At 35.8% G+C, this 51,857-nt stretch overlaps 2 protein-coding genes and 1 pseudogene across 2 annotated transcripts; 2 read left to right on the forward strand and 1 right to left on the reverse strand.

Annotated features, from left to right (window-relative positions):
- Nucleotides 1-11,661: 11,661 nt before the first annotated feature.
- Nucleotides 11,662-14,926, forward strand: LOC112088838. Its single transcript, XM_024159134.1, has 7 exons — nt 11,662-12,573; nt 12,849-13,496; nt 13,577-13,693; nt 13,831-13,899; nt 13,970-14,256; nt 14,354-14,441; nt 14,510-14,926. Exons 1-7 carry the CDS (start codon nt 11,662-11,664, stop codon nt 14,924-14,926), a joined length of 2,538 nt encoding a protein of 845 aa, XP_024014902.1.
- Nucleotides 14,927-15,913: 987 nt separating this feature from the next.
- LOC112088840 lies at nt 15,914-17,405 on the reverse strand. The gene is made up of 4 exons (XM_024159135.1): nt 16,980-17,405; nt 16,521-16,896; nt 16,098-16,454; nt 15,914-15,984 (listed from the first exon to the last, which is right to left on the reverse strand). Exons 1-4 carry the CDS (start codon nt 17,403-17,405, stop codon nt 15,914-15,916), a joined length of 1,230 nt encoding a protein of 409 aa, XP_024014903.1.
- An 11,121-nt stretch (nt 17,406-28,526) lies between these two features.
- Nucleotides 28,527-40,647, forward strand: LOC112088841 (annotated as a pseudogene).
- Nucleotides 40,648-51,857: the final 11,210 nt, after the last annotated feature.

The raw sequence follows: 51,857 nt of genomic DNA on the forward strand, positions 1-51,857 counted from the left end.
CAAAACCACTTTGTTAGCTTCGCCCGTAAGTACTCCAACAGGAATACTATGGGAAATCCCCGTGCCCGTTTGAGAGCAGAGTTGATAGACTCTGCGATGTTGCTCGTCTTTATATTGTATCTATCACCTGGAAAGTGAACTCTTGACCACAACTGAATGCCTGCCTCCTCCAGGTACGTTGCAAGGTCAGGTTTTATATGCCTTATCTCGTCCATATAACGGTTAAAATCATGTACCGTATATGCATACGCAACACGTTTGACTAAGTACATAAGATGCTTCCCCTTAAACTTAGTGACAATATTGTGTTGCAGATGATAATAGCATATACCGCGTGTTACCCATGGTAATACAGTCTCACATGCCTTCTTAATGGAATGATGCCGATCTGAAACTATCACCAACGGATACTCGTCTGTAAAACACTCCCGCAATTTTCTAAAAAACCATTCCCATGCGTGATCATTCTCAGAGTCCACTATTCCAAAAGCTAGTGGAAATATCTGGAAGTTACCATCTTGTGCTGTGGCCACTAGCAGAGTTCCTTCATACTTTCCAGTCAGATGACACCCATCAACAACAATGACCCTTCTGAGATATTGAAAACCAGCTATGGAGGCTCTGAAGGCTAAGAATAGGTACTTGAACCTATTCTGACTGTCGCGTTCAAGGGCAGTTATAGTACCCGGATTTGCTTCAGCGATCAGACGCAAATAAGAAAGCAGTCGGCTATATCCATCCTCAGGGCTTCCCCTCACACATTCTTGTGCATACATCAAAGCTCTATACGAAGTTGTGTAGTCTATTTTCAATTGAAACATCGCCTGCATTGAATATTTGATGTGTTCTGCAGTAATCCCATCAATTATTCCCACACGCTCTATAAATAACTTTCCAATGTATCTTGGAGTCGTATGCTTTCGGTGAGCCAACCGATCTGAAACTGAACAGGTATGAGTTTTGACATATTTAGTGACCCAAAACGTCTTTGCTTCGTTCTTTACAGCTGCTCTAACTCTCCATTGGCATCCTTTAACAGCACATTTAGCAACAAACAGACGTGTCGATGACTTATCAACTCTGAATGCAAACTTCAACATAACAGCCGTCAACCTGATCTCAGAAATCAGGTCGTCTTTTGTAGCAAAACTTCCGTTTACTTTTATTTTGTTAACCCAATTTCTTTCATATCCTCTTTGAGGAGCCTTCACCGGTTCTTCAATCCACTCACCCTCTGAATCAGAATTTGAATCCTCATCCTTCACTTTCCCATATTGGCTGTAGTCCTGATCCTCAGAGTCCTGACCCTCAGAGTCAGTACCGTCTTCCTCCTTTACTGAATCGTTTTTGATGTCCTCGTTTATCTCATCATCATCATACTCATCGACATTTTCATCTTCACCTTCCTCAGTATTTTGATTCCCACCTTCAACAGAACACCCATCAGCAGCATCAACACCACCAGTACGTCCATCATTGTCCTTGCGACTAGATACACAAAGACGTATAACATGCGTCTTACTCAACCCAATCAAGCTCTGTACTTGTCTATCATTAGTAATATGCATAGGAGGGGTATCCGGAGCCATATTTGCTAACATTGAATCTGGCAATGCATAAGTGATAGACACGCTGTCCGTATTTCCATCCAGCATGTAATCATCTAGAGCCATAGCTACGAGTTCTCCATGTGTACAACCATCATTCAAGAAGAATAACCTCCCTCCTTTGCGATTATCCACCTCAAAATGCCACACCTGAGCACTCATAACTCATTCTCCAAATACAACAGGCAACTGAGCCGCCATCTGCAAAAAAGGTAAACCACACAATATAAACCGTGTTTTCCAAGTAACATAGAGCAGACTTCTAAATATTCAAGAAAATTCATCACTTTCTAATTATAACACATATCAACGTGAAACTCACGTATATGGAACCAAGAAAGGCAGATCAACATGTCCAAACAATATATTTATTTTAGCATATACCATTAATTCGAAAACGAATTTTTTGTTAAAATAATTAGGCAGACTTCAAGTGTTGTCTGCTGTGTTATTCTCCTTCGCCAGGCAGACTTCAGAGGCAGACTTCTTATGAAGTCTGCTAATATGTGCCAATTACCGTTCAAATCTACTAAAATTATAACTATTAATTTATAACACATAAGCATACAAAATTAATACAGGTAAAGGAAATATACCTTCTAAACAAGAATAAAAATTAAAAAAAAAATTCATCACACAAAAGTTTTTAAAAAGTGAATTTTAAAAACGAAAAATATGTAGACTTCCAGCTAAACTCCACCCGGTTGCTTTCACGAAGAAGTCTGCCAAAAAGGCAGGGTTACTTTTGCAATTGATCAAACGTTTGACTTTCGTAGTAGACTTCTATATGAAGTCTACATAAGAAAAAATTTATTTCTGTAATTGACCAAACGTTTGACTTTTACAGCAGACTTCTTTTAAAAAAAAAGTCTGCTGTAAGAGGCAAGAAGTTTTCTGTTAATGTGAAGTCTGCTGACGAAGTCTACATTACCAACGAAGTCTGCTGCAGGTTATTTCTGCAATTGACCAAAGTTTGACTTCGTAGCAGACTTCTAAAGAAGTCTGCTGTTTAGAAGTCTGCTGACAGCAGACTTTTTTTTGCATTTGACCAATTCTGAATTAAATTAATAGCAGACTTCTTAAAGAAGTCTGCTGACAACAGACTTCTTTTTGCATTTGACCAATTCTGAATTAAATTAATAGCAGACTTCTAAAGAAGTCTGCTCGAACAGTCAAAGGTGGTCAACATCTTGGTCAAATGCAAAAATAACCTTTCAGGTCAAACTTATCTTTTTCAGACGTCTCCACGAAGTCTACAGAAAAGGTCAAAGTATAATATTTTCCGGTCAAATGCAAAACTATTCTCGCTTTTCGACAGCCTGAAATAGAAGTCTAAACGTTGTTTTTTTTGTATTCAAATGAAAATTCGCAGACTTACAAAGAAGTCTACTTTCAAAAAAATACCAAAAGGTCAATTGCAAATCTAACCTTTTACGTTGACTAGCAGACTGTAAAAGAAGTCTACTTTCGCGAAACATAGCCCAATGTTAAAGAAAAGATTTAGATGTTTACCTCCTTCCAATTTGAACTCGATTAACTTTGACAGAAGTTCAGAATTTTTGAGATGCACGGAAAGGAAACCAGCCCAGAACTTGGTTATCCAAGAATCTCACAAAATATATGATTTGAGAATTCAAACATAACAATGTCGACCAAGAAAGAGATTTTTAGATGAAACCAGATAAAAATTTGAAGATAGAATGTTTGAGCGGCCAAATATGCATTTAGAGCTTCAAGTGCAGATGGGCAAGCATTGAGAGCTTCCATTTTGGTTGGTAATGGTAGTTGGCGAAATTGAAGATAATGGCATTTTCGTGAATACTTGAAATATCTTAGGATGGTTATGTCTTTTTCGAATTACCTAAAAAATTCGATAATTATAAATATAATGACATTTATGTTATTATATGTGGCTTTAGGGAGAAAGTGGGGAGAAATTGGCTAATATTGAAGAGTGAGAAAAAAGAGGTTAGATTTGCATTTGACTTCAATTTTGAGGTCATATGTGCAAGAAGCCCTTATAAATAAATGATATTTTTGGCTAAAAGTGGTCAAATTTGAAAAAGTATTAAAGGGACAATACTACAATTTTTTGTTTTAAAAATATATTTGCCCCTTTTTTTTAACCTACGATTACTTTTGAATAATTATTTTTAATATGGATTGTTGTAAAAGTATGTATTTAAAACGGTGGAACTAATAGAAACATTTCAAATTAAATGATAGTGATGTTAGATTAGGATGAAAACAAACAGCCAGTTTTGAATATGAAAAAAAAAAATCACCCCCATTGTTCAATTTAATCATCAAGAATATTGAGATGCAGCCCAAAAAACTAATGAAATTCAATTTCTTGAATCAATATGCATAATCAACCAAACGGTTAAACTGTTCTCGCCTTTAAAACTTACCTTAATTGTCAAATTGACGTACGATGCAAACCATCAATAAGCACTCTTAGAGGATCGAATTGATGGTTTGATTGACCGGTTGATAAATTCAAAACGATGACTGATTCGGTTCAGTCAAATCTGTAAGTTCCATGGCCATGTTCATTTAAATTATCAAGTCAAAATGATCAATCGAGGTTACCAATGGATTCAGAGGGCCCTATTTAGTGTAGAAGGAGGTCGGATGGAGCTGCTGAAATCCAACAAAAACAAAACTTGAACATCGTTGACCACTGTTGACCAGTGAAGAACTAGGGTATTTCCAACCTCTTTTCACTTATATTTCAACCTGAGCTCATATTAATAATGATATAAAGGAATAATGCTTTGATCATAAACGTACCAAAGAAAGGAACTAAGAAAACTCGTCTGGCAAATATAATGATTGTGATGTTTATCAGATGTAATTAGAGTCTTGGTTAAGTAGAACGGTTTAGTGTAAAATCGATGTATTTTCATTTGTAAGGAAACTGTTTGTAACAGAATCATAATGAGAAATAACAAACTTTTGCTCATCATCTTCTTCGTCTCTCTTCTCTTTCTTGTTTCCTAAGATGGTATCAGAGCATTTTGCTCCGATTTTTCGCATTTCTGAATCATTTTCGCGATTTCTCACCGATTAAACTCTTCTATATCGCCGGATTCTTCAGTTTTTTAGCTCAATTTCATCATTCCGGTCAATGCGATGGTTTCCGTCAAGAATTTGCGGCGTCACACGGCAAAATCGAGATCCAGAACTGATCCATCCCCGACACCTCCTCCTCCATCTCCGATTCCTTCCTCAAACCACCAAAACATTTTGATTACTTCCCCGAATCACCAAATCTCACCTCCACAGTTTCCGATTAACCACACAAATTTCCATTTCACTTAGTTGATTACACGGACATCTATTCTCCATACAATTTGACGAATGGTGATAATCCGGGTAATGTAATCATCTCTGAAATTCTGGATGGAACAAATTATTCTTTAGGGAGTATTGCTATGTCTGTTGCTTTTGACGCGAAGAACAAATTGGCTTTCGTTGATGGTTCTTTTCCACGACCTCATGAATAGAATCCTATCTTCCGCATTTGGTCATGATGCAACAACATGGTTAAATTTTGGATTCTCAACTCCGTTACAAAACAAATCTACAAAAGCATTCTTCGATTCAATGATGCCTTTGAGATTTGGAAAGATCTGTTAACTAGATTCTATATCACCAATCTTCCACGATCTTATCAACTTACTCAATAGATATGGTCTCTTCAACAAGGATCGATGACTTTATCTGATTACTACACTACCTTGAAGACGCTATGGGATGATTTGGATGGAGCAGACTGTATCGGCACTTGCCACAACTGAAGTTGCTGCAAAACGATGGCTACAAAGGAATAACATGCTAAGATCATCAAGTTTCTAGCTAGATTGAATGATTCTTATGCAACTGTTAGAAGTCAGATCATTATGAAGAAGACAGTCCCTGAACTTGCTCAGATATATAACCTCTTGAATCAAGATTACAGTCAACGATCCATTGTTCCGGTTAATGCTTCTGTGTTCAATGTCAATGCATCTGTCTCAGAATCTTCTCTGTTATTGTCACTCAAGCTTCATTCAACAATTCTCGTCAAACGAAGGTTCAGTGCTCTCACTGCGGGTATGTTATTCACACCATCGATAAGTGCTATAAAATTCATGAATATCCTCCTGGATTCAAGCACAAACAGAAAGGTAACTCTTCTCAAGACAAATCCTCTCAACAAACAAAACCAGTGGTTGCAAGTTTAGCTATGACTACCGAGTCTACTCCAATTGGTTCTGATGACATTGCAAGTCTAGTTGGAAGTTTATCTAAAACTCAGATTCAGGACGTCATAGCCTATTTCAGCACTCAACTTCAACCATCATCAGCTCAACCAGTCACAGTTGCTTCGTCTAGTGACAACAATGGTTCTGCAGCTAATGATATTTTTTTGTCCTTCTCTACGCTCTGCTTTATTGGGATTTTGACAGCTTCTAGGAATGTACTGAATTCTCAAATCTGGATCATTGATAGTGGAGCAACTCATCATGTATCTCATGATCGAGCTCTTTTCACTTCCCTTTCATTTGATCTTGGTTCTTCAGTTACACTCCCTACAGGCATTAATGTCAAGATTGCAGGTGTGGGACAAATAAGACTTAATGAACACATAGTCATCAACAATGTGTTGTTCATACCAGAATTCAGGCTCAATCTTCTCAGTATAAGTCAACTGACAAAGGACTTGAAATCAAGAGTCTATTTTGATGAAGATTGTTGTGTGATACAGGATCCTACCAAGGAGTTGAAGATTGGACAGGGTAACCAGATTGCAGGATTATATGTGCTTGACACTAGCTCTTTGCTGAATTCACCCGTTAATGTTCATCATTCTTTTATCAGTCGTTGTTGATGATGCCCTTTGGCATAGTAGGCTAAGACATCCCTCCTACTCCAAGATAGATCTTCTGAAAAATGTACTTGGATTACCAAACAGAAATAAAAGAGATTCTATTCATTGTGAAACATGTCAATTGGCAAAGCAAAGACATCTACCTTTCGTATCACACAACAACATTTCTTCTAACCCTTTTGATCTTATTCATATAGACACTTGGGGACCTTTTTCAGTGACGTCTACAGATGGATACAGATTCTTCTTGACCATTGTCGATGATCACAGCCGTGCAACTTTGGTTTATATGATGAAGACTAAATCAGATGCTCTTCGTGTTATACCAGAATTTCTGCAAATTGTTGAGACTCAATATCAGAAGAAAGTGAAGTCTGTACGATCAGATAATGCTCCTGAGTTGAAGTTCTCTGATCTCTTTAAACAGAAAGGTATAACAGCTTATCATTCCTGCCATGAGACACCAGAACAGAACTCGGTAGTGGAGAGGAAGCATCAAAATATTCTAAATGTTGCAAGATCATTAATGTTTCAGTCGAACATTCCATTGGAGTATTGGTCTGACTGCATTCTATCAGCGGATTTTCTCATTAATCGGCTTCCAGCTCCTCTATTGAATAACACATCTCCTTTTGAGATCTTAAATACTAAACCTCCGGATTATTCTCTGCTGAAGGTATTTGGTTGTCTTTGCTACAAATCTACCTCTACGAATCAGAGACATAAATTTGAACCGAGGTCAAAAGCTTGTGCTTTTCTGGGATATCCTGCTGGTTACAAAGGTTACAAGTTGTTAGATTTGGAATCTCATCAGATATCTATTTCCAGACATGTAGTTTTCTTTGAGAACCTATTCCCTTTCACCAAAAGTGCAGATCACAAAGATGACTTGTTCACTACACCTGAACCGGATTCATTGTCTCACCTATCTGCAATTCCTGATATGGATAAAGACCTTGATCCGGAAAGATTTCAAGATCCTGATCCTGCACGAGCACAAGATCCTATTTCTCCAACCATCTCTCTTACTGATCCATCGTCTAAACGTGTTAGTAAGCTTCCTGCTCATCTAAAAGATTATTACTATAACACAGTTTCAGATGCTAGATATCCGATCAACGCCTACATAAATCTCACCAGATTGTCAACAGAATATCAAGCTTATGTTTGTGCTGTTGATACTTATGCTGAACCAAGTTCTTATACTCAAGCTAAGAAGATCAAAGAATGGTGTGATGCTATGGGCGTTGAAGAGGATGCATTGGAAGCCACTAATACTTGGCTTGTTTGTTCTCTTCCAGAAGGGAAAACTCCAATCGGTTGCAGATGAGTTTATAAGGTGAAACTGAATGCAGATGGTTCATTGGAGAGATTCAAAGCTCACCTGGTCGCTAAAGGTTATACTCAACAAGAAGAAATTGAGTTCGTCGATACTTTTTCTCCTGTGGCAAAAATGACTACAGTTAAGACATTACTTGCTGTATCAGCTGCAAAGAACTGGTTTCTTCATCAACTGGATATTTCAAACGCCTTTCTTAATGGTGATCTTAATGAGGAAATCTATATGACATTACCTCCAGGATATGCATCAAGAAAGGGGAAAACCTTGCCAGAGAATGCCGTTTTAAAACTGCAGAAATCACTATATGGCCTTAAACAAGCCTCTAGACAATGGTTTCTGAAGTTCAGTTCCACCCTGGCTACTCTTGGTTTCAAGAAATCACATTCTGATCATGCCCTTTTCATTCGTCATACTGCGGATAGCTATGTTGCTTTGTTGGTTTATGTTGATGACATAGTCATAGCAAGCAGGGATGAATCGGCCATTCACCAGTTAAAGTTGGATTTGACAAATGTTTACAAACTCAGAGATTTGGGAGCTCTCAAATACTTCTTGGGTCTTGAAATTTCTCGATCTAATAAGGGTATATCAGTTTGTCAACGGAAATACGCCTTGGAGCTTTTTGAAGAAACTGGTTTGTTGGGTTGCAGACCTTCTAGTATTCCAATGGAGCCGAATCAGAAACTTAGTCTGCATACAGATGAACCAGTACTTGAGAAACCTGAAGAATATCATCGTATGGTGGGAAAACTTATGTATTTGACTATTAACAGACCTGATATCTCATTTGCCGTGAACAAGCTTTGTCAGTTCTCTTCTGCACCAAAGCGATCTCACATGAATGCAGCTTATAAAGTTGTTCATTACATCAAAGGCACAGTTAGTTTAGGTCTATTCTATCCTGCTAATTGTGATCTTCAACTCAAGGCATTTTGCGATGCAGACTGGTCTTCTTGTCCGGATACCAGATGTTCAACTACTGGATATTGCATGTTTCTTGGAGATTCCTTTACTCTCTTGGAAATCTAAGAAACAAGATGTTGTATCCCGATCTTCAGCTGAGTCCGAATATTGTGCTATGGCTCTGGCAAGTTGCGAAGTTTCTTGGTTGGTGAAGCTACTTGCAGAATTATGTGTTACTCAACATAATCATGTTCCTTTGTTTTGTGATTCTAAAGCAGCAATCAACATTGCTAACAACTCTGTCTTCCATGAGCGGATAAAACATATTGAAAACGATTGTCACATCACAAGGGAACGGATTGAGAGTGGATTGATCAAGACTATGCACGTGAGAACACATCATCAACTTGCTGATGTTCTAACGAAGGCTCTATATCCTACTCTGTTTCATGATATCATTGGCAAGATGAGCTTAATCACAATATATGGCTCATCTTAAGGGGGAATATCAGATGTAATTAAAGTCTTGGTTAAGTAGAACGGTTTAGTGTAAACCGATCAATGTATTTCCTGTATTTCTTCTTCGTCTTTCTTTTCTCTCTTGTTTCCTAAGAATGTTAGATTAAGATGATAATAACTGGCTGTTTCTATTAACTTTTTGTAATGCGGAACCATCTATTTGTGGTTGATCGATTTCTGCATAAATAAATCATGAACTATGATAGTTGTACAAAGCGTCTCTTAATTAGTATCATCCTCACCAAATTGCAAACTTTGTAAAATTTAGATACAGTTGATTTCATATTTATGTTGTAAGGGATTGTGAGCTACGATCACATTCAGTAACACCGAAGTCTTGGTTGATATTTATAGATTGATCAATCTTTTCTACGAAGTCTTTATAATGTTAGTTAGCTCACATATTGTATATATTCTATTAAAACAGAAGCACTTTTAGTGCATGTTTCCAAACACACCTAATTTTTTTTATAATATTTTATTTTATATTATAATTAATTTCAAAAATTGGTTACTAATTTAGATATTGTTAGATTTCCTTAAATATAGGTTATATTAATAATTTTATTACAAAAATTAGATAATAATTTTAATTACTTTAGAATTTTTTAAATACAGATTAGATTTAAATTAAAATTTTGAATTTAAATAATATTTTTATAATAGCTGGTAAACAAATATCTTATTGTATTGTTTATCATAATCAATCTGTCTAAAGCATCAAATATTTAATATTAGTAAATATTTATATTTTACAATAAGATGAAAAAGCAAGTTAAAGTTATACATTTATAATAACAATTTTATACGGGTTAGTTTATCAGAACATGTAAGATATTAAAAAATAATTTGAGATAACTAAACGAACGGGTTAGCTAATTCATAGATGTATAGATTGATTATGTGTAAATCTAAATTTACATAATAATAAAGTTCATAATTAACATTATAGATCAATATATACTTAATTAACTCACATTTTTATTTTACTAATATATAAATCTATATTATTCAAAGTTAAAACATGATAACAAAATTCTTGAATTAAAAAAATAAATAAAATAAATAAATTCTATTAAAAAATTATATTAGAATAAAAAAATAAAAAATTTCTGTGCAGACGCACAGGGTTAGAATCTAGTATGTAATTAAAACGATAGAACTAATAGAATTATTTCAATTAAAAAATTATTTCAATTAAAAAACTAAAAAAGAACACAAAACTTTTTACTTTTTATAATCGATGATTCGATGAAAATGAAAAAAAAAACTTAAAATTGTTTTTATCTCAACCATCTACTCAACTAAACATTATAAAGGTGTTATTTTCTACCTTTTCTCCCTTGCGGAAGTCATCCTAAAAATAAATTTAAGAGAAAAAAAATCAAAACTAATTTTAACGACTTTATTACTAAAAGAACACAGCCAACGACTTGGACTTTAATTTTATAAAGCAAGTATTTTGAGCTTTGTTTGAGTCACTAGTTTTGTTGGAATCTATATGTTTTTTTTTTTGTTAAAAGACTTTCTTAAATTGACAAATGTAAAAGATTACAAGAAGCAAGGAAGATCTGTTACAACTGGAGTATATGTTTTATTTTGTTGTCTTAAACAAATGCTTTCATACAAAAAAATGCTTTTATTTTTTATTTTTGTGCCGCAAACAAATGTTATTGGTATTAATCTCTAGATTATTGATTGTCTTTCTAATATTTCTAAAAACTATTACACGAATAAAAAAAAATAGTTAAAGAAGTGCATCATTTAGCAAAGAATAGAGTTTGATGTTACATAACATTTATTAAAATACTATTCTATTATAAATTTATTATCAATCAGCGACAATTTCCCGTCGCTGGATTTTTTTTTGTTTTTGTTTTCTTTTTTTAAGAAAATGTGCCGTATATACTTGGGACTGTTCCTAATTTGCTAAGAAGGAAACTCCACTGTTTCGACACTGTGCTATTTCTTTTAATACAACATTACCCCTTATACTATCAATCCTATAGCTAAGATCATGCGTCTGTATGTCGAGATTGTGTTTCAAATTTAATAATTTTTTATTGAACGAAAAGATAAGACTACATATATTTAAATTTTAAAATTCGAAATTTATTGCTTCCTTCTTTGTTAATATCACCGATATTTTGTTACAGTTTCGAATAAATCTGGTTCGAGTATAACATTTTGGGTAAATTTCTTGTTAGGCTGGATCTCTAAACTACAAAAGTTCAAAGACGGTTTTTGTCCTCTCCTCAAGCCATTTATTGGAAACTCTCCCACTATCCGTCTTCCACTTTCGGTAAAATTTGAGTTTTTTTTGTTGCAAATATTCTTACTTTCAACTGTAATTTCGTGATTCGCAGTATACCCGTTCTGATTTATTTTTCTTCTTGTCAGTTCAACCGAAACATATGTCCAATTTTAGTTTTCCTGCAAGGATTTTCGCCACCGGTCATGAACCAGTAGGTGAGAGGGTTAACTCTTACCAAAAATCGAAAGCCGTCAAGGCCATCCTTAATGCGCTTGATCATGAAGAAGCGAAGAGATTACAAGACTCACAATTGGGGAAACTTCTAGCGACTATGGAGCAACCGTCGTTTTCCGGCAGTTTTGGCTTCTACATGCTATCTCGGCTTTTGCGCGTCAAGAAGAAGCACGAGTTGTGGTTCCTGTTCGCCGGTCGACCAATTAGATTTTCTCTTCGAGAGTTTGTATTAGTCACCGGTCTGGAATGTGGTAAGATTGCCCAGAAAAAGAAGAAAAAAAATCTGGTCTCCCAAAAACCATATTGGCCGGAACTATTTGGCCTCCTAAAATCGTGCACGGTAGATTCGGTTGTCATGATGCTGCAGAAGAAAAAAATATCAGATAAGGAGAAAAGGTTTAAATGTGCTTGTCTTGCAGTAACTGCCGCTGTCCTGGTTCCTACATCTCATATCACGAAGATAATTCCAGAGCATGTAGAATTGATCAGGGATATTGACGAGTTTCTTTCATACCCATGGGGGAGAGTAGGTTTTGATTTGCTGGTGTCTAGCATCAAGTCAAAGGATGAATTGGAGTTGTCGCAGAAGACCATTGCTGTTAAAGGTTTCTTCTACGCTGTTCAACTCGTTCTGATGGCCGCCGTTCCATCTCTAACCGAAGTTGTTCAGCCTCCATTTGGTGAGTCTGATAGCGATGTTGAAGATGAGATTGGTAGTGGTGATGATGGTAATAACGACGTTGATGAAGCTATAATGCCGCAAGGGACTGCCACACCAGTAGCTGTGAAAATGACTCTTAGTCCTAGTCATGCACGGGAACTCGATGAAGATGAAAAGGTATGATAACCCGAATACAAAACTCGTATTAATTCTGTTATCATATAATTTTAATATTATCAGTCTAACGTACGGTGTAGAATACAATATAATAGATGTCTCTATAATTATTTATGTAGCATCTGTACTATATATATGTATGTTACTATAGTTCGGTCTCCTTCATTTCTTCTTCGATGCTAATTTCCTTTCACTAGCAGGTCTTGGTGCATTCAATCTTATCTAATGACGGCGACTGTGCCATCGAGAGAATGGACTTATGATGGGATGACGAGGTTGCTGATGACACTGTTGAGGTTTTGGTGAAACTCATAGGCGAAGGCTTTCGATTCACCAAAGATATGTTTACAGGTGGATTGTCTTCCACTGATTTAACCCGCATGCGAATGGAGAAAGCTCAGAAAGAGAAAGAAGCCAAAGACAAGAAGAAGAAAGACAAGTCCGCTGAAAGCTCCGCCCCCGTTGTTCATCTCGAACTTGATTCAATTGCTGATTTGGTTGCTGATAAGTTGAAAGTAGAGTTGCAGAGTTTCAATAACAGGCTAAAGGATCTCGAACCTGCTGTCTTGATGCAGGATACCAAATTCCCAGAAGTTATCTCCGGTTCACTTAATTTTCTACAGAACGCCGTTATCGAAAGTATTAACGGTTACCTTAATCGTAGAGACGCTACAAGAGGGTCAGACAAACCAGTCCACTTTAACTCACCGCATTCGCCTCCCAATATCCGGTCAGGTGTCGAGACAAAAGTCGACAATCCTCCTGTCTCGGTGACCCCTATAGTCCTTGGATTCTCACCCAGCAAACCCAAGTCTGTTTCTCAACCACTAGTCCCAACTTTTAACCACTTACCAAAGCCCACCCCCCTTGCAATGAGCGATGACGAATTCCTGCGTAGTCTAACCCAATCTATTAACTCTCAGGTAATGTACATAACTAGAACCTTAACCCTCCAATATCTAAGTAATTATTTTTCATATTTTTCTGTATTCTTTAATTGCAGGCCAACGATCCCTCCCGTATTGGTGGTGATAAACCCATTAATCCCTCAGTGTATTCGCCGTCTAATCCCATGATGACGAGCAAAGCTTTAGGTGGAGAGACAACACAACCAGTTGAGGTTACTTGTATTCCGAATCAAATTTGGGGTAACACAATTTTTGTCCCGTAATTGTTGTCGTACCGATGTATATTATATTGTGGAACAGATATTTTTTTTGTTGGTTGCTATAAATTATATTACTGTCCAATTTGCAGCAATGTGGATTAAAGCAGAGTGTTCTCAATTCACTCCCCGATGACATGCTTAGAGGAAACACGAAAGCGGTAATGATTTGTTTAACCAATGGGATAGATCTCATTTTTATTCTATTCTAACCATTACCGCGTACTTTAGATGGATCTGCTCATATCGGTATCCCCATCTTTCTCACTGGGATTCACCCAAGAAGATAAACGCGAGGAGCTTGAGCACCACGATTTAAATGTGAAGGCAACCATGGGTGAGGAAGATGGTCCACATAAAAGCAAAAGATTGAAGACGACTTCGGTTGTGTATAAGGATTACCATTGCGGGTTCAACCGGCCAAACTCTATCAAGCCACCGTTTTCTATGATGTGTGATCCCAGTGTTAACTACGGTATGAGGTTTACGGAGTTGAAATCAAAGCTTCTGCAAGACAGGTAATGATTATCTACATTAATAATTAACATATATCTTTATAAATAAGAGTTTATTATCTTTGTTACATTCATATCAAACATGATACCCTATATGCAGCCGACCCGTAGAGGTTTATGAGGGTGCAAGTGTCGCCACCAAAGATGTTGTTGACATTGGGGAGCGTGTTCGCGTCATGCTTCCTACGGTAATCTTCTTTTTGTTTTACCAATGGTAGTTCTTATGCTCAATCTGCAATCTTCATATCTTTCATAGGTGCTCGATCCGTTAATGTACTACCTCCGTCAGCATTGTGGCCCGCAAATGTATCCGCAGAACTATATGAAGATTGACTTCTTCGACACCAACTTCCCTATCCTTATTAAGTCTCAGTACGCCAAGTTTACTAAGACTGCCATGAAAGATCGTTCTAAGTTCAAATTTTCAGCCACTTTGATGCATTATTTTACACCAGAGAACCCACAGCGGTCTTCACCAGAGTCCGTTTATTTCCCGTTTAACTTCGATCAGAGACATTGGGTTGGCGTATGCGTTGACATTACTAATGCTTCAATTTTGGTTCTTGATTGCAATGTCGCATTCCGGACCGACAACGCCCTGAAAAGAGATTTCGCCCCCATTGCTAACTTGTTCCCATTTCTTGTTAGAGCTGCAACCACGAAGGCACTCTGAGACGAGAAACCCTATTCATTGCAGAGAGCTACCAGCATTCCGCAAAACGTGATAAACTCTGACTCTGCCGTCACGTCGTTGTTGTTAATGCAGGCTCATGCACGCGTTGGTTTGGATGGGTGTAGATCAATAACCCCAGAGTTAATGGCTGCTGAGGCTTTTAAGTTAGCTGTCATGTTTTATGACGAGTTTGGACCGAATGCCCAACTTCAAGCTTGGAACAAACTTTGTTTTCTCTGTTTCTGTCGTTGTACTTTGCTTAAAAGGTTGTTATCATCTCCCATTGCCTGTACTCTAAAGCATTTAGTGTCCCTTATGCGTTGTTGTAACCGCTACCTTAATTCTTACTAGTTCCCAACATTGTTATTTTGTATTTATATGCTATAAGGTATTACCTGATTTGGTTAGACCTAATTTGGTTTACACCACATTTACAGTCTATCGCTCAGTTATGAGGTTTTCCTGTTCCTATAGTTATTAGTTCTCATTGTCAAATGTTGCAAATCTAATAATATTGTTACATCTTTAAACAATATTTTACATGTAATAGGTTCAGTGTGCACCGCCAAACTACTTCCATATTTCAAATGTTAATTGTTAACATGTGAAATAGTTACTAACAAATTCATCTATAAGTGCTTTCTGTTTAATCTTTCTAATTTAAGTATCGAAATATTCTCTATCTAAGTTTGATGGATCAATGTGACAATTAGCAAGCTAAAAAGGTTGTTCAAGCACTACCCAAAGTTTAACATAATATCTTACATTATAAAGCACCGGAACATAAGTCTGACAGCAAATATATTACAAACAGGGCAAGGACAAACCGGACATATATCACATTTGATATTGTCTTCTTAAGGGACTTACGCATACTACACTACAAACACAACGTGTTTGAAAATTTGGCTGGCCCTTATCTCGGCTCTTAACAAAAACAAAAGATGCTTATCTTGTCCTTCCCTCACGTTCATTCATATTGGGTTCTTACAGGTCGCTCGGTTGTGCCCCAGGCCACCACAACGACCACATATCGTAAGTCGCTTCGTTGATTTCCCCTGCAAACTTATGGTTACAAAATTCTCACTTATATCATTGTTACTCGCTATAGTATACATTAACATCTACCATATGTAATTACTCGTTAACTACGAACTTACCCTGAATTCACCTCGAGAGTAAATGCGCTGTTTGCGGGGGCGCCTAGGTGGACGTCTTGTAGCCGGAGGCATAAGTGAGAACTGGCCTATCACATCTCCATTTTCGGTTGGTGACTGATAATATGCTACAGGAAAGATGCTCTCCGCGTAAGCCATTCTCCAGAACGCCGTTGTTAATTCTTCCCCAACTAACTTCTCCACGTTTGTGTTAGATCGTACAGCCGCCGCCACGGCATGAGAACACGGAATAGATAGCATCTGATACTCGCAGCAGGTGCAAGTTTTCTTACAAAGATCCACACGGTAAGAGATTCCCCTCTTATCGGTGACCTCGAACTCACTTTCGTTGATGCGTATGACGCCATACCCTGTCACCATTTAAAAGTTAGCAGCTACTATTTTCTGAACCCTTTTTGTAAGCCCATTTGTCTCACTGTTTGCCAACGCACGCCTATTTTTAAACCACCTCACCAGCGTCAACCGTATGTGTTCGAGAAGAGGAATTATAAGGTATCCCCGAGCCTCTGCTAAAGTTGCGTTCAAAGACTCAGCTATGTTGCTGGTCATTACATTGTACCTCACCCCAGTGAAGTGTGCTCGGCTCCATTGCTCGAAACCAACGCCCGCCAAGTATTCAGCACACGATCGGTCTATCTCTACAATCTCGTTGAAGTGTGCGTTGAACTCGGATACGTTGAAAGCTCGCGCTGCCTTCGATATCAGATAACCAAGGTGCTTCTTTTTAAAGATTGATTGGACATTCCTTTGTAGGTGCACAACACAGATCCCATGTCGGGACTTCGGGTACGTCTGCCAACAACACAAAATACACTCCACATTAATTAATATATAACCATCCAAAATGTTAACGGTTATTAACATTAATTACTGACCTTCGAAAGTGCAGCGTAGATCGAGTTGTGACGATCCGACACGAAAACTACATCTCCCCCATCTGGAACTATCTTCACTAGGTTTTCGAAAAACCAGGTCCACGCTTTGTCATTTTCCCCATCTACTATGGCGAACGCCAACGGGTAAATTTGATAGTTTCCATCCTGTCCACTGGCTGTCAATAAATATCCTCCATAATTCCCCTTCAGATGAGTCCCATCAACTACTACCACCTTCCGCATGTACTTAAACCCTAGCACACAAGCTCCAACCGCATAGAATAGGTATTTGAACCGCTGGCCCACACCTTCCTCAATTTCCGTCTCAAGTGAGATTATCGTGCCCGGATTAGCGATCACCACATGTTGCAGATAGGACGGCAACAACTTGTACGAGCTTCCACATGTCCCATTTGCATTGTCCATCGCCACCTGTCGAGAACGCCATGCCTGATATAAATTATATACCCCACCAATCTTAATTTTAACACGTTCCGATTTCAAATAACGTTTATCACAACACTTACCTTCCAGTACGTGATGGGGACATCGTGATCAGCTCACATTGTGTCTCTCACTTCATTCGGTTTAGGCCCCGCACCTCGTCCAGCATATCGGGCACGCATGATGTCGCCTATCACATTTGAAGTCGCATGTCTCTGAAAGTTCCCACGTTCGTCAACGGTGCACAAGTGCTCCGGCTTCACTCGTCTCACTTGGTACCACTCCGAACCACTCATCGTCACAGTATAAACTCTCCAGGGGCATCTTTTCCCGACGCATTCTAAAACCATAACGGTTGTTGTTGATTTCTTATGTGTGAACCGGAATTTATGGTGGAGAGCGTACATAGCCATGTGTAGTTTGAAGGCTTCTCTATTCTTAAACATCATACCAACCGCCACCTCCTCTGTCCTTGTCAATCCATCACCTGTTCGGTAACGTTATTTTATTAGTTAACCCGTTATTATATCAGATAATCGTTATGTTCTCTTATATCTACATATTCACAATGTTATTATACTAATATTTTCTCTCTAATCTCACCTACAAACACAGCCACCTCCAAGTCCTCGCCTTCGCTATCCTCTGTCATGGGGTCATTGTTATCCGACGAAGGACATGCCAATGTCAGTGCCAGTTCCGCCCCACCTTCCCAATTTTTTTCAGACATCTTTCCTTTTCCTTTGTCCTCACTAAATCTGAGCGTCGTTGGAGTCACACTTGCGCCACAACCTTTAGTACCAGCTGCAGCAACAAATAAAACCCACATTTATTCATCTTATTTCAACAAGATTTCCTTACATGCACGAAATTTATGTACCTTTCACGGGGGTCACCAATGCAAGGTCAGCCAGTGCTGCGCCAAAGCTGCCCGGTTCCATGGTTGTGTCCTCCGTGTCAGTAAGCCTTATGATTCCATCCACTGGTGTGGAAGCACCCGTACGAAAGTTGCTCGACCCCGCCGAGCACTGTTCATCACTGTCAACTTCTATGTCCACCTGACACCGCGTCTTAACACTGTTCATCAGACCATCGAAGCTCTCATTCTCGTTAACCATTACGCAGAAGCTTTCAACCACTTCGCCACCTTGAAGCTCCACAACCCAGATTCCGTTTTCTCCCAGACACCACGAACCACCATAACTAGACTTCCAACCATCTGCAAACATCACGCAAGTTCGTTAACATGCAAGATTACATCCATCACTTACACGTATATTTTTCCTCAATTTCTTTCACAAATTACATGACTCGCATTAATGGTGGGTCTATTTATGGTAAACTATACATTTAATGCACAAAGAACACACATAACTACTTAAGAAACAAAAGGAATGTATTGAAGAATCATAGGATAACTGTCCACTTACCTTTCTAGACGAAACTCCTGAATCTTTTTCGACCTACTCAAACTAGAAGACAACTTTAACTTTAGGTTTTTTTCTGGCTTTTTCTGGAGGCTGATAATCGCATTCTAGTGGACGATACCACTTTATATAAAGAGTAAAAAAACCCTAGTAACATACACATACATGCATACACATGACTATGTGACATGCATTACCAAATCTTTCCAGATATTATATTAAATGAAGAGCTTCGGGAGAGGTAATTTTCTGTGGTGTGCAGAGCCCTACAGGCCGACCTACTTCGCTACAGTTGTTTAAAGATATCACCTATAATATCTACAGATAGTTATTAAATTAAATTAAAAATAGCAATCCTAATTATATAAAGTCAGTTCGAGGGATTTTTCCGTAAAAAACCATTAATTTGAAGTCGCTCATCTCCCTCATTTTACTGTTTTTCCTTATTGGCAAATTTTGACCTAGTCTTAGTCTATATAGCAAATTGTCTCTTTTTTTTTTTAAAGTTTTCAGCCGTCTCTGGATCTTTGTGGGACCTTTGAACTACTTGGGTTGTTATTTCCGTTTTTAGGTGGCAAAATATAAAAAAAATCTTAAATGAAACTTGCCAAAAAAGTTACCAAAACCACTGTTACGGTGGAAAGATCATACATACCGTTTGAATTTCCTTTGTTTCTTTTTGATATTGATACATCTTTGAATAAAGTCCACATAGTTGAATTGAAGTTTATTGCATTGGAGATCTTTTTTTCTGATTTACATTTTTGTTAACATTTTTACTTTATATTTTTGTGTTATTAGTTGGACTTAATTTGAACAGAGAAGAAGAGAACGGCGTTTTTTTGTTTCTTTTTCATTTCTTTAGTATTTTATTAATTTGAATAAAATCATAAATTATTTGCAAAAAAACTCTATTACATATAGTACAGTATATAGGTAAATTTTTAATAAATGATCTAACTAAAGTGTACAAAATTTATCTCGGGCACATATGCGGATAGCTTTCTATAGAACTAGGTGTTTGGTCCGTGTATTGCGCGGACGAAAATGTTTAATTAAATAATTATATTAATTAAATTATTAAATTTATTAGTGATAATAAACTAAATGCAAATATAAAACAATGTAAGACGTATGATCAACAAACCAAAAAACATAAAAAAATAATAATAAATATTTGTAGAAACTAACTAAAACTAACAATTGTATCAAAACCATAAAAATAACTAAAATAAAACAAAAGATAGGTTTTAAAAATATTCAGAAACACTTGTTTATATACAATGTTTATAGTCTCCTACTGTGACTTCTTTTTTGGATTTGTAATCAACATCTTGAGTTCTTTTTTTGATGTTATTCTTAATTTTTTGTTCTTAATTCTTTGTTCTTCCTAGTCAGAACTCTTTCCCCGTGGAAATTGTCTCTTCTTCTTATTGGTTCTTATTTTTTACGCAAGCACATACATGAAACTTTGATATTATTTCGTAAACAAACAATTGTTTTGGTAATTTTGATACTATGTTAAGCTTCATCTTTAAAGTACTCACTATTTATAAAAATTAAATAGTTTATTTTTTCATTTTCTTTAGCCTTAAATATCTCTATATTTTGGTAGAATTGACTATATCCTTGCCGATTTTTATATTTTTCGTAAGCGTAAATACGAAAACCATTGTATCAGAGCGTATGTAACCAATCCATTTTGTTAGCTTTGACACTATATTACGTTTTATCTCTGAATTTTTTATTATTTGTATATTTTAAATTTAAGGATTATTTTAGTTCTTCGTTCTCATTCTTCCTATTTCACAGGAATTGATTCTTCTTATCCATATTTATCTTTTATGCAAGCACATGTACAAAACTTTGATATCAAAGCATATGAAAACAATCTATTTGGTATTTAAATACTATGTTAAGATTTATCTTTAAAATAGTCATTATTTTTATACATCAAGTTTACAGATTATTGTAAATTTTCATTCTTCCCAGCCGAATATCTCTCCCTTTTTTGTCAAAATTATCTCTCATTCTTGTCTGCTTTTATCTTTTTTGCAAGTGTAGACACGAAAATATTATATTTGAGTGTAGGTAAATACTTACTTTGGTAACTTCGATATTATGTTAAGTTTTAAATCTAAATTAGTCATTATTTGTATACATAAAATTTAATGGATGATTTTAATTATTTGTTCTTATAGCCAGAACTCTCTTCTCATTTTATAAGAATTGTCATTCCCAGTACTTATCTTTCACTCAAGTGCATTAAAGCCATAAAATTTTGGGTAATTCACCATGGCTATATTAACAAAGGCTCACATATAATAAAGATCTCAGTGATTTGAAAAGTTTTCTTAGATTGCGAAAGACTATACAATGAATCAACACATATTAGAGAGCTGGAGGATTCTAGCTTTGCGAAAAAACATATTTTTCACTTGCAAATTCTGATCAAACGAATATATGGCTCAAGAATTACCTTGAAGCACAAACAAAATTCAAAAAATTGAAAAGTTAAATTACCTTTTCTTCTTGGCTTCACTGTCTTGCTTTTCTTTTCTGAAGATCAAAAAACGTATTGAAATTTAAAACAAACAATTAGATAATGCAGAAGAGCTACAAATCAAACATAAATAATTAATTCAAAAAGTAAAGAACATATCAAATTACAAATAATTACCTTCTCATTAAGAAGATAATTCTCAGAGATAACTTGCTACAATGGTTTATTAGGATTTTGTCTATTCCCACCAGTTTTCCAAAATCATTAAAGAATAAAACAAAAATTTTACGGGAAGAATGAGTGAAGAGTTGTTTGCAGAGATAGATGTTAACCAGTGCAAAGTCATCATTTCTAAAAAACAAAATCACACCAAATTCAAAGAAAACAAATAAATAAGAACAAAACCAAAATCTCTAATGTAAGCACTATATTGGGAAGTCCAATTTGCTTTGCTATCAAAGATATATCTCTAAAAGAAGAAAAAAATAACAGGTTTCCCGTTCACCAATTTTGAGAAAACAAAACTATACAGAAACATAAAGAAGGAAAAAAGAAAAAACAACAAATGACAACTATCAAGAACAAATAAAACCTAGAATATGAACAATATGAACAATAAAATAAATGATCGCTAAAACCTAGAGCTATACGTATATATATATAAAGGTTCACGTTCAAAGCTAGGACTTTTCTTTTATTATTAATTTTTTATTTATGAAAAGTGGATAAATACAAAAACTTAAGCTGCAATGTTTATGTGTATTAGTCAATTTATAGTAATAGTGATTTACTTATTTGACATTAACGTAATTTTATATTTAAATCAACTCCAATTGCAAAATTGGTATTATAATTGTCGAACTTAATATAAACCACTAAACTTAATTTAAACCGAATATAAGGGTATTAAAGACTTTTCTATGAGGGATAAAAATAATTAACTATTTTGAGAATCAATGAAAAGTCTCTAAAACTAAAATTTATTTCACTTTTAATATATATAATATTCAATATACTCTTTAGTCACCCACTCTCAGTCTGTACCTCATTATTCAATAATTGTATATCTTATTTAGATGACAGTTAATATCGTTTTTAGGTAGCTTTATATAATATATATAATATTCTGAACTTCCCGAAACGGGACATGATGATAATTTATTTTTGAAAAGCGATTGGTACCGACCGTCAACGTTACTCCCATGAATAATTGTTTTAAATAAATTTTAACATTCTAATCATACGTGTATATAGGAGTTTAGACTGTTAGCTTACGGTTTTTTGGAACGTTTCAATTTTGTCAAGAATCGTATCGTTTGTGATAAAAATCGATAGCTGTTCAAAGTAGATAGTACCATTTACTCTTTTGGGAAGAAATTCGCTGTATTTTGCTTCTTTGATCTCGTGAATAACAGAGTCGGTTTAAGGGAATTGAGATTTGATCAAGGTCCATATATTGTTTGTCCAACGGTTGTGTAGACCTTGTTTCAGCCTCTCGAGTAAGCCTAGATTACTCTCTACTTTGTGTATAGATTCTGAGAATTGAAATGTTTGAATTGAATAGTAATAGAAACATGTGTTTAGCAAGTTATGCTACAATTTCCCTATATCATTGGTTTGTCTTTCTACTTCTAAGGATTTGATTTGCCTTTGAGTCTCTTCGGTTATGTTATTTTCATTTGATCTGTTTCTAGCACGAACATTGGAACCTTTTGTTTGCATATAAAAAAAAAATATTCGTCATATCTCTGATCCATGATTTCTAATAAACGATTTGCATTCTAGATAATTTACCGTCTTCATGTTTGATTCATGCAGGACTTGTAGCTGCATTTTCGTGAGGCACGACGTTCCTAAGTTTTCTGCCGTCGGATCACCCTCTTAAAGGGGATCTCATCGCCTAGGCTGCGCTGGAATTGGAGTACCTAAGATGTCAGACTCTTGTGTCAAGGTAGTTGTAAGTTTTTTTTTGTTTTGGTTTTCTTGCTTTGAAATTGGAGAATGTCTAGTAAAATCCCTAATCTCTTGGATGAGCTGTTCACTTAAAATATTTCACATGTTAACCTTAAAAAAAACTGATTGATGTTCCAGATTCTAAATTTCGCAAACCAAACGAAGAAATCCTTTTCTTCAATTTTGTTCATTGCTAAACAAAATAAAGAGGGTAGTTATTATTTTGCGTTTTAGTTACATTTGGCTTCTATGTGATGTGGCCATGTGGGAGACCTGAAATGTCATTCCACCCAACTGAAAATTGGCTAATTGTTACAACTGAAATGATTTCTGATTAACTGTCTGAGTGACAATTGATTTCTGATAAATGGGACTTCCTAAGCTATTCAACTTGAGCCCTTGTCTCAATTGGAAATGGGCTATTAGTTTCAGTCCGTTTATCCCAGTGATATTAAGTAAGTGACAAATGATTTTTATCAATGGGACCTTGCTGTAGACATCAAGCTAATCTCGAAGTCTTTGCTATTGTATTATTAATCAATTTCGCTGGCACCTTATAAGCTACTCAACTTGAGCCCTTGTCACGTTTTGAAGGTTATGGTTGCAACTTACAACGAAAAGACCTAAAATGCAAACGAAAAATGAAATAATAAAAAGAGAACACAAGGAAATTTAAAAGAAAATAATTTGAATAGAGTAATGATGAATATAAACTTAGACAGTTCTATCTTCACATAGAGTTAATGTGTATGTGTTTGCAGATGATTAGAAATAGGCCAAAAAAAATGCTTATCATGTTCAAAATATATTAACTGGAACAGATATTATTTTTAAAATAAAAAACAGAACTATATTTTTAAGTATTATAAATAATTAAGGATATTGAATAATTACAAATTTATTTGTTACAGTAAATGCAAAATTTGTAAAAGTTTTTACTCTTGTTTCAGAACAAATATGTATTTCAAAATTTAAGGTGACTAGAAATAGGAGCACAAAGACCTAAAATGTAAACAAAAAATGAAACAAAAAGACAAATTTAGATAGAAATTAGATGAATATAAACTCTTTTTTTGTTAAAGAAGGTGTATATAAACTTAGATACACTGTAGTTCTATCTTCGCTCTAATGTGTAAGTGTTTGTAGATAATTAGAAATAGGAAAACAAAAAAAGGCTTAGCAGTTAGCACGTTAAAAATGTTACGGATAATGAATAATTACGAATTACTTTGTAACTATAAGTGAAAATTTTTAAAAGGTTTTCAATCGAATAAAAATTAATTTTTCAATAGAAAATATATTTTATAATTTAAGGTGACTAGAAATAGGGAAAAAGGCCTAAATTGTAAACAAAACAATTAATTAATTAAAAAAACCACACAAAAAAAATATATTAAAATAGTTTCAATAGAGATTACTCAGATGAATACGTAGAGATTACTCAGATAAATTCTGAAAGAAAAAAAAAAGATTATTCAGATAAAATAAGTTAAGGTAGTTCTATCAAAACCGGTTTTCACTCGAAATGAAAATATATTTTCAATCGAAATTTAATGTGACTAGAAATAGGGAAAAGTACCTAAAATGTAAACAAACAATTAAATAATAAAAAGACCACACAAGGAAATATATATAAAAATACTTTTGAATAGATATTAATATAGAATAAATTAAAACGCAGTATTTTATAAGATTTTTAACAAAACCACTCAAACTGAGGCAACTCTAGTGAAAGCATCAATTAGCTACTCTTTGGAATTTATATAAAATACAGGTAGATTGCCTAATTGAACAAATTCTCCAATAAAATAACAATTTAACGTAAGGTGTTTTATTCTTGAGTGAGACATAAGATTTACACTAAGGTAGTTATCAAAATAGATAATTAGAGAAGAAGAACCTGTGGTATTAAGTTCTTTGATAAGCGAGTAAAGTCAGCGAATTTCTGAAACTAAAGCAGGATTGAAATAGCATGGTACTCGGCTTTAGTAGATGATTGAGCAAAACCTGATTGTTCTTAGCATACCAGTAGATGGGATGCTGGGCAAGGAAAACTACATCCATCAATCCATCAATAGAAGTGTAATCATCCATGTTTTGTCTGACACATATTGGACTGAAACCGAGGATGGAAGGAAGAATATTTCACTCAAGTGTAATCTTCTATCAGATAAAGTTGCATGGCTATAAAATCTTCTTCCTTCATCTGTCATTTTAATAATTAGTGACGTCGATGAGAATGTCCAATGAGGGTTTTCATCAATGGATTTCAACTGATGAGTATGTCCATAGAGGTTTCCAATGAATTTCAACTGATGAGCATGCCCAATGGGGAGTTTCTAATGTATTTCTACACACGAGCATGCTTGATGGGGCTGATGAGAATTCCCGATGGAGATTTCTATTGGATTCAACTGCCGATGCCTATGGAGGTTTCCAATAGATTTCAACTGATGAGCATGTTCGATGGGGATTTCTAATGGATTTCATATGAGAACCATGCCTGATGGGAGTTTTGAAAGGATTTTAACTGATGAAAACACTCAATGGAGGTTTTCTAATAAATTTTAACTGATGAGGTTGTTGGGTTGTGGAATAAGGTTTCTCCCATTATTCACTTTGAGAATTAGTGTTGCTGATGCGAGAGTTTGCAACAAAATCATCTTGACATAATGTCATCAAGATTAGTGTTTTGTTTCCACTTGTCCAACCGTAGAAAACATGTCCTCGAACCAAGGGCAGGATAGGAGTTTAGTGAAACGATCGACAAACTAGTCTTTGGAAGAGATATGAGGTACACGTAGATTATCCGATTGAACAAGTTCCCTAATGAAATGATAGTCCAAAGACAAGGTATTTCATTCTTCAGTGAAACACCTAATCCACACTAAGGCAAGTAACTCCAACATAATTCGAGGAGAAAATCGGTGATAGCAAGCTCTATGTAGCATAAACAACTCGGTATTAGATTATTGAGCCAAAACTTGTTTGTTTCTTAGCATACCAGGAATGGGATAAGAAAAACTTGCATGGCTGTAAAATCTGCTTCCTCCCATCGGTCACTTTGAAAACTGGTAAGGTCGATGAGAATGTCTGATGGGGGTTTCTAACTAAGAGCATCTCCAACCCTGTTCCATTTTTTGCTGCAAACTCCATTTTGGAGTAAATTTCACTCCAACCCTACTCCATTTTTGACTGCAAAATGGAGAAAAAATAGAGATTGCTCCATATTTGGAGTAAACCTTTATTCTACTCCATTTTGCAGCTATACATTTTTTATTTACAATCTGATCCTTCAAATATTAAATCATTATAATTTTATACTTTTTATCAACATAGCATTATTTTCAACATTATATATGGCTATATACATAGCCTTATATTTGTTATGTTTTAATGATTTTATGTAATTTTTTTATTTAATAAATATTTTAATTTTATTAAATTCGTAAATTATAAATATTTTAGATAAAATAAAAATAAATGGGTTATTTTGTAACTTCTAAAATTTATAGATTATTAAAAGTAAAAGAAAAATAGAATCTATTAGAAATATTCTTTTTTGGAGTCAAAAATGGAGTCATACATTGGAGCAAAACACAACTCCATTTTGGAGTTACTCCATTTTGGAGTAAAAAATGGAGATTTACATTGGAGATGGTCTAACGAGGTTGTTGCTTTGTTGAGTTGTGAAACATAGTTACTTAGAGCATCTCCAACCCTGCTCCATTTTTTGCTGCAAACTCCATTTTGGAGTAAATTTCACTCCAACCCTACTCCATTTTTGACTGCAAAATGAAGAAAAAATAGAGATTGCTCCATATTTGGAGTAAACCTTTATTCTACTCCATTTTGCAGCAATACTTTTTTTATTTACAATCTGATCCTTCAAATATTAAATCATTATAATTTTATATTTTTTATCAACATAGCATTATTTTCAACATTATATATGGCTATATACATAGCCTTATATTTGTTATGTTTTAATGATTTTATGTAATTTTTTTATTTAATAAATATTTTAATTTTATTAAATTCGTAAATTATAAATATTTTAGATAAAATAAAAATAAATAGGTTATTTTGTAACTTCTAAAATTTATAGATTATTAAAAGTAAAAGAAAAATAGAATCTATTAGAAATATTCTTTTTTTGAGTCAAAAATGGAGTCATACATTGGAGCAAAACACAATTCCATTTTGGAGTTACTCCATTTTGGAGTAAAAAATGGAGATTTACATTGGAGATGGTCTTAGAAAACATGTCTTCAAACCGAAGACGTGGGAGTGGTTTGGTGAGAGCATAAACTGAATGGTCTTTGGAAAAGATATGAGATACACGTAGATTTGAACAAATTCTCTAATGAAATGATAGTCAACAACAAGGTATTTCATTCTTGCGTGAAACACTGAATTCACGCTAAGGTAATTAAGTAACTCCAAGATGATCAAAATAGTTGATAGGAGAAGAACAAATTGTGATACAAAATCTTTGATAAGCGAGTATAACCAGCAAATTCAGAAGTTGTAGGAGAAACAGCACAAGATCGCCTTTAGTAGATGATTAGACAAAATCTATTTCTTTCTTAGCAAACCATGAGATGGGATGTCAGGCGGGAAGACTACATAAGCACCAGTGGAAGTGTAATTACCTTGTTTCCAGTCCAATCTCCGTCTTAATAAACACGGAATGATAAAGTGTTGTCTAGTGACAGAAAAATCGCAAATAAATCTCTTAATAGCAAACAAGTGTGTTGTCTTAGGCTTATGCATTAGACGAGAAGTTTGTTCACGACAAAAGAGATGCATAATAATCATATGAAATGCTTGTAAATTTTATCTCCAAAAATACGAAAGATGTCCAACATATTTAAGAGAAAATTGATTGGAGAGAACAATATCCCATGTAGCATTGTGAATGACTACATCAAATTTAGTACTAGCTATAGCATTCGCCATTGTTCATTACAATTGCTTGATGAACAGTTTGCAACTGATTATTATTGGCATGATATAAGAGAGTACTGGAAGCGTAGTGAACCATTGTTTCTCCATTCAAGAGAGGATTATAATAGCTCAAAATTGTGATTTTAATATATATACCAGAGTTCAAATTTGTCCATATATATATATATGGACAGTTTTCATTTTTTATATGATCTAACATGTTCATAACTACATACGAATAACAAATTTGAACTCTGTTTTGGACAGGTAATGATTCTCTTTGCCGCTTTATCCTCATTGGCTGTTTTTGGTTCGGGGGATGACGATGGAGCGGCAATGCTTGAGCTCTCAAAAGACTTTCAACCACATCCGCCACACTGGTCTACAGTTTCTTCCATTGCATATTGCAAATGGAAAGGTGTGCAATGCAACCGCACAAACCACCACGTAGTCTCCATAAGCCTTGGTGGTTTGTCGCTCGGTGGTGTAATCTCACCCTCCTACGCTTCCTCCCTGGACTTGTTGATGTGTATCTCCAGAACAACCTGTTCAGTGGCGAGATACCAGAGCTCCCAAAACACGTGAAAGTTATTTACAGACCAGGAAATCCGTTGCTCAGACAAAAGCCAGAACACAATGGATTGAGTCTATTCATAGTCCTTGGGATCATAATTGGAGGATTCCTGGTCTTAATTGCCATCGGGGTCGGTGTCTCTTTAGCTCAGGAAATATAGGATGACAACCAGTAATGTTCACAGAGAGTTGATCAGTAGTGATATCGGACGTGAAGACATCGATTTATACTCGCTAGAATCTCTTCCCTAGGCCACCAATGACTTTAGCGAGGACAACATCATAAATTTTATTTATTTTTTCTCTTATTTTTCCTTATATTTTGCTGATATTTTGTTTAAGTTTTGCTTATATTATGTTTTGAACTTTAACACAAGTAGCAACTTCAGCAGGTAGTCATAATTAACTACACTTTCAGATTTTTTTGTTTTAAAAAACTATATGTAATTATATAGGTACAACTGACTATATAATATCAATAATGTTCAGATGTAATTGGGCAAATTGTGAGCGTCCAACGATCCAATTTGGAAGATACATCATGTACTCAAACGCTTACCATCATTCTTTTGCTGCGAGAGTAACTCTAACCAAACCCAAACCCCAATGAATATTTGCTTATTCTTAAAAACCAATATTGAACTAGGCAAAAAAATGTGCGGGTAAGGATATGAGATGATCAAACATCAGAATTTCGTAAGCTAATCAATCTTGCTGGACGCATAAATAGCGTGATAGTTTGCACATGCGTCAATCCAAAACTGGTTTCAGGTAATCTGATTCTCTTTTAATATCTCTATATATAAAATAGAGATCCCTATAAAAAATAGTGATATATACATTACCTAACATGTTAGAGATCACTGATAAAATAACAACTCATATTGCAGAGACCCTATATTTAAATACAACCAAAACAACCAAGTTTTTCTTTGATAATAAGTTGAATGTCGTCAGGTTCTACATGGAAAGGTGAGCTAACTTCCTATAGAGATACATATATTCTATTAAGTTCTACTACTTAATAAGAACTAAATGACATTGCAATATGGTGAAAAAAATTAACCTTCTACCAGGCTGGGTATAAAAGATCACAGCGGTAACCCGTCAACTGAATCTGAGAAAGCCAAGGTAAAATATTATTTTAGAATCTCACCATTTACAATATCAAATATACTGTGTGTGTGTGATTGTCTTCCATGTCGTCTATTTAATATCACCTATTATTCAACAGGATAAAGAAACAGCTCCTCAAGAGGTTACAAAGGGCACCTAAGCTGTTTCAACTCATACAATGGTAAAGGATGAGATCATTCAACCAGCACTTGGAGAAACTTCTGTGAAAAATTCCAAAAATCCACGTGTGGCTTAACAGCAAAGTTGCCATGTTGCCCTTCTGTGAACAATGTATAAGAAGCATTGCTTTTAAAGCTCTATATATCTCTATATTATTATTTGAGTAAACATTTACATAAATAAACTTTTATTTGTAAGATATTACAGAATATTTTACATAAATAAATATGTATTTATAAAATATAACATAAATAAACATTTACTTAGAAAATATTCAATAAATAAATTTTACAAATATAAAGATTTTAATTAAATATTTCTGTTTAAGAGATAGTTAAATATAGAGCTCACAGATTTGTTTTGAATATATATGATATAGAAGTCGTACAAACACTGAAATAATTTATATAGTTTCAGAAAACAATGAATTGAGCTCTACAAAACAGAGCACAAGTACTCTTGAGTCTTCATCCCAAAAAAAAAAAAAAACAGAGCATAATGGTCGTGGACCACCATTAACGGTTTGGTGTCAGTTGTGGTCGCACTTCAAACCACCTTCGAAGAAGACCTTCAATCTTATGTGCATTCATGCAAGTGAATATTTATTTTGTTTTACGAAACATTGAAAAAATAATGAATTATTTAATATTTACAAACACTGATATAATACATAGTTTGAAGAAAACAATGAGTTGAGAACTAGAAAAAAAAGTACAATTTCTCTTGAGTATTGAAATAAAACGGAGCATAATGGTCATGGACTCATGGACCAGCATTAACGGTTTAGCTTTAACGGTTTGATATCAGTTGTGGTCGCACTTCAAAGTTCAAAACCACCTTGGAATGAGACATTCGAACTTATGTGCATTCAAGTAAGAGGATATGTGTTTTTATTCATATCTATGATCTATGTAATTGTTCCTTATCAACGAAAGCGAACGTCCGCAACACACATTGAAATTTAAAAAAATTAGCCCAAGGAAATATCAAATCTGGGTTCGTGGTGTAAAATTTTACAAATTGGATATTAACCCCAAACCATTTTTTTTTTTACAAATGGAGTTTTTACCAGAGAATTATGGGTTACTTAAGATTTGTTCAATGAAATATAAATTACTTTTTTCAATATAATAACAGATTTCATTTTTTTAATTTCAGTTTAATCTAGTAAAACTAAAACATTCTATCGAAATCCAACGAGCCAGCCTCCTTCACCGGTGGTTCGAAAATCATCCATGACCACCGTGCTTATGGCTGGATAGAGTGAAGTCTAATTATTCAACTCTCTAATACTCGCCGTCAATATATACCTCCAACATTTCTTAAACAAAATTATGTTATTTTAGAGTTTTTTTTCTTGATTTACAGCTACTACATGCATTATGCGGGGATATATAATTTTGATTTTGATCTTTATATATTTTCTCACCTGACTTTTATTCGTTTTGTTACATGTTATTTAATTATGACTGAGTATACTTTGTATTTAACATTTTTTTTATTGTAGTTTGTATGAATGCATTGTGTTTTTACTATTTAAGAGAAGAGAATAAGTTTTATTTTTTTGCAATCTTTCTCAAGAATGTCCTTTTCTATATTTTTCTTATTGTACTAATTGTGTTATTTAAGCTTCATTGTGTGTAAAAAACAATGGTATTCTCCTCAACGATATCAACGAACTCCTTAATCATACATAAGGCCTAGAAAATAAATTTAACATGTCAAAATATATATGTTAGAGCATCATTAACCCATAAATCTTTATGGGTTTCTTATTTATGTTTTTAATATTATATTTGGATAGAAAGCTGACATAGCAATAAGAAACGTTTCTTAACGTTCTTATATAAAAAACGTTTCCAAACTTTGAGTTTCATCTTTTGATTATTTTAATCAAAAATATTGTTAAAAAACCTTTTTAGGCGTTAATGAGATCTTACATATAATTTAACTATCTAAACATCATAAATTTTATTTATTTTTCTCTTATTTTTCCTTATATTTTGCTATTTTGCTTATGTTTTGCTTCTATTATGCTTTTAAATTTTTAAAAAATTTTGTTTTTAACATAATACATATTTTATAAATACAAATGGTTTTGCATACTGGTATTGAATTTTTCAAAATTAAACAAACTTCATTTAGTTGATGGTATTAAAATATAAATATATATTGCCAAAAACAAATATGAGAAAAATAATATAATTAACTGTTAATAATATGAAAATGAAAGAAAATATATATAGAAACCTTCATTAAAATCGATGACAATAATAAGAAAACAATTTTATATTAAATTTTGGTGAGTACACACATCAATAATGAAAAAAAAAAATCAATTTATGAAAATCTAAAAATTAAATAGATAATCAAGAAAATAATAAATAATAGAAAAATATTTTGTGGGTCATTCAAACTCAAGAAATTGTTAATCAAGTCAATGCTCATTTAAAACCATTTGGCCAAAGAAATTGATAACAATAAACATCTTTGCTTTATATATTTTGTGTGTCAACTGATCCCTCTTTTACCAATATAGGTCCGCTATTGTAGCCAGATAAAATAAATTTTTTAAAAAATGAAAAGAGTTACAAAGTCGCGTTAACCGAAAGGTAGTCGTGCATTTTTTTTCTTTTTTCTAATTTGGGGGAGAATATCGGTTTATTGTTGTTATCAGGCTGTATTTTTTAGGTTAATAAACATATTGTACCCTAAAAACTCAATAAATTCGATTTATATGTAAACTGCTGTTTTTTTTCGTTATTCTTTCTTTAATGAGTTATTGCTGACTCATAATTACACCCTTCTGTGAAATGTTCACTCATAATAATTGCTATAAAAAACAATAAATAAACGAGAGAAATAATTAAGTATATCGTATCCATGGTAGCCACATACATTTTTTATGATGGTATTAACTGATTAGCCACACGTCGAAAATTTTCTTGTTCTTTTGTTGTGTATTTTTAACTACCTCCTGCTGATTCCTCAGCTTCTCTAACTAAAGAAAACATTCATTATTTTCTGAAAGATAAAAAATTAAACCTACTTGGCTACTTAAAAAAGAAAAAACCAAAAAGACTTGAATCTTCTTGGCAGAGCTGTTCACAGTAATTGATCTTGGATCCACGGCGTGGAGTAGAGTTCTGACATCCATCTAAGTTCTAACAGCCTCATTGGTCGGATCAGTGACCAAATAGAAAGGCCTTTCGTGATATATATTCAACGTAAATATATGAAGTCTTGACATTTACCTAAGCTCAATGAAACATTAAGTGATCCCCAAAGGTATATATAAGTGAATGTAATCTTTTTTTTGTCAGCTAATCCAAAACTGTCTCGACGTGTATTTCTAATATCTTCGTTAGTAGAAAATTTAAGGTTAAATATCTTGACGTTGTCAAAACAACCCTCCCATTCAAACCTTTCATGCTGTTAGTTTCCTTGACTCGATATTTCCTTGTAGTGAATATCAATTATCTCTGTAATCCCCTTTATCTTGACCAATCTCATTGAACATCAAGTTAGCTTCTTGTGCCATGAGACCAAGAAGATCTAGTGCATCATCTTTAGCCATAACAGTTTCAATATTTTCTCTTTGCAAGCCCTTTGTATGGGTATCTTTTAATCCAAACATAACATTACATAAATGTAACGAGTTCTTATTTTGTTCAACCAAGGAAATAATAAAATCTGGTTTTCAGATTACAAGTCTGTCATATATATTAAACCGAGGATTATTGGTCATATGTAACGGAAAATCGTTCGTGAGCTCCTCTCTCTTTGCAGTTATATATGTTTTTTGCTTTTCTTTTTCTTTTATTTTGCTTTTATATTTCTCTCACATTTACTAAAAAATGAGATAGTTTGGGTGGGTATTATATTTGAGATAATCACTCAATATAATAATTTTTTTTTTTTGCTAAGTTGAGATACTCATATGAGAACCTTCCAACAAAAATGTTCTATGTAAATACAAGAATAAAGTCGGTCCTACTAACAAAATGTCCCTCAACCGATTTCTGTTGGTTCAATTTTTGTATTTGGAACTGGTCGACTCCCATCACATGAATCATGAAGTATTATGAGTTTTGTAATGTCAACTCTGTTTTTCTCGGGATAGACCGATAGGTTATCGGATGGTCATGAGGTTACTTCTCTTGCTTTTGTCTTTTTTTTTTTGTGGTTGCCTATAACGCTTTACAACAGGACAGAGCTGCAATGCTGGCAACAGCCAAAGCCTTTCAGCCACATCCACCACCACAATGGTCCACAATCTCGTCATTTTCTTATTGAAAGAGGAAAGATGTCAAATGCAACTACAACAACTTTCAGGTCGTCTATCTCAACCTCTCGAGGTTATCTCTGGGTGGCGTAATTTCACCAGTGATAAGGACTTTTATCTGATCTTGAAGAGGTTCATCTCCAGAGAAAAAAACTCATGCTCCTTCATCCTTGGCTGCACTTCCCTCACTATGGATATTAAGACGTGTCCAACAACAATTTAACCAGGGTGGTACTAGAGTTTCAGAGATCCGCAAAATTTATTTTCAAACCAGAGAATCATTTTCTCAAGCATAGGTCATCAATAGGTGAAACAGTGAATGTGACTGCAAGCCTAATTGGAGGAGCATTCATTACCCTCTCTGCATGTTTCATCGCAAAATTTTACACAAGCTTGAAGCTTAGGGTGTAGTATTGATGTTTCACTGTACTAGTATTGATGTCTCTCTTCTTTTATACCTATTATTTACATACTGAACTTATTCCTCAATCAATTAAAGAGGACACGTATAGGTACACAATAAATTTACACGGTCAAATTGAGATTTGTGTTTTGGGATCCAAAGTCACACTAACAAAGACTACTCAATCTTGGAGCATAAAGGAATTGCAATGATAAGTATGTACGTATGCGGGCTTATGTATGTACGTAGTTATATTATTGGAGATGGAACCATTACCATGACTTTGGGATTAACTAACCAATGTTTGCCTAGAAAAGAGACGATTCCAGAATAAATCTCATCTGGTCATACAAAGAATATAAATTGGGATTAATATAATATCACATCAGGTTCCTTCGAATTGGAAAAGTATCTGAAGGTGATCGTCCATTTTGGAAATCATTGCATTATGCTGTCTTTCTCGTATCAATTATCAAAATAAAACCACTGTTAACTGTTAAGAAATTTTATTTTATCATTGAAAATCCAGTAATCATTCTTCACAATGTATGTCGCAAAACATACAACTTAAATGATGTTATTAATCTTCGTACATCAATATCATATAACCGGAATAAGTATGCTTGTCTCATGCACCACGAGGGATCAGGGATTGTGTATACTGAAACATCGTGTGAGCCGCATCTATTAGGTCCTGTTACTTAATAGATTGCCGCATCTATCGTGTGAGCCAACACCATTTGTGTTGACATCAATATCATATCAACACAAATTCAAAACTAAAGATGAAAACAGATTTTTTTGTTTTAAGAAAGTGGCTTTAGTGTTACTTACCTCCACAGTGTGAGCCAGGACCTAATAGATTGCCGCATGCATGATTGAGTAAACCGAGCTTATTGATGTCAAATTTTTGGCTTTAAGTGGTATAAGAGTTTCGCAAAGGCAAAACACCTTATCCCTTTTTAAATTTTCACAGCATTCTGTTATGGGAAGAATAAATGGTGAATTCAGCCTGCTCAGAGATTGAGAACAATAACTCAAATCTTCATAAACTTTCGTTTGGCTGAATCCTTTTATAAGGTTGGAAAGACGTTGTTCTTGCAACAAGCAATATAAACATGATAGCATAAATTTTCAACATCATATCTCTGATTTTATTTTTTTGTATTGGTCTTTAATTCCTTGCACAATTGTAAGTATAACGTATAATACAAACCTTATTTAAGGAAAACGTATTCTCGCAGTAATGAAAAATAACCCAAACAATATTGTCAAAACCAATAAAGTGAAAAAGTTTTTTTTTTCTAAAAGGAAACATATTATTTACAAATAATATAACAAGTAACTACTCTTTACCATTTTGAAAAGATCAACAATTAGTTATCATCTAAAATTTTTAGAAAAGAAGGTGAAGAACTTTTTAAGATTTAATACAAACCGAGGCAAATTCGAGACAATACCCATTTCTATTAAACAAAGTCAAATCTTTCAGTTATGAGCAAAAAATGAACAAATCTGGTCAAATTCAAATAAAGTGTCATTTCTTTTTCGTTTTAACCAAAAAAAAAATAAAAACTGCCGTATACACAAACTAGAACCCACCAAATAATAAGAACACTTCTCAGTAATTCATGTGTTACCTTGCCTAGCATAGATCCAGTAATTATTTGTACTGCTTCTTGCATTGCGAAAAGATACTGAGAGCGAAAACCAATGGACGATAGAAGTTGTGGAACCTATCTAGCGATTTATAACCGTGAGGATTTTCTTGTGCCAACTGGCAATAAGCCTCCGCAGAGGCATGAAACTTCGGAACTTTTATCGCCAGAGTAAAGCTCAAAGACATTAAGGTTATCCTACAGAGATCTACAACGCAAACCTTCAATAATTATTTAAGTAAGGCTGATGTAGGTGTGTCAGTGTTATACCGAAGCTGATATAATATTGGATGAGGGAAGTAGGGAACATTAACACAAAAGAAGTACTGTGCAGTAAATACGTATGTGTGCTTTCTGTATGTACGTACTTAGGGATTAACTTACCAATGTTTGCCCAAAAGAGAGATGATACTAGAATAAACTCTCTAAACCACTAAATCTCCTATTTTGATTTCGAAATCAAACTCTCAAACATTCTAAATTCCCTAAAATTTCGGAACTCCTATCGAATTGACTCCACAAAATGCCGAAAAAGGAAAAAGCAAAAGAAAGAATGCAGAAGCTTCCAGCCCGTTGGAGGAAACGAAGAATTGGGGATTAGGATTTGCAGAGATGGGAAATTTTCGCTTTGGGATTTAAACAACAAAAGCTAAAACTATGATATATCAAGTAATTGTTGGGTCTAACAGTTTTTAAACCCAGTTTATTCAGTATACGAACACACCCTATTTGTTTGCTTCATCGCCGGCATTAGAGCCACAGCGAACCGACCTACCGCTTGACTTAGTTATAGTCGTAGTTCAGATTCAAGTAGGTGAATGGCTTTCTTTATCGTAGTCAGCAAAAATTCATGATTTAAATTTAAAGTCAACAAATTGATCCGCATAACAGAGCACCATAACCTAATATCATCATACTTACGTGCACGGTGCATCATTAACCACTAGTTAGGACTGGAGAGCTGGTACTAATACTGCAGACTGAGACATTTTGTTTATGATATTTTAAATTATCCTCAATTTATGAGTTTTTGGTCAAAATTTGAATATTGATGTTTTTCTTGACAATTTTTCCAAAGAAAAACCATTGTTCATAAATTTTATTTTATCATTGAAAATTTTGGCAATCATTCTTCACAACATATAATGCAAAACATACAACTTAAAGTATGAAATTTTGGAGATTTCAACAAAATCCTCGATAATTCAGAAAAACAAGAAGGCCCTAGAAGATATGAAGGTTCCTTTATAAACTTTCGTAGCTTCTTATCTCAAAATGGTTTATGGGATGTTCGGCACTCCGGTAATCCATTGTCTTGGCGAAGTATGCGCTACGATTACTTCGTAAGAGCTCAACTAGATCGCTCTATGTGGAACGACGCCTGGCTCGAAGATTTTCCATCAGGCCGATCAGAATATCTACTGTACGAAAGATCACCGCCATTTGGTCAATTCTTAGATGATTTTAGAGTCAAGCGGAAAGTATCTTTCGTTTTGACAATAAACTTCGCGAAAAAGATGAAGTGATGGACCTTATTGGACGTGTTTGGAATCAAGATAGTCGACAATCGGTGCTTGCCAAGATCTCCGATTGCCACCGGGAAATCGTTCGATGGTGTAAAGAACAAAACATGAATAGTGCTAAGCTCATCCTTGAAGCACAAACTAAGCTGGAGGCAGCACTCTCGGCAGATTCTCCAAACTCAGACCTAATCAAAAAATTTACGGCAATCTTGGAGAAGGCTTAGAAGTAAAAAGAGCAGTTTTGGAAACAAAGGAGTCGAATCTTTTGGCTGCAAAGCGGAGACAGGAACATATTTCCATGCGGTTACCCGAAACAGATGAACTTGCAACCGTTTTACAGTGTTGGGGGACGCAGACGATGTAGCTTATCATGAAAAATGAGACTTCACACGTATAATCTATGCTTACTTTCAGGACATTGTCTCCTCTCAGTCTACCGCTAATCCTGATCTCTTAGACGAGGTGTTCCTTCCTCTAGTCACATACGAGGTGTTCCTTCCTCTAAATCCATGCTGCGGTAAAGAGCATACATCCGAGCAAGGCACCAGGACCAGACGGATTCTCCGCTGCTTTATTTCACACTTACTGGCTTATCATAGGACATGACGTTGCGAAAGAAATCCAAGAGGTTTTCACATCTGGCGCTTTTCCCGCACGGCAAAATGAAACCCATGTTCGTCTAATCCCGAAAGTATCGGGACCCAGAAAGGTTGCTGACTATCACTCGATAGCTTTATGCAACGTCTACTACAAGATAGTAGCAAAGATTCTCACTAAACACTTGCAAGCTTTTCTACTGCTCCTTATATCCGAAACCCAGTCAGCCTTTGTCTCAAATAGAGCCATTTCTGATAATGTGCTCATCACCCACGAGACGTTACACTACCTGCGGATTTTGGAGGCGAAAAAACGTTGCTTCATGGCAGTCAAAATGGACATAAGCAAGAGGTATGATCGAATAGAATGGGATTTCCTCCAATCCGTCTTAGCTAAACTAGGATTTCATGCCAAGTGGATCGACTAGATCATGGAGTGTGTCACTTCGGTTTCATACTCTTTCCTGATCAACGGAGGACCTCAGGGATCTGTTCAACCATCCCGCAGCCTCCGTCAGGGAGACCCCCTCTCTCCATACCTGTTTATCCTCTGTACCGAGGTTTTAGCTGGTATGTGTCGCAAAGCCTAGGAGGAAGGATCACTTCAAAGAATTAGAGTGTCACGAAACAGTCCTCCGGTAAACCATCTTTTGTTTGCAGACGACACCATATTTTTCTGCAAATTAGATGGAGATAGCTGTAATACACTGGCATCGATTCTCAAACGTTATGAAGCAGTCTCTAGACAATGCATAAACCTGAGTAAGTCCTCGATTTTCTTCTCGGCTAAGACTCCTCGATTTCAACGGCTTGCAGTTTGATGCATTCTTAACTTTCATAATAAAGGTGGTACTGGTAAATATCTGGGACTTCCGGAGAACTCCGGGCGACGAAAAAGAGATATCTTTGCAGAACTAGTGGATCGTATTAGACAAATATCCCATAGTTGGGCCTCAAGATTCCTCTCTGCTGCAAGAAAACAAGTCCTTCTCAAGTCTGTTCTTGCTGCTATCTCCGCACACACGATGTCTTGCTTCAAACTCCCAAGATCCCTCTGCAAACAAATTCAGTCAATCCTTACAAAATTTTGGTGGGATGATAAAGTAGACATTCAGAAGATGTCCTGGGTATCATGGACTAAGCTTACGGCCCCCAAAATTGCAAGAGGGCTGGGGTTTCGAGATATTGAAATGTTCAACGACTCCTCGCTAGCAAAGTTAGGTGTGCCACTCATTTCCCACCCTTAGGTACTGGCTTCTTGAGTAATTCTTGGCAAGTATTGCTCATCGAGGTTGTTCATGGAATGTTTCCTACCCTCGAATCCGTCCCACGGCTGGAGGAGCATCTTGGCAGGAAGAGAAGTCCTTCGAAAAGGCATTGGTTGATTAATTGGAAATGGTGAATCCATTAGCGTTTGGAATGACCATTGGCTCAGCCTTGAGACACTGCTCAGACCAATTGGTCCCCCGCCTCTGGCCCTCATTGACCTCTGAGTGGCTGACCTCCTCGACCAGGATCACCAGATTTGGAATTGGCATAGGATTCGAGAGATACTCCCGGCGTATGAGCATCATATCTGTTTGCTTCCGGTGAGCTCATCACGCCAATCGAACAGACTAGTATGGCTCCCTCAAAAGAATGGGAAGTACTTTGTTCAATCCGGGTATGGCATATCAGTCACGGAATCCATCCTAGAGCGTCAACGAAACTTCAATTGAAAAAAAAACATCTGGAACCTCCGAACGATGCCTAAAGTTAAACAATTTCTCTGGAGAGCGGCGGTGGAGGCTTTCCCTGTCGGAGTTGAGTTAGCACGTCGCGGTATCCAGATCGATTTTGGATGTAAGATCTGTGGAAACCGTGAAACGATCACCCACGTTCTGAGAAACTGCCAGTTCGCCAGGGAAGTTTAGGATCTAGCCCCGCTCAAGGCTCGTCCTCACTTGAATACAGTGTTCTATATAGACTTCCTCCAATTTATCCCATCGCTTCTAAGCCTTCTTCCATCTGGGATCTCATCTACTTCCCTCCCCGCTTGGATCTGCTGGAACTTATGAACAGCCTGAAATCATCGAATCTTCTTGAACTCGATTTATTCAGCGAGAGAGATGGTCACTAAAGTGATAGGAGACGCAAGGGCGTGGCAGGAAGCGAAAACCTCCTTCTGAAGACCTCAAGCACAACAAGTGATGGCGTCTCCTCCCCCTCCTACTCTCAGCATCATATGCAATGTAGACGCAGCTTGGCACGTAGAGTCAGGAAGCTGTGGTATGGGCAGGGCCGGATCTGGGGACAGCCTGATGAAACATTCGCCTATAGTTCCCAAAATTTTTCTTTGGTTATTTACAAATTTTTTGGCCCCCAAATCACAAAAAAAAAAAAAATTTGTTCTTAAATTGTTTATAGCCCCCAAATTTTCAGATCCGGCCCTGGGTATAGGATTCATCTTTAGACCCCCGGAAAAGGAGAGACCGGTACGTCATTCGTCATCGCGTCAGTTTGTTTCATCTGCACTTGCTACAGAATCATGGGCCCTCAAAGAAGCTTTAATCTCCGCAGTGGATGCAGGTTATGAGAGCTTGCAGGTCCTATCGGATTTTCAAATCTTAGTGAATCTCATCAACTCACAGGAAACGCATATAAAGATTCATGCTATTGTTAACGATATACGCCTGATAACGTTATCTTTCTTATTGATTTCTTTTTATTTTGTCCCTCGTTCAGATAACGACGAGGCTGACACTCTTGCTAAAGACGTTCTCAGAGCTCTATTGTATCACGTTGATTGATTAATGAGATTTACAGTTCGACCAAAAAAAAAGTATGATACTCCCTCCGTTTCATAATAAGTGTCGTTTTAGATTTCATTTTTTTGTTTCAAAAAGAGTGTCATTCTGCATTTTCAATGTAACTTTTTACTTTTATTTCATATTTTATCCCTCATTTAAAGATAATAGTCTTTGTAATTAAATGTTATAAAAGTATATTAATTAGGAGTATATTTATATATTTTATTAATTTTTTAATCTGTGTGAAATGTGTCAGAATGAAACGGAGGGAGTATTAATCTTCTTTCATTAATGCCAAAAAAACTCCTCTCATGAACCATCGGGGATTGTGTATACTGATATATCAACACAAATATGAAAACTAATTAAAGATGAAACGAAAATTTTTAAGAGTGTACTCTAGTGTTAATTACCTCCACACTGCCAACCAGGAGTTAATACATCGCCGCATGCATGATTGATTAAGCCGAGCTTATTTATATTAAATAACTGGCTAAAAAATTGTATAACAGCTTCGCAGAAGCAAAACATCTTATCCATTTTTAAATTTCTACAACATTTTGGTATTGGTGGAAAAAATGTGAATTTAGCCTCAAGGATTGAGCACAATTTCTATACATCCTTTGTAAGGTTGGAATGATGTTGTTCATACAACGAGCAATATAAACATGATAGCATAAATCTTCAGCATCATTTCTCTGACTATTATTTTCTGTCCTATAGATCTTTGTATTATCAGTATATAAGTATACTATAACCTTATTTAAGGAAAATGTAATCACACAATTATGAAAATGGTCTAAACAACTTTGTCAAAAGAAATAAATTAAAAAAAATTCTAAATGGAAATATATTATCTATAAATTATACAACATTAACCACTCTTTACCATTTTGAAAAAGATCAGCAATTATGTAACATCATCTAGAAAATGAAGGTCAAGAACTTATTTCGATTTAATACCAACTGAGTCTAATTCAAGTCAATATCAATTTCAGTTAAACAAAGTCAAATCTTGCAATTGTGAGCTAAAACGGAAAATGCGTATTTAAGTAGGGGAGTAACGGGGAAGCGGCCCCCTATAAAATTACTACAGTAATTACCATAAATCTCATTAAATGCTCTGGTCGGGTTGTTACAAATATGTTTGTGAACTTGTGTAATGAATGAATGTGATGGCGGTACTATATAATATAATTATTACGAATAAAAACTCAATCATAACTTGTAAATTACACTTATTAGATGTCATGTTTTTTTTTGTGACAAAAAAAGATGGCATGTTTTTCGTGTAAAATAACATCTTATGAGATTTGATTTATAACATTAGTTTTGTTTGAATATATTTCACTACCATTATATATAATGTATTATGAAGGTGGTCTCTCACTTTTTGGAAATTATTGCATTATTGTTATCTTTTTCGTATCAATTTTCAAAGAAAAAACTACTGTTGAGAAATTTTATTTAATTATTAAAAACCCAGTACTTATTCTTCATAACATATGATGCAAAACATACAACTTAAACTATGATATTAATCTTCCTTCATCAATGCCATATAACCGGAGAATAAGGATTCCTTTAATTCTTCTTTCTCTCATGCACTACCAGGAATTGTATATACTGAAACATTAACACAAATATGAGACTAAAGATGGAAAACGAATAGAGTTTAAGAACGTGACTCTAGTGTTACTTACTTCCACAGTGAAAGCCAGGACCTAATAGATCGCCACATGCATGATTGACTAGGCCAAGCTTATTTACGTCAAAATTTTGGGCAAAAATTGGTATAACAGCTTCGCAGAGGCAAAACATGTTGTCCATTTTTAAGTTTTGACAGCATTGTGGTATCGGAGGGATAAATGGTGAATTTAGCCTCAAAGATCGAGCACAATAAACCATATCTTCATAACCTTTCGTTTGGCTACATCCTTTGTAAGGTTGGAACGACATTGTTGTTGCAACAAGTAATACAAACATGATAGCATAAATCTTCATCATCATATCTGATTATTATTTCTGCTCTTTATGTCTTGGTGTTTTAAATCTTTGCATAATGGTAACTATATATAAGTACGCTACATACCTTATTTAAGGAAAATGTATTCCCGCAGTTATGAGAAATAACCAAAACAATAGTCAAAAGTCAAAACCAATAAAATGAAAAATATTTTTTTTTTAAAAAGAAAACATACAAATTATACATCATTTACACTCTTTAGAACATTTCTGAAACTGTAGTTCCATCAGAATTTGATTTAGTTTGTTGTTCCAGGCTCTTGGTGCCTGCCTTAGTCCATACAAGGCTTTGTTGAGCTTGTATACCTTGTTTTCACAGCCTTTTTTTTCAAAACCTTCCGGCTGGGTAACAAAAACAGTTTCCTTCAATTCCCCATGTAGGAAAGTTTTTTAGACACCAAGATGATGTATCTCCCAATTTCTTGAAGCCGCAAGACTGATAAGGAACCTTACTGTCTCGAGTCAAGCTACTGGAGCGAATACCTCCTCAAAATCAACTCCATATCGTTGCATATAGCCTTTTGCAACTAAACGAGTTTTGTGCTTGTTAATACTCCCATCAAAATTACGTTTGAGCTTAAAACCCCACTTTAAGCCAATTGGTTTTTCTCCAGGTGGTAAGTTCACGAGACTCCATGTCTGATTCCTTTTAATCGATCTGATCTCATCTTCGCATGCCGTCATCCACTCTTTTGACTCCTTCGCTTCTAGGAAGTCCCTTGGTTTGTCATTTAAAGAAAGCAACAATCTCTCTCCTTCGTCTTCGGCAAAGCATACAAAATCGTCGAGGTATTTTGGCCTTGTAGGTTGTCTTAGGGATTTCCTTAGAACTGGTGGAGGTTGAACCTGTTCGACTAAGTCATCAGTTCCTTGTTCTTGAGAGGTTATGATCTCTTCATTATCTGCTTCGTTTCCCTCATCGAAATTTTCAGATTCTTGGCCTTGCTCTGTTTCGATATCTTCTTATGTTTTAGTGATACCGTGATTGCCAGAATTTCTAAGTGTGATCCTGAAACTTCCACCTTGTTGTTGTCCTGAGTTACCAGAGTTCCAATTCCAACCTTTTGATTGGTCGAAGACTACATCCCGACTTATCACTATTTTTTGAGTCTGTGGGTCCAATAACCTATACGCCTTAGAGCCTGGTTCTGTACCCAGATGTACAAGCTTTCTAGATCGATCATCTCATTTCCTTAAGTGTGGTGTCTCCATCTTGGTGTATCCAATGCATCCGAATATGCAAATATGACTAATATTAGGTTTCTTGTCTTGATAGACTTTGTATGGAGTTCTGTCTTTAATTGCTCTTGTAGCAACTCGATTTAAGAGATAAGTGCAGTGTCTTATCGCCTCTCCCCACAAATAGTTTGGTATGCGCATGTGTTTCATAATGCTTCGTGCCATTTCCATCAATGTTCTGTTATGCCTCTCGACGACACCATTTTGTTGTGGAGTATATGGTGCCGTGAAATGTCGTTTGATACTGTTGTCATCGCATAAAGAATTGAATTCTTCTGATACAAACTCTCCTCCTCTGTCAGTTCTAAAATTTTGTATCCCCACTCCTGTTTCTTGCTCTACTAGACTTTTAAATTTCTTGAATTTGTTGAACGCATCACTTTTCTCCTTCAACAAGACTGTTCACATGTATCTAGAATGGTCGTCTATGAGCACAAAAATGTACATATTACCAGCTATTGTGCTCGGTGTTATTGGTCCGCACAGGTCTCCATGTATGAGTTCAAGCCTTTTATTTACTCGATATGAAGTAGGTTGGGGAAACGACTGTCTTGTTTGTTTCCCAAGTAGACATGAGCCGCAAATCTCCTTTTCAAATGTTACTTGTGGTATTCCATCGAGAAGTTCCTTCTGAACTATGTTTCTGATTGTATCCAAGTTTATATGCCCCTGCCTGGCATGCCATCTGCTTGATTTACTCATCGTTGTTAAGTGCAGACATGCGGTGTCTGTGATGCCCATACAAACTTTGTACAGCCGATTCCTTGATCTATTAGCTCTGACAAGCAGCTTTCCTTCTCCATTATGCATTGTAAGATAATCTCCTTTTAGTCTAATGTCACAACCTGCCTCTGTGGCTTGTCCGAGACTGATGATATTTCTTTTTAAATCAGGAATGAAATAGACATCTGTCATCACTCTTGGTTCACCGTTTCTGTCAATAAACGCTATTGATCCATTTTCTTTGATGTCTATTCTTGAGTCATCACCGAATCAAACCTTTCCAGTAACAGAGTCGACGATTTGTTTTGAAATATCTTCGACCCCTGTCATATGGTTGCTAGCTCCATTGTCAAGATACCAAACGTTTTCTCATTCAAATAGATTACTTCGTGCATCAAGAGTTCATCTGCGTCTTCAGTTTCGTCTTTGTTATTTTCTTGAACTTCATGTAGCTTGATTAATCGATCCTTGAAACTAGATGCATAATGACCTTGATTGTCGCATCTGTAGCATGTGATCTTTGAAAGATCGATATTCCTTGATTGATCTCCTCTTCCTCCATTAGACCGACCACGTCCTCTTCCTCTTGAGAATCGTCTGCCGCGTCCCCTGCCTCTGTTCTCCCCATTGAAGTCTCGGCTTTTTGACTCTGTATTCGAATACATGAGCTTGGTTTGATCTTCCTGTTCTTCTTCTTCGAAGACACGTTCTTCATAAGCCTTAAGACGATGTATGATATCTTTGAAACTTGTAGTGTTGAGGTCCAACACTTGTTCAAGAGATGATACCATGTATATATACTTTCTTCGAGGAAGACTTTTAAGAAAAAATTTTAACCAGCTTTGATTCTTCAATGGTTACACCTAGGGCATCTGACTTTGAGGAGATCTCAGATAACTTCCCTGAGAAGTCATCGATAGTTTCTGAATCCTTCATCTTAAGACAATCAAATTCTGCCATAAGGGTTTGCAATCTCGCCTCTTTGACTCGTTCTTCTCCCATATGTCTGGATTTGATCGCTTCCCACACCTTTTTCGCTGTCTTGAGCTCCCCGACTTGTAACACTAGTGCTTCCGTATTGATTGAAACAGAAAAGCAGTCGCCAAGTTATTCTTCTCTTCGTCTTATGTTTCTTCGTTCTCAATAATCTCCCACACTTTGTGAACTTTAAGGCACGCACTTTGTGAACTTTAAGGCACGCTCTCATCCGTATCGCCCATACGGTACAGTTTGTCGAGTTAAGCATCACACTGTATGGAAGAGGATCCTACTCCTTCCTTAGGTTTCTCGGTAGCTTGTACAAGATCACCCATCATATAAACTTTCTTCTTTGAACTCTAGTAAGCTCTGATACCAAATCTAGAATTCAAAGTATGCAAACAAGAACTTTTGGAAGATTAAAGAACAGTTTTTCTTTATTAGCTTTAGAAAACTCTCTCAAAAACTAAAGCTCTCAAATCCTTAAACTCATAAGTTATGCAACAACCTTGCATCTCCTTATATAGTTGATAAAACCTTTTCCTATTAGAATTACCATTTTTTTTTCCTAAGATAACTCCTAAGTATGTTTAGATAACTCCTAAACATATTCCTAAACCTAATAGAAAATATCTAACTTGCTCACCAAGTTAGCTTCAAGCTTAAGTCAACACAATAATTGTAAGTATATACAAAACTTCTTTAAGGAAAATGTATTTTCACAATTATGAGAGATAACCAAAACAATATTGTCAAAAGACTCAAAACCAAGAAGGTGAAAAATAATAATATGCAACTGCATTAACTAGTATTTAACATTTGGAAAAGATCAACAATTATTTATCATAAAAATAAAAAGAATCTAGAAAGCAAAGGTCAATAATTTAATTAGTAGTAATGCCAACAGTGCAAATTCAAGACTATCAATTTCTATTAAACAAAGTCAAATCTTGCAATTATGAGCAAAAAAATGAACAATCTGGTCAAATTCAAATAAGTGTCATTTCCTTTTTAGTTTCTTACCAAAAAATAAAATAAAATCCTCTGGAAGGCAATGTCTATTGAAGGAGAATTTCTGAATTTGGCACCCATCAGCCTCGCTTCAGTATGCCTAGATACAAATAAACAATTCACTTGAAGAATTCCTACAAAACCTCCTTAGAACCACATTGTTACTTTGTCCGGAATTGAGGTTGCTTCCCTTGTATACACATCCTTACAACTATTGAACTTATGGTAATTAATGATTTTATTCATGAGTAGTGCTCTGCTTATATACACACAGAGGGAGATCTCTTTACAAGGAATGAATATACAAAAGTAATTACAGGATCAATTAGAGGAGCTGTCTAATATATGTTTCCATATTCTGTCACACCCCCTCAAGACGGACGGCTGGAGGAAAGTCCGATCTTGACTGATAACGTTTGAAATCGTAATCGGGAGAGGGGTTTGGTGAGAGCGTCGGCCAACTGATCTGCAGAGGTAACATGAGTGACACGGAGTTGACCGGATTGAACAAATTGACGGACAAAGTGGTAGTCCAAAGCGATATGCTTCATGCGAGAGTGGAAAACCGGATTTGCTGCCAAGTATGTGGCACCAATGTTGTCACAATATATTGCTGGTGTTGTGGAGACCGTGATTCCCATTTCAGAGAGCAGAGATGAAATCCAACAGATTTCAGATGTGGTCGCTGCTACAGATCGATATTCTGCCTCGGTAGAAGAACGAGAAACGCCGGTTTGTTTCTTTGAAGACCAAGCAATTGGATGACTGCCGAGGTATACAATGTAAGCACCAGTGGAGGTATAGTCATCTCGGTTGCCTGCCCAATCTGCATCAGTGTAGGCGTGAAGTTGCGGAGAGTTGTTAGCTCGGAGAAAGATGCCCTGAGTTTGAGTTCCACAAAGGTAGCGAAGTATGCGTTTGACGGCAGTCCAGTGATCGGTGGTTGGACGGTGCATGAATTGAGATAGTTTGTTGACAGAGAAAGAGATGTCTGGTCGAGTGAGAGAAAGGTATTGAAGGCTTCCTACTATCGTTCTATATTCCGTGGCATCGGATAAGGTTGTACCCGAGTGAAGTGTGAGCATCGAGTTTGCTTCCATTGGTGTGGACACAGGTTTGGCATTGCTCATGTTCGCCTTGTGAAGTAAATCTGCAATATAACGTTCTTGAGTTAGATGAATGCCTTGCTTGGTTCGAGTAACCTCTATACCTAAGAAAAAAGAAAGGTCGCCTAAGTCTTTAAGTGAAAAACGTTGAGAAAGGGAATCGATAAACCGGGAAATATGAGATTGGCTGTTGCCAGTGATGATGATGTCGTCCACATAGACAAGCATGTAGAGGAGAGTTGTGTGCTGCTTGTAGATGAAAAGAGAGGCATCGGCGACGGAGTTCTTAAAGCCCGATTGAAGTAGAAAGGTACGAAGTTCATTGTACCAAGCTCTGGGAGCTTGTTTGAGACCGTATATTGCTTTGTGAAGTTTACAGATCCCGTCGGGATAGTCTTTGTCTTGAAACCCTGGTGGTTGGACCATATAGACCTCGTCGCGAAGATGACCTTGGAGAAAGGCATTGTTTACATCGAGTTGGCGCATGGACCAATCGCGTGAGACAGCTGTGCTGAGAACAATGCGAATGGTGGCTGGTTTCACGACGGGACTAAACGTCTCATGGTAGTCGATGCCAGGCCGCTGATTATAGCCCTTAGCTACCAGACGTGCTTTATATCTGTCGATAGTGCCATCAGGTAGCCGTTTGATCGTAAACACCCACCTGCAACCAACAATATTAGAAGCATTAGTTGAGCGAACAATGTCCCACGTATGATTTCGGATATGAGAGTTGATTTCATCACTCATGGCTTTACGCCAATGTGGACTTTTCAACGCTTCTGCTACGGTTTTCGGAATTGTTTCCGAGCATTGTGAGACACTTGTATGAAGATTCAGCTTTTGAACTGGTTTCCGGATACGGTTGCTGGTTCGTGTAGGCTGTGGAGGAGCTTGAGGTATCGCCTGTGGTGCTGGTGAAGGCTGTGGAGGAGCCAGAGGTATCGCCTGTGGTGCTGGTGAAGGCTGTACCATATTCGACTGTGGTGTAGGAGAAGAAGGAGGCAGAGGGGCCGTCGTGGATACATCTTGTGGCTGTGCAGCGTCGGACCCTGAAACAAAGGAAGAAGACGAAGGAGCATGTGAAGTTGTTAGAGTGAGGGAGCTCTGTGTCTGGGGAGATGGTATAGTGGCTGGAGGAACAGTAAGAGCAGGTTGAGGAATGACAGTGACTAAAGGATAAGATGACTGTCGTTCAGTTTCTGTGTTCTCAAAAACGTCAGTCGTTTCTATAGGAGATGGAATGGCAAATGGGAAAACTGTTTCGTGAAAAATAACATGGCGTGACGTATAAATCCGTGTAGTAGCTCTGTCGAGGCAAAAATAGGCACTTTGTGAAATGGAGTACCCTAAAAAGACACAAGGTGTCGATCGAGCATCTAATTTATGAGATGCATAGGGTTTCAACCATGGAAAGCATAAGCACCCAAAAACACGTAATTTCTGATAATTCGGAGCACAACCATATAAACATTGAAAAGGGGATTGAAAATTAAGAGTTGGTGTAGGCATCCGATTTATCAAATAAACAGCTGCACCAAAAGCATAAGTCCAATAAGACTTTGGCATAGAAGCATGCGACATCAGTGCTAAGCCGGTCTCGACAATATGACGATGACGTCTTTCAGCCAGACCATTATGCTCAGGAGTATGAGGCGGACTGGTCTTATGAGAGATACCTTGAGTAGAGAGGAATGGTCGTAGACCAATGTATTCACCCCCATTATCAGTATATAGAGTCCTCAATTTGGTTTGAAATTGATTTTCAACCAAATTTTTGAACGTGAGAAAAACATTGTAAACTTGAGATTTTTGTTTTAAAGGATACAGCCATGTATATCTAGTGAAATGGTCAACAAAAATTACGTAGTATTTAAAACCATCTATAGAAATCATAGGTGAAGACCAAACATCTGAAAATACTATATCAAGCGGTTGAGAAGAAGTCAAGGTTGATTTTGAAAACGGTAACTTGTGCATTTTATTATCAATGAACTGTTGGAGTTCATGTCCTTCTAGCAGAGCACGAATCTGACGACACCACATGAGATAATTTTGATTGGTAAGCTTGATAACACTTGACATGTTCACCGACAGCAAAGTGCTTTGGGGATTTTGGGTATTGAACACAGATGTGCGTTCAGCAGTGGAATCAGAAGCCATGGATAAAGAAAATTTGCAGAAAAAACAAAAGATGCAGAGAATATATGACGAGAAGAAGAAATAAAGACAGAGAAAAGAGGCGGCGGAAGAGAAAAGAGAAGGAAACTAGGTCAAGACCTATGGTGCTCTGATACCATATTGAACTTATGGTAATCAATGATTTTATTCATGAGTAGTGCTCTGCTTATATACACACAGAGGGAGATCTCTTTACAAGGAATGAATATACAAAAGTAATTACAGGATCAATTAGAGGAGCTGTCTAATATATGTTTCCATATTCTGTCAACTACGACTTCTCTTCAGTTGCTAATACAAGTTTTCATATGAACCTGTTGTATGTATCCTTTACACAAATGATTCTAGGATAAATGAAGCGCACCATATATAAGGGCACTCACAATTTCTTTATATTATTGAGATGGAGCCATTGCAATTTCTTTAAAGATAACCGTTGTGGGATTAAAACTGGGGAAGATCTCACCATAAGAGAGAAGAAGAAAAAGGATCACCTGGTCATCTAAAGAGAATGAGTTGGGATCAATATCACATCAGAATTCCTTCAATTCTTCAAATTGGAAAATAAACGAAAGTGGTACTCCATTTTGGAAATTATTGCATTATGTTCTCTTTCTCGTATCAATGATCAAAAGAAAAAGCATTTTTAAGAGCTAGATTTAATTTTATCTTTGAAAATCTGGTAATCATTCATCACAACATATGATGTAAATCAGACAACTTAAACTATGATATTAATCTTCTTTCATTGATGTTATATCACTTCTCTAAAGCACTCAGTCATTGATGTTCCACCTATGGTTGATTTATGCACCTGTCGACCTAAATCCTGTTCTTCGAGAAATGATTGCCTTTGCATTCAGAGAAATGGAGGTGAGTTACCTTATGTTGATAATGTTTTAGTCACCCGTAGACCAATGATTTACGAGTGCGGTGACTCTTGTCCTTGTTCTAATGACTGCAAAAACAAGATGATTGGAACTGGTCTGAAATTCAGTTTAGAAGTGTTTAAGACGATGGATTGTGGGTGGGGTTTAAGGTCTTTAGATCCAATTCGAGCAAGAAGTTTCATCTGTGAATTTGCTGGTGATATTATACAAAAAGGTGATGAAGAGACAGATGATTATATTTTTGATTCTTCACGGGTTTATAAATCGTTTCAATGGAACTATGAACCTGAGCTTGTAGGTGAAGATGCTTTGAGAAAGTCTCTGA

This window comes from Eutrema salsugineum, unplaced genomic scaffold, assembly GCF_000478725.1.
Source record: "Eutrema salsugineum unplaced genomic scaffold, Eutsalg1_0 scaffold_13, whole genome shotgun sequence".
Taxonomy (NCBI): Eukaryota; Viridiplantae; Streptophyta; class Magnoliopsida; order Brassicales; family Brassicaceae; genus Eutrema; species Eutrema salsugineum.

What these genes read in the sequence shown, in the direction of transcription:
- LOC112088838 (XM_024159134.1), top strand. Translation starts at nt 11,662, where the DNA reads ATGTCCAATTTTAGTTTTCCTGCAAGGATTTTCGCCACCGGTCATGAA. An exon ending in TTAGAGGAAACACGAAAGCG is followed by an intron (nt 13,900 to 13,969) that starts GTAATGATTTGT and finishes CGCGTACTTTAG; the next exon opens with ATGGATCTGCTCATATCGGT. An exon ending in TCAAAGCTTCTGCAAGACAG is followed by an intron (nt 14,257 to 14,353) that starts GTAATGATTATC and finishes CCCTATATGCAG; the next exon opens with CCGACCCGTAGAGGTTTATG.
- LOC112088840 (XM_024159135.1), bottom strand. Translation starts at nt 17,405, where the DNA reads ATGGACAATGCAAATGGGACATGTGGAAGCTCGTACAAGTTGTTGCCG. An exon ending in TCTACGCTGCACTTTCGAAG is followed by an intron (nt 16,897 to 16,979) that starts GTCAGTAATTAA and finishes TGTTGTTGGCAG; the next exon opens with ACGTACCCGAAGTCCCGACA. An exon ending in ACAGCGCATTTACTCTCGAG is followed by an intron (nt 15,985 to 16,097) that starts GTGAATTCAGGG and finishes ATAAGTTTGCAG; the next exon opens with GGGAAATCAACGAAGCGACT.